Source organism: Canis lupus, chromosome 4 (genome assembly GCF_048164855.1).
Source record: "Canis lupus baileyi chromosome 4, mCanLup2.hap1, whole genome shotgun sequence".
Taxonomy (NCBI): domain Eukaryota; kingdom Metazoa; phylum Chordata; class Mammalia; order Carnivora; family Canidae; genus Canis; species Canis lupus.
In genome coordinates this window covers 72,598,483-72,659,430 of record NC_132841.1, presented here as the reverse complement: position 1 = coordinate 72,659,430, position 60,948 = coordinate 72,598,483, and the positions used below count along the sequence as shown (strand labels likewise).

The window sequence follows — 60,948 nt, the reverse complement described above, 5'->3', positions numbered from 1 at the left end:
ACATCTCGGATCCTGCAGATGGGGGCCACACCTGGAGATGGCAAAGCACAGCCATAAAGTTGACTGAGCTTCTGAGCCACTGGTGCAGAAGACCACAACAGAGAAACAAATTCCTGTCTTGTTGAAACCACTTTTATTTTGCATCTCTTTCACAACACTCAAACCTCTTTCCTATTTGCACACAGAAATATTGTGCAACTATTTTAAATGATACTTTAAGGAGCAGTTTGAGGGTCACAAAAGAATGTTTATGATACAGTAGGTGAAAAAAACTGGACACTAAATTGTATATATCCTATGATCTCAGTAATTCTTTGCAAAAATTCATGGTTAAAAGCAGTGGAAGGAACTATACCCAAATAGAATGAAGATTGAATATTTTCCTTCTACTTGTTTATGCTTTTTAAAGTTTTCTGCAGTATATATCTAAATACTGATAATGAAGAAAAGATAAAGATTCTAGCCACCTGTATTTCTGACAAACCTGCCCCAACTGCCAGAAATACCCCCTTCTTCTGCACTCATGGGCCATTTCATTCCTGTTCCTCTTGTATTGTAAGCAAGCACTGTGTTTTATGTAACTTTGTGTTACACAGAATTTCACCTCTAGCAGACAAGTATTTGATGGATAAATCACAATTAGAAAGGCTGAGATGTTTATAAATACAGCTAACTTAAAGCAGTAACTTGGCTGGGGCGCCTGGGTGGCTCAGTCAGTTAAGTGCCTGACTCTTGATTTCTGCTCAGGTCATGGTCTCAGGGTCATGAGACTGAGCCTCCTGTCCATCCCCAAGCTCAGTGGGAAGTCTGCTTGAGGACTCTCCCTCTGCTCTTCCCCCCACTCACTCCCTCTCTCACTCTCTAATAAATAAATACATACATAAACCTTAAAAAAAACAAGCAAATTATTCACCACCCATTGTATTTAATTGATCTTCCAATATCAAATTTAAAAACAACACAAAATTTATTGTAGCATTTAAATTTTACACATTTTTCTTTTGAATATTTATGACCACCCTATTAAGTATGTACTATTACCCCCATTTTACAGATTTCAAAACTGAGGCTTAAAAAGTTATTTGCCCCAGATTACAGAACTAGCAAGTGATAGGGCTGAGATTGTAACATAGATCTTTCTGACTTTACCACACTGTCCTACATAACATTTTTTTTATCCAAACATTTATTTTAACCTTTTAACCTCATAATAGCAGTACTAGTAATAGATAATATCTAGGCAGTGTATACCAAGTGCTAAATAATATCCTAAACAATATTTGTATGTATACACATACAAACTCTTTTAACCCTCACAACAATCTACAGAAGTATTTATATTGTACTAATAATATATTCCCTTTTTTATTAGCTAGTTTGTAACTGAAAAAGGAAAATATGCCCTAGTCTAATCATGAGAAAAACATCAGATAAATCCCGATTAAGAGATACTGACTAGTAGCCAGTACTGACTAGTATTTATTGAAACTGTCAAGGTCATAAAAAACAAGGAAAATCTGAGAAACCATCACAGCCAAGAGGAGCCAAAGGAAACAGGACAACTAAATGTAATATGAGATACTGGATGGAATCTTGGAACAGGAAAATTACATTAAGTAAAAAAAAAAAAAAAAAAAAAGGGAAATTCAAAAGAAGCCTGTAAACAGCACATCAATATTGGTTCATTGTGACAAATTGTGAAAAATGTATCATACTAATAATACAAGATGCTAATAATAGGGAAAATTGGATGTAGGTATATGGAAACTCTCTGTACGATATTCGTAATTTTTCTGTAAATTTAAAACTCTCCTAAATTTAAAAGTTTTTTGACATACCTTATTTGTGCATTTATTTATTTACTTATTTATAATTCCAGTATACTTAACATACAGTGTTATATTAGTTTCCAATATACCATATAGTGATTCAACATTTCCATACATGGTGTTCATCATGATAAGTGTGTTCTTAATCTCCTTCACCTGTTTCATCCAGCCCGCCCACCCCTCTCCCCGCTAGTAACCATCTGTTTGTTCTCTATAGTTTAGAATCTGGATTTGGTTTGTCTCTTTTCTCCTCTTTGGTTGCTTTGTTTCTTAAATTCCACATGAGTGAAATCATATGATGTTTGTCTTTCTCTGACTTATTTCACTTAGCATAATACCCTCTAGGTCCATCCATGTTGCTGCAAATGGCAAGATTTCTCATTTTTTTTAAAGATTTAATTTATTTATTCATGAGAGACAGAGAGAGAGAGAGAGAGAAAGAGAGAGAGAGAGAGAGGCAGAGACACAGGCAGAGAGAGAAGCAGGCTCCATGCAGAGAGCCCGATGTGGGACTCAATCCCGGGACTCCAGGATCACGCCCTGGGCCAAAGGCAGGCGCTAAACCACTGAGCCACCCAGTAATCCCCAAGATTTCACATTTTTATGGCTAATATTCCATTGCATATACATATACCATATCTTCTATTCATATCATTCATTCATCTATTGATGGACAGTTGGATTACTTTCATAATTTGCCTATTGAAAGCAATGTTGCAATAAACATAGGGGTGCACATATCCTTATGAATTAGTGTTTTCATATTCTTTGGGTAAATACCCAGTAGTATGATTGCTAGATCATATGGTAATTCTATTTTTAACTTTTTGAGGAACCTCCATACTATGCTCCACAGTGGCTGCACCAGTTTGCATTTCTACCAACAGTGCATAAGGGTTGCTTCTTCTCCACATCCTCCCTAACACTTGTTGTTTCTTGTGTTTTTGATTTTAATCTCTGACAGGTGTGAGGCAATATCTCATTGTGGTTTTGATTTGCATTTCCCTGATGATGAGTGATGTTGAACATCTTTTCAAGTGTCTGTTGACCATCAGATGTCTTCTTTGGAGAAATGTCTATTCCTGCCTCTGCCCATTTTTTAGTCGAACTATCTGCTTTTCTGAATGTTGAGTTGTACAAGTTCTTTATATGTTTTGGATACTGACCCTTTATTGGATGTCATCTGCAAATACCTTCTCCCATTCCATAGTTGTCTTTTAGTTTTGTTGATAGTTTCCTTTGCTGTGTAGAAGCTTTTTATTTCAATGGAGTCCCAATAGTTTAGTTTTGCTCTTGTTTTCCTTGCCTTGGGAGACATATCTAGAAAAATGTTACTACAGCCAATGTCACAAAAGCTACTGTCTATGCTCTCTTCTAGGATTTTTATGGTTTCAGGTCCATAATTAATTTTGAGGGGTTTTTTTTTTTTTTGTGCATGGTGTAAGAAAGTGTCCCACTTCATTCTTTTTGCATGTTGCTGTCCGGTTTTCCCAACACCATTTGTTGAAGAGACTTTTTCCCATTGCATATTTTTGCCTGCTTTGTCAAAGATTAATTGACCATATAACTGTGGGTTTATTTCTGGGCTTTCTATTCTGTTCCATTGATTTATGTTTCTATAAAAAGTTTATTTTTTTAAAAAAGGAATACATGAATTTGGAAAAAAAATCTCACACAGAACCAGAATATATAAAATGCAACAACACTAAGTCTGCCTCTTATTTTAGACTCTATTCTCTTGGTTCCCCTTCCCAGAAGCAAGCATGGCTGCCAATTTCTTGTGTCTCCTTCTCTGTAAGCACATATTGGTTCTGACATATTTTTCAATAGAGAGATCTACATTTATGAATTAAGAATCTAACTAGGTTCAAGTTAGGCAAGTGCAGTAGGGTTCTATGACTGCTATAACAAATTACTACAGACTCGGTGGCTTAAAACAACAAAATTTATTCCCTCACTTTTCTGGAGGCAAGAAATCTGAAATCAATATCACTGGGCCAAAATCGATGTGTCACCGGGGCCATGCTCCCTCCTTAGGCTCAAGAGCAGATTCTGTTCCTTGCTTCTTTCAGCATCTGGTGGCTGCCAGCATTACTTGGCTTGTGGCTACATCCCTCCGATCTCTGTCTTCATAGTTACCTTGTTTTCTCTTGTTCCTTTGTGTATGTCACATCTTGCCCTATTGCCTTCTTAAAAGATTACACTATAATTATTTGGGGCCCAATGAGTAATCCAAGATAAGCTCTCCTTCTCAAGAGCACTAACTCAAATCACACCTGTGAAGACAATCTTTCAAAAAATAAAGAAACAGTTACAGGTTCTAGATATTAGGACCAATTCTCTTTGGTGGCTTTTATTCAGCCCACTACAGTAAGTTATGGATTTTTTAACATTAAAGCTTTCATTCACAAATTAATAACAATAACAAGAATCAAATTGTTCTTTTTCAGGTTAACAAAAGTAAGAAAGGTGAATTATATGATGATCTCTAGCATCCCTACCCCTTGCCCTCTGAGGGACTTAACTATATTCCCTTTAAGCTCATCTCAAAGGATGTGGGATGGTCTCCAGTAATATGCAGCTGGTAATTTAAATTCAGGGCCTCAAGATATTGTTTTCAACTTCCCTTCCCATCTTCCCTTTTGCAAGGGCAACTTAACTCCCAGTGCTTTGGGCCCCTTCCGCCCTGTTGCATCACTTTCCAGCTATGGTTGTTCCACCCTCATTGTCAGAGCAACGTGATGAAAGATCTGCAGCGTCTGATGCAAGACTATGCTCCCTTGGTGTCCTCTCGCCCAACTAGCTGGCTCTGTCCCCCGTGTGAGAACACTGCTGCCTGACTGGGGAACATGTGCCAGTCCCCAGAGCTCTAGATTCTGACTTTGAACGCAGCCTTAGGTCTTTATATGTGAAGCAGAAGAACTCTGGAGAACTCTGTACACAGGTGGGTTCACTAGGAGAGTGAGGAAGGTAGGAAAATGAAGTACACGCCAGGAAAAGGAAAAAAAAAAAAAAAAAAAAAACCCAGCCTCAGTGGACCTGCCATGCTTTCCTGATTCATTGGCTCCAACCCAAAAGGTCAGACCTTCCAGAGACAGCCTGAAATGTCTTGCCTATGAAATACCCAGTAGAGAGATGAGGTACTTCTGTTTTCTCGTATGGTTAAGCATTGACAATAATAGTTAATAATGAGCCTACTAGGAAAGTTTAAGTTGAAACTTAATACTTTCCTACATGATAGGTTCTGATGCATCCCCACCAGTATTAAAACAAGTGCGAGCAAGGAAGCAGTTATACTTCAGTATAAAACAGAGCTCCCAGGATTTTCATTTACCACTAGTGATTACTGCTCAGGGAAAGGATTAAGAGCATATATAAAGCCTAATTCCGATTCCTCACAGTCCACCTGCTAGCTCCTTTCTGTAACCAGCATCATATTTACCAATATATTTTAAGCCAAGCATGAAAAAGCCAAGAAGACCAATAACTTTGTTATATGGAATGCTGACCAAGGACATAATGGAGGAATTAACCACCACGTCTGACCTGGCTCATGACATGAACATGCCCACCCTCCTGGAGGGCTGCTGGGAAGGACAGCTGAGGTCATGTATCTGGGGTACTTTGCACAGTGCCTGGCAAGTGGCAAAGGCTTGATAAATAGCAGCTACCTCTATTATTAGCACAACCCTGGGGCCCGCAGGGAAACTCCATCCAGTATTAGGCACAGGGAGGAGGGGGAAAAAAATAAGAAAGGCACAGTAAGAGGTGGAGGGGCGGGGAGAAAGGGAAGAGGAAAAGAGAGACCAAGAATCCGACAGACAAGTTTTACAAGTTTTCCTCAGCATAGCTTCTACCCTAGATGCACAATCCAAAATGACTTAAAAAAAAAAAAAAAAAAAAAAACCTGATTGTCAGATGCTGCCAATTGAACTAAAATTGTATATTTTAAATTTATGCCAGAAAACATTTTTCACGTTTGGAAATTCAGTTAGCTATATTTAGTTTCTTTCTTTTTTTTCCCCCACAAAAAATGAAAGACCCAGGTGATACTGTTTTCTACCTACTCAGTCCTGAGATTAAATCCTGGTGTGTGGTAGTTTCATGGACAATTTGCCTATCGGAACTACCTAAAAATGTACCTGGTTGGGTAAAGCTCCCTTCACCTGACCCAGGCAGGCAACCTTTCCTTGATCAACATAGTGAAATGGCTAATGTTTGTATCATCCCCACTGCTCTTTCAACGTATAGGAATGAGACACAATTGATGTTCATCACCAGTCTCAATGGGGAGAGGGACACGAGTGTCACTACTCTGTACTGATCTGTGTCCTGGATTAATGCTTGGAGGTTTTGAAGAGCTTTTCAGCAAGAACCCACACAATAATATTATGACATAATGTAAAGTAGAATAAGGAATCAGCAGGAACAAAATAAACAAAAATAGAAAAATTGAGACGGAGAAAAGCCTAAGACAGCTTAGAGAGAACCTAGAATTGTGCCTTAGATTTAGCTAGAGAGACGTTTCCAGGCAGCCGGAGCAGCAACCTAGGAGCCAGGGCCCAGGGGGCCAACCTCATGCCTGGAAAGGAAGGAATGGTAGGAGCTGCAGGAATCACAAGGAGGAGCATAGGGCAAGAGTCCTATGAGTCTGGACTGGGGACAGCCAGTGAGCCAGAAATATCCAATTTTATTTCCACTATTGCAAACTAACTCCACCCCATCCCCTTTTAGGACGGCCCCAGAGAAACACAGATAACTAGTTTCCAAAGACCCAGTGTGTAGATAGTCCAAGATGCTGGTTAAGGGTGCTTCCCTGCTTTGAAGATCAGATGAATAAGCAGTAAAATAAGCATCTGCTGGATACCTGTGGCAAAGCCAGCAATTTCCTCAAGAGACTGGGCCTACTCTATCATGGCAATGAAAAAATGCTAAGGTTACGGCATTCTATGTGGTGGATTGTGGCTCTGATGCTCTTGGCATGGTCTCCTCTCCGCTTAAAGCAGGTACTACCAATCATTCTGCAAGGTCAAAAAAAAAATCCTCAGAAATCCTCTCAGGAGCAAAAGCTTCCCAGTGAACCTGCCCAGATGAATTAGCTGCACAATGTGTCTCTGTAGAAACTACATGAATTAGCCCTACAGCCGCAGTTACTCGACACAGAGCAGTCTACTTTGGAGGACATCTGCCAAAAGAATACTTTTGTTTAAGAATGGCTAATGTCAAATGGCTCTTAAAAAGAGAAAAACAAGTAGCTGGCAGGCCCACCTGTTTATGGTAGGCCCCTCCTGGTGCCTAACAAGAGGCCACAGATCAGTAAACCGGAAGGTTGGCATGTTTGCATTCCACCATTATCTATAGCTAGGCATCCAGGTGATTGCGCAAAGTTCCAAATCCCTGAAATACAATTTTGCATATGGGTGAAAAGTAACAAAACTAAACAATCCCAAATTACTATCTAATCTCTAAGCAATCCATTCTGGCTAACCCTGCTTCTTACAGAATTATGAATATACAGTATACCAGGCTTCCCATCACATCTGAATTAAGGGTATAATAGTTTCTGAGTGATTTGGCCACTCCAATTGCCTCTTCTGATTCAAAATGTGTGAGGAAGGAATCCCTAGGGTGTCTCTTCTCCAGTGTCCTTGTCCCTTATTTCTTTATGATAAGCAAAATAATGTCCATCCCACCCATGCCCTGCAAAAATATCTGCATCTTAACCTGCAGAAACTTTGAATATGTTGGGTTACATAGCAAGCAGGAATTAAGGCTGGAGGTGGAATTAAGCTGCTGGTCAACTGACTTTGAGAGGGAAAGACTAACGTGGATGATTTTAATGGGCCCATTACAGGGTCTGTAATACTGGAAGAGACAGTCAAAACCAGGAAGAGGGCATCATGAGAAAGTTTCAGTCTTTGCTAGCTTTGAGGATGGAAGAGGGTCAAGAACCAAGGAATGCAGACAATATCTAGAAGCTGGAAAAGGCAAGAATAACAGATTCTCCCTTAGAGTCTTCAGGAAGGAACCCGACCCTATAGACGATTTGATTTTAGCCCCATGAGACCCATTTTGGATTTCTGACTGTGAGATGGTAAATTTACTACTTTACTACTATTTTATTTCTCCCCAACTGCAACTCCTATAAAAGCTGAAAATTCACCTCTCTTTCTTCCCAGACTTAACTGGTTCTTCAACCTTGCAAACACTGGAATCACCTGGGGAGCTTTCAAAAATAATGAATCCTGAGTCTCACACCCAGAAATTCTGATTTCAATGATCTGGGTTCAGCCCAGGAATCAGGAATTTTTAAAACTCCCCAGATGATTCTGATGTGCAGCTGAGTTTGAGAACCACTGTCATAGAGGGTGTGATATGTTTTCATTAACCCCTCTTCATACTCTTCAGACCATGCTGTTTCTTATTAGAATCAAAAGCAGATGAAAGAGCAATAAAAGGCATAAGCTGACATCTAAATTTTGACAGATTTCTCTCCAGAATAAATAGGGAGCATAACCAGCAGTAGCAGAGAAGCTACCCCTGAACTGCTTGCTCCTCATGGAAAGTATTGGCACAGGATAGTGGGCTCCCAAACCCCTATGTGTAGAGATCGGGATTTATTGGCAAAGAATTAAACCCATCGTAGCTAGTTTAAGCAGGAAAAGTACTTATTACAGGCTACTGCCAAGGCTTACCGAATCATTGGGAAAGTCAAAGAAATAGCCTCCAAGTCAAGCTTTCAGGAACAAAAAGCCACAATGCAGAAATGAGCCACCAAAGGAGTTTCTGCCTCCGCTGTGATGAGGAAGCAGCTACAACCAGGAGGCCGTCCCATCAGAAAGTTGCACCAGGCCTGCATACATACCAGCAGGTGGGAGGGCCCAATGCTCTGCCTCTTAGTACTCAAACCGAGCTACTAACTGCTGGTAGCTATGTTAAAGCTGCCACAGGAAAAAAATAAAAATTAAAAATCCCCAACTCCCCTGTGATTGTGCTTTTTAGAAAAAAACAAGCACAGCAGAACATAGTGTCCACTCCACTTCTACCTTCTAAATCTTACACAAGTATGTTCGATTGGCCCAGACTCTATGACATCCAAAATTTTAGCTACAGGAGAATCTGGGTAAAATAATTTTTTTACTAACTTCTGCAGATCATGAAAGTTCACAGAAGAAAGCCTGAATGGGTATTGAGCTCCAATCCACCATAAATGCCATTCACTGTTCCCCCAGCTCATCAACATCCATACTTCTCTCCGTATTTAACCCTCCAAATGATAATAACATAACTGTCCCTGTACTAAAAAAATGTACTCCCCTTCCCTGAAGACACCCAAACTTCCATGAGTCTCTGTCTTTGGATGATATTTATTCCTTCTCCAGTTCAGTTTCAATTCCACCAGGATGTTCATTGTATATCAATTAATTTATAAAATTAGCCACCATCAGTAGACCATACATAAAACTGCCAGAAGAAGGGAAATGGGTAATTATATAAACTGCACTTCAGGGCAATGAAGAGATCAGTGGTGGTTATGGTAGTTCCAGTTTCAGGTGCAAGCCTATCGACGTTATTTACAACTCTTGTCCTCCCTCCGCAGCCCGTTGTAGGTTACTTTCGTTCTCAGCATCACAGCTGGGCCAAGTTTTTTAGCTGGTGGAGTCACCCAGATCTTCATTCCTAGTGAATCTGAGCACTAGGGGATCCTGAATATACTCAATTTCTGTACTCTTCCATGTAAGGTATATGTTTAATATACACATTAAATATAGAATTTAATATAACGTTTCCACTGGGCACAAAAACCCCTCCATTCCTGCTTCCGTTGTATAATGACTATCCTATTTCCTCTTGATAACCAGGCTCAATCACCCAGCTGACCTGATGATGATCCCTCTTTTGCCTGTTGGTCTTATTTGCATGTGGTGCCCAAGTGGTGAGGGGCAATCTCAAATTTCAGTTTTATGGGACTAACTGATATCATGTGCCTCCTGGTGTTTTCACTGAGGACCGATATTAGTTACGTGACATTCCTGCCAAAAATGCATAACCTGAATCTAATTATGAGGAAACACCGTCAGGCTGTGGAAAGCGGGCTTACAGACATCCACAAGGCAGGTGAGTGCGTCTAACTTATTTTTTAGCAACTAATCCTCAAAACATGCCCTATCGTAAACAAATGTGAAGATAAGTGTGACCCTTCTAAGGGTTCATTCACACATCTCTTCCTCAGTCCTTGACACCAGTCCTCCTATCTATTTCCTTCCAAATCTCTAACCATCCAGCTATTCTACTGACCATTAACCATATCCAATGGGAATGCCTGGGTGGCTCAGCAATTAAGCATCTGCCTTCAGCCCAGGGCCTGATCCTAGAGTCCTGGGATGGAGTCCCACATTGGGCTCCCAGCATGGAGCCTGCTTCTCCCTCTGCCTGTCTCTGCCTCTGTGTGTGTATGTGTGTCTCTCTCATGAATAAATAAATAAAATCTTTTTTTTTTAAAGCCATAACCAATGTATCTGTGTCAGCCTGGACCTCTGCCCACCTTTATTTTCAGATCACATTGATAAATTCAAATCACTGATTTTTTTTCCCACTACTATCCTTCAAAGTTACCACTGGGTGGGGCTATAATGGTGCAGAAGTCGACTTTCACTAACACAAGCATATTTTGTGGAACACATCCTAAACGAGTCTTGATTCCCCCTCCCCCAGTTAACGTTCATTGGGCTCACCCCGAGAATCTATGGGTATTGGCTAAGGAAGAGGACAATGCAGCAGTAGGTGATACCTGGGAGTATGAGCTTTCCAGCAATGTACTTATGCCTTCAAGACCACTTAATGATGAAGTGTTAAAGAATTAAGAATTAAAAGACCCATTCTTACAGCCTGATTCATAAGATAACACCAAGCCCACAGACAGCTCAGGTCATGTGATCACTTGGTATGCCATGAAAAGTAAGCCAGGACTATTTCTCAGAGGGAGCATTTTTTATTATGTATATCAAGCGGGATCCTGATAGATCAGCCATCTATTCATTCCTGGAAACCTCATGATCAATTAATTACTCATGATCAATCAGCTTCCCAATGAACTTTTCCAGCTCTATTACCAGAAGCTGCTTTAACTTTGCATCTGCATTTAAGTGTTGCTACTTGTCCTTCCCCACTCCAAGACCTCAACAGATCCACTGCAATCAACATACCCATTTCAAGAGCAGCATCTCTCACCTTTACCCCTGACCTAGGACTTCACTGCAATACTTTTCAAGGATATATTTCTCACAACTTTGTTTTTCAATGTCTTGGTGAAAAGAGCATCCTCTGGGTCTCCTTAGTAAGTTACTGGGTCATACATGAAATAGTCCTTTCTCTTAAGAATTTAGATTCCTGCCCCTATATTATACCATGGATTTTGGACACCTGAATTTCCTTCCATGTAGACCTTCACTAAGTCCCATTTCCAGTCATTCAACCAGGCCTAGAATTACAACTATTACCAGCTGAACTCACTAGAACAATGAACCCAGAATCTTTGGGAAATGCACCCATACCAAAAAATTAAGCCAGATTTAAAATTGTTTCTTTCTCTCTGGCCTAGATTCTCCTAATCCATTCCTACACCTGTTCCCTAGGGTTTTGCTGATATAAATGAGCAAAATATTGCAAATCCTTGGGTATGTAAACATTTGTCTCATAAGATAGACATTGTACTTGTCCTTCTAGAGACATACTGGTGTTTGACTTCCAATAGAGAACAATGAATGGTTGGAAATAGGGGCAGGAAGAAAACTGACATCCCGTTGCAAGGAAACTATCTCAGTAAAGCCATTATAGTCTCTAGCAAGGCTGGACCAGCCTTATGAGACAGGGAAGGACAAGATGCTTTACTGGCAATGGAGGCTCACTGGAATATTGGGGATCTTGGAAGGTTGGACTGAACCCGCCCAAGTAGTTCCAATTCTCAGGGTCCCACTCTTTCCCAATCAATACCCAAAGTTTTACATAAAAGACCTAGTGGTTCTATGAGTTTAGATTATCTTTTAATCATCAACCCACAGAATCAAATGGTATTTGATATTAGAATGCATAAGCCTTGCAACTACATGAAATAAATGGTTCTTCTAGAAAGTCATAGAAGCTCCTTGGTCCTCTGATCATGCCTCATGCCAATAACTTTAAAATTCTGAGCATATCATTTTCTTTCTTGAAGTTCTCCAACGTAGGTAAAACAGCCACCCAACTCCACAGACCTTGTATTCCTTATTCTCACCATGATGGTCAGCAGGCACTCTACCAAAATCTTTGCCTTCACTGAGCTCTTCACTCTAAGTAATCAATATTTTAAGTCACTATTGCACCACTCCATGTCATATACTGCCAATATTCCATATTCTAATATTTCATATTCCATATTCTAATTCCATATTCCATAATCATTGCTACTTTCAAACCCAATAGTCAGGAAAAATGAATCCAAATTTCCAATTTTTTAAGAGTCTGTTGCCTATAACTCTCCTAGTACCAATTATAGGCATAGATAGATTTAGTTCCAGAGAACATAAGCCATTCTAGCAAGTTGAAGAATGAAAAAAAAAATTATTATAGGGCATTGAAAAGCTCACTGAATCTTTAGAAGAGTCCAAATTTAGGTTGACATTTCAGAAATGACTCCCAAAACTACATGAAGACCTGGATCACCAAGGGATCTTTGTTCTCCCCAGATGAGGAAACTGCCATCTCCTAAACAATATGACTGCCAAAGTCCAGAAGCCACCGCAGTGGGGTGGGCCTCAAGGAGAGGAAGGTGGTGCCATGTGAAACCAGACATGCCTTAGTCCTCACTTGCAAAATGAGCTTTCTGTGACCACCTCTTAACACCCACAAACTTCTGCTAATGCTGCTACAGAAAATTCAAATACCTCCATGACTAAACTTTTAAAAGAAAAAACAGAAGCAGCAAAAGCATGGCCTCTGCCTCGTTTTACCTTCCAAACATTGCACTAGTGCAACTTAATGGCAGGACGTAAATCACATTCAGAGCCCTGAGGGTAGGGTAGTCTGGGAAATGTGGTGTTTGGTTCACCAGCCACTACAATGCAAGAAGGCATGTTAGAAGTCAGGTAAAGTAGACAGTAGGGGCAGAGCTAGCAAACCCATCACAAACCCCAAATACTAAGTTCTAGTCTTAAACTCTGACAAGAACTTTTGTAGATGTAATTTTCTTTGAAACCAGTGAGACCATTGCATACATTTTCTTTATATGCTCCACATACCTATATAATCCCTCAACAGTTGTAGATAAACTATAAATTCCAATTGATTGAATGATTGGTTTAGAATATGTTGTAACAGAGAAAGGCACTTATTTTTTATTTTCCTGACTCATTGCTAGAAGTCACTGGATAATGCCTTCTCAATGCAGCTGCAGCACAAAATATTTGCTGTTTATCTTGATGACATACCAGGTCTTCTGAATCATCTGAGTAACAATAAATTATATTTGGAAGCATTGTAGATGAACTACATTGTACAATATACTCATTTCTGGAAACTGATATAGGGAACCAATGCACCCCTTTTTTTCCATTCACTTGAGAAAACAGAGAGTTTACTGTCTTAAGGAAAGTCACACTTTCATGGCCTCTTGCCTTGAAGTCAATAATGTGCCTTACAGAAGAATCCCAATAGAGATAGACAGTCTATCTTCTCCAAGATATCCCCTTTCTTATCGTACATTCAGTTGTCTTGAAACTCCCAAAGTCTCTGGTGTAATTGTTTTGCCTGAAACAGAGAACATCTTTGTGAGTGTTTCTCAGAGGAACAACTGACCCAGAGAACCATAGCCCCCTCGTTCAAATTCTGCTCTCAGCACCAAGACCCATTGGTTTGTAGTGTATAAATACCCAATTCACACAGTGTGTCAAGTGTTGGCCAGAACCCAAACCTTGCACAGCCCCCCTGGCCTGCTCAGAATTTGGGAGGGCAAAGGTCATCGTGCCCATTTCCCCCTGGCTTCAGTCAGGACTATACAAAATTAATCTTGGCCCACAAGAAACTGATTGTAACCTGGGAATGACATGAAATAGCCACTTTCTTCTCAAATCTCCCCTGTTACTTCCTAAACCATTGATTGAAAGGAAAAAGTAGCTCATGAAAGGTGAAAAGGTTTCATTTCAGAAGCACCAAGGAGACCTTGACAAGACCCACAGAGGCCTCTAAATGATTTTTGAATGACTACTGTGTTGTTTCACTCAAAAAGTTAAGGATTTGGGAGGGGGTCCATAGCAAGCAAGCACGTTGACATGAGCAGACCAGATATCTCTCTCTCTCTCTCTCTCCTCTCTCTTTCTGCAAACAAAAAAAGGAAAGAAAGGAAATGGAGATCATTATTATAGTAATTCAATAGCTCCCCTACCTCCTGAAATACTAGAATAATTGCCTCAACCTGTAGTGGAGACCAATTACAGCTTAGTCGCTGCTCTGGGCATGGACCTTCAGAGAGTTGTTCAGAGTAGAAGAGTCTTCCATTCCACATCCCTGCTACACACTCTGTGTTCCTCAGCAATGTAGGTACAACCCCCTCCATTTTCTTTTGTTAAACATAGAGCCACACTTTCCTATCTAATCCTAAATTCTCAAGGCTTCCCTATAAAGGTACGTGAGCCCTCCCTGGAGGAACTGGCACAGAATAGAAGAAAATGGCTCCAAAGGAAGGTTTATAGTTTGGCTTTATTTTTAAAAGGAACTGAAGACAATTAGATGTCATTTATACTCCTTTTTAAGAAGTCAGAGAGGAGTAAGAATAACCCCTCAGGATTTCTTGCTAGACTCTAGCCCTCAAGGAAAGCCCAGCTTTCCCTTTGTGGCATCTGCCTGTCATTGCTTCTGACTCCCTCCCCCAACATGCAACAGTGGAGGCTTCTGCATATGCTTGCCTTTCTGACAGGATTTGTGCATTGCATTCTCCCTTATATTTTTTTCTTAAGGATTTTATTTATTTATTTGAGAGAAAGTGCATGAGTGGGGAAGGGATAGAGGGAGAAGCAGGCTCCCAGCTGAGCAAAGAGCCCAACGTGCAGCTCAATCCTAGGACTCCGGGATTATGACTTGAACCAAAGGCAGATACTTAAACAATTGAGACACCCAGGCACCCCGCATTCTCCCTCTTATAACTGTCCTACCCCCAACACACACAAACACATACACACATACACAATCTTCTTTCATGACTCAAAAATCATGTCAAAAGTCATAGAAAGCAAAAGAAATGGCTTCAGGGGCACCTGGATGGCAGATGATAGATAGATAGATAGATAGATAGATAGATAGATAGATATATCCCCCTTAAAAAAAAAAAAAAGCAATGGCTTCAGAGCTAAATTGTGTGAGCTCCAATTGTGGCTCCACCATATACAAAGTGTTGGACAAGATCTATGCCTCAATTTCTTAGTCTATAAAATGAAGATAATAATAGCATCTACCCCGAAAAGTTGCTTTTGAAGGTTAAGACTGATTTTTTTTTAAATTTATTTATGATAGTCACAGAGAGAGAGAGAGAGAGAGAGACAGGCAGAGACATAGGCAGAGGGAGAAGCAGGCTCCATGCACCGGGAGCCTGATGTGGGATTCGATCCCGGGTCTCCAGGATCGCGCCCTGGGCCAAAGGCAGGCGCCAAACCGCTGCGCCACCCAGGGATCCCTGAAGGTTAAATTATGAATGCTATTCAAATGCTTAGAAAAACATCTGGCATAAGGTCATATTCAATACATATTTGCTCCTATTATTACAGGACATGGCAACTAGATGGTGTATTGAGTATTTATATTCCCTTCCTGTCCTGATAAACAGTGAAGTACTACACGTCGGCTATGCCCACATCTCCATTCAGAGGAGAGTGGTCATGAGGAGTTCTTTCTTCATTAAGATACTATAGCTGATAGTCACTGATCCAAAAATGAGTGCCCAGGACTGAAGCAACCACATGTACATAAGATGAACATGAGCAAGACTTATTGTCAAGGAGATGACTTGGCATGCTACCTAATCGGAGCACTCCATACTGAGTGGTGACAACCCAGCCCAATCAGAACTTCTCTCCTGGAAAGTTGGAATGTAAAAGTACACAGGGAAGAAAGCAATAGAGGCCTCTTTGAAAGACATTGAAAAGATGACCAGATCACTATCAGGGCAACCATCTTCTGAATGGCAAATAAGCAGAGGATCCAGTGATGGCATAGGTGCTGACATAATTCCCCACCTTACCTTCTTTCTAGTACATCTTTCTGTTAAAATCTATCTCCTAAGCTGTGATTTTCAAACTTGAGCCTTAATAGAAGCCTGTGAAATTTGTTAAAATGTAGATTCCTGAGTCCCTTCCCTAGAGATTCTGATGCAGTAGAACTAGGGTGGAGCCTCAGAGAGAGCCATGATTTGTGCACACAGGTTATCCACTGTACTCCACCAGGCACACACATATTGATGATGTGAATGCCTCCTGAGAGTTGTGCAGTGTACAACCTGCCCAGCTAAATGCACCAGCCACGAATGGTCCTCATGTACATGGCTCCAAGCTCACACTAAGAAACACTGAAGGTAACTTGGATACGTTTCTTTTTTGCCATCTATAAGAATTTAACAAATACTAGTTTCCTGCTGATCCACCAGGGTCCTAGTTACTGTGCATACTTACAAGATATCAATAGCTGGGCAGAACTGAAGCAGAGAGGAAAATGATAGGTAGAGAAAGGACCAGTGCATTGCTGTTTCATTATACACAGAAAACTTCGACAAGAGACTTGAAGTCTAGTCTAAATATATGTCCCTTCTGAGTGCTACTGGCTGTGAAGCAATTGGAATGAAACCAGATACAAAGAGTGCAGAATGAATTGCTGATGAAAACCTTACAACACCCCTAGGCACTGGCATTGTGCTCCCAGCTCCCTGCCCCTCCTTATACACATTGCTTTCCAACCTCCATTAGTTGGTGAGGGTCTCAATGTAGTTAGGGAGTAGGAAGATGCCACAAGCCCCTGCAAAAATGGATTGGGCTCCTAGAGAAAGGATTTTTTCTAAGTTTTATTTAAATTCCAGTTAGTTAACATACAGGGTAATATCAGTTTCAGGTGTGCAATATAGTAATTCAACACCTCCAGGCATCACCCAGCACTCATCACAAGTGCACTCCTACATCCGTATCACCTGTTTAACCCACTCCCCTCACCCACCTCCCCTCTGGTAACCATCAGTTTGTTCTCTATAGTTAAGAGTCTCTTTCTTGAGATGCCTGGTGGCTCAGTGGTTGAGAGTCTTTGGCACAGGTCATGATCCCGGGGTCCTGGGATAGAGTCCTACATCAGGCTCCCCGTGGGAGCCTGCTCCTCCCTCTGCCTATGTTTCTGCCTCTTTGTGTCCTCATGAATAGATGAATAAAATCTTTTTTTTTAAAAAAGTCTCTTTCTTGGTTTGCCTCTTTTTTTCTCCCCTTGGCTCATTTGTTTCGTTTCTTATATCCAATATATGAGTGAAATCATGTCTTTCTCTGACTTATTTCACTTAATATATTACCTCTAGCTCCAGCCATGTCATTGTATATGGCAAGATTTCATTCTTCTTTATGGCTGAGTAATATTCCTTTGTGTATATGTGTGTGTGTGTATATATATATATATATATATATATATAGAGAGAGAGAGAGAGAGAGAGAGAGGGGGCAAACAAGCAGAGGTGTGTGTGTGTGTATATATGTATATATATATATATATATATATATATATATATATATCCCACCTCTTCTTTATCCGTTCATCAGTCTATGGACACTTGGGCTCTTTCCATAACTTGGCTATTGTAAATAATGCTGCAATAAATATTGGGGTGTATTATCCCCTTGAATTAGGATTTTTGTATTCTTTGGGTAAGTACTGAGTAGTGTGATTGCTGGATTGTAGGGTAGCCCTATTTTTAACTTTTTGGGGAAACTCCATACTGTTTTCCAGAATGCCTGTGCCAGTTTGCATTCCCACCAACAGTGCATGAGGGTTCTTTTTCACCACATCCTTGCCAACATTTTTGTTTCTTGTGTTGTTGACTTCAGACTTTCTCATAGGTGTGAAGTAGTATCTCATTGTAGTTTTGATTTGCATTTCCCTGATGATGAGTGATGTTGAGCATCTTTTCATGTGTCTGTTGGCCACCGGTCTGTCTTTTTTGGAGAAATGTCTATTCATGTCCATGTCTTCTGCCCATTTCTTAATTGGATTAATTGGTTTTGGGGTGTTGAGTTTTATAAATTCTTTTTACATTTTGGATATTAATGACCCTCTACCAGATATGTCATTTGCAAATATCTTCTCCCATTCCAGAGGCTGTCTTTTAGTTTGGTTGATTATTTCCTTTGCTGTGCAGAACCTTTTTATTTTAATGTCCCAATAGTTTATTTTTTTATTTTGTTTCCGTTGCCTCAGGAGAAATACATAGAAAGAAGTTGCTATGGCTGATGTCAAAGAAGTTACTGCCTATTCACTAAAGAAAGGATTTATCATCTATCAAATGAGTTCAAGTCAACAGGTTTTTGTTGAGCACAGTTAAGTACTGATGGAACTAAAAAAAAAAAATTAGAAGACTCCATCCCAAGCTACTCATGGAGAGAAGTGTCTCTTGTGAGAAGGAGGGGCATAAGTAAAACATGTAAAGAAACTGGAGGACAACCAAGAGAATATGTCATCAAGTACAAAGTACTAAGATTGTACGTGGATTAGAGTTCAGGAAACCAGGAGACCAATGAGACTGCATAATGCCACATGGAGGCAATTGAAATATTCTAGCAGCTACTTTTGTAAAGGTATCTGAGGTATGAGATTTAAAAGGAGAAACACACTTGCTCATTTTCCTGTTGATCCCAATGTTGGACATGGTCATGTCCACTTCACATGTTCTGAACCTCACATTTTACTCTGATTTTCCTGGGGCACCTCGCTTCTGCTGCATGCTTACCTCAGCTACTCAGACACCTGGTCTAACACTTTGGTAACCACCCAACACTTGCTCAAAGCTGGCAATATGAGGGAGATAGCACATGGGGGCAATCCTTGACCAGTCAGGGATGGCAGCTTGCAGACGCCCGCCACACTAGTATCCCTTGAGTGGACAATTCCGAGAGGCATTTTTCCTGGTTCTCAGTCCCAGAAGGGGCAGGCCACAGTTTCCCACAGCTGTGACCAAACTTGATAACAAACCTTTGTGTGAACTGGCTTCCCCTCTTGTCTTTTTTCCTTTTCCCCATCCTCCACTCTAGTTCCCTGAGCTCACTTCCCAAAGGACCTGCATACAATCCTTTGTCCTAGGCCCTCTTCTGGAAGGAACTCTGGTTTTAAACAATCTCCTAGAGAGATAATGGTTTCTGGTTTCTGGTATTTTACACTCAATTTGCAGAGAACTCTGACACAGGCCTTCTCTCCCAAGCACACTCATCTCAGAAAAGTCCAAACCAACATGTACTGTGTATTTGATCCAAAGTTTTGCCAAGGCTCAGCATATGAGGACAAGGAGCAGAACAGAGTGTTTTATATTTCCCAAGTCCCTGTTATGTGCCCCTACTGTGCTATATGTGCTTGTATGTTATTGTTACACAAACCTGATGAGGTAGGTAGAATTTTTTTTTTTTAAAGATAAGGAAACTGATTGGAGAGAACAAGAAGTGACAGTATCAGGATCTGAATTCAAGTCTAAGGATCCTAAAGTCCATATTTTGCACATTTGCCTCATATTTGCTCCCACATACTACTTAACACATGGGGTTAGATGCCTCTTTCTCAAGTGTGTCAGTGGTTTTCATTTTTTGTTTTTGTTTTTTCAGTTTTGGAACTAGAAATTAGTGATCTGCAGCAAGGAGTTGGCATTTTAATCTCTCCAGGTTGTGGGACAGAGTTGGCCCTTTAAGCAAGAGTGAAAGCTCAGAATATTGAAAGCTTCTTATGTCTGTGTGCTACACCCAGGGATTTCAAGCCAGCTTCAGTTTGGCTCTGAGAAATGCAAGGCAGCTGTCTGGCTGCTAATGAACACAGAACAAGAGTCAAGCCTATCGTGGCTCTGGGCTCAATGCTGAGCACTCAGTAGGTACACATGAAAACATGCGCCAAACTACCTGTAAGGTCTGAGAGCCAAGGCTCCATTTCCCTCCAAGTGCCTGCCAAAAGTAAATAGTTGGGGGGCACATAACACATTTCTATGCTCTCTACACTGAGCCCCACTTGTACCTTTTACATGTCAGACCCCAGAATAACAGGTATCTAAATAGCTTTATGAAAGCCACACAGTAGCATTTTGAGACTGAGAACCTGCCTCCTTAGTGATCACATCCCTTTTGAAACATAATTCATGGCTCTTTGAGCTGTCACTCTTAATAGTGCTCCTACAGGTTGAACTAGATCCCCACTGCTTTATGTCATCCTCTGTGCTCTTTCTGTTTTTGTGTTTATTTACTAATTGGCTGACTCTGGTTGTTTTTTATTGATTTACAAGTCAACTCAGAAAAAGTGATTCAAGTGTAAGGTATTGAAGGCTTGGATCTATATTCTCAAACTGCTTCTCTGGTCACTGAGACCATGTCATCTCTGGGGATATCTATTCACCTTGCTCTCCCCACCTTGGTAAGGAAGGGATCAGAATCATTAAGCCTCCTGGAGTAGACAAGGCCACATTCGTTCATTCACTGATTGAGACAGAACTACATTATTTCTACACAAAGAAAAGTTTAGGGACACCTGACTGGCTCAGTTGTTATAGCATGCAACTCTTAATCTCAGGGTCATGAGTTTAAGCCCCACACTGAGTGTGGAGCCTACCTAATTTCTTTAAAAAATAAAGAAAAGTAGTGACTTTAGTAACTGTAATCAATTTTCTTGAGCATGAGGGTGCCATGGAGTTAGGACTCTGTGAAGTATTTCTCAAACTGCAGGCTTTTCAACCACCTGCAGCAGAATTCCCTAGAATGATTATAAATATAGATTCCTGGACTCCATCCCAGACTTAATGTAATAGAATTTGGTTTTGTTTTTTTTTAAGTTATTGTTAACCAGGAAATTTTCATCCCACTAAAGGTGAAGGGCCCCCCCACCCCGCCAAGATCTACAAGACTCACATGCCCTACATTGCCAAGCAAAGATTTCATCGGTGGACATCACCTCCACCTTGTCCAGTTCAGAGCCGTCAGGCCAGTTCTGACACTATCATCCTGTGTCATCCTCTTTCAGTATGTGAACTCAAATCAATATACTGGTGAGGGGGAAAAGAAACTGAGAAGAGAAGAAAAATCAAGGAATTACAGTCCAAGAAACTCACTGATGAACTCAGGAGGAAATTGCTCCAAGAATATACCATGACAGTTAAGTCCCTGCAAACACATATTTCTAACCATTTCCCACATCTGTGTATGGCCCTTAATAACCTCCAGTGGGTATCATATTTTGGTTCCAAAACTGTAGTCATTCAACTTACACTATGGAAGCAGGGAACCGGTAACCCAACTGTCTAATTTCCATGGGGAATGTAGGAGACATCTGGCATTATAGCAAAACTGTGTGTTATAATTGTACCACCTCACATTTGCAGAGTGACTTACGGTTTCTAAACATCCTTTAAGGACAATATATCCCATTTAAACTTTGCATTGTTGGAGATACCAAAATTAATATAGAGACTAATAAGGTTAACAGCAAGCCAGGATTTGGTTATCTCCTCAAATAGTTTAAACACCATGAGGTCTTGAAAACAAGATCAGAAGACACTCTTCAGCAAGAATGAAGAAACATGCAGACTCTGACTCACAAACTGAGTTTTCCCAGACAGTCCTGATCTCCAGGCATGTACTCAATGGCTAAGGAAAAAAAAAAAATCATGATTTGCCAGAATGAAAATTAGCTTCTCTGATTCACTGGGTTTGAGTGTATAAATTTTGTTAATAAAAGTACCTGCTATAGATCAGATTCCAGGAGACATATTATGTCTTAAATCACTTCCTGAATTTATTCAAATCTGCCTGTTGAAGAAAGGTTCACTCTCATACATAATGCCTTTGACCACAAATAAAGTCTCTGCCATCTGTTTTCACACTAGGAAAACACTATTTGGATTCAGTGATGAAATAAAAAAAATCCTATTCACATAAATCCAAGTTTTGTTCTCTTACCCTGGGATCTCTCCTGCTGAAATTACAAGAAAAAGGACTTTGTTAATTAAAAAGATGAAGTATGAACATGTGTTATTCAAGAATATTGATACCTCCACCAACATCTACAAATTATTAACATTCACATAGCCCATGGTTTTTGTTTGTTTGGTGGCAATGCGAGCTTTTTAAAATTAGAGCTTCAGATATATCATTTTACCAGGCCCTCACAATACTTCAGAGGGTAAAGGGAGATGCCTTTACTTTTGTAGCTCCTTTTAGCTCTTTGAACCAAATATTTCAAGGATATTTATCACTACCAGGTATCTTATTGAAATGGGTAAGCATAAGCAGCTTAGGTCACTAAAGAACTAGAGACAGGAATTTAAACTGGTAAGACAGGACGCCTGGGTGGCACAGTGGCTGGCATCTGCCTTCGGCTCAGGGCGTAATCCCGGTCTGGGGATGGAATCCCGAATAGGTCTCCTTGTGGGAAGTCTGCTTCTCCCTCTGCCTATGTCTCTGCCTCGCTTTGTGTCTCATGAATAAATAAATAAAATCTTTAAAAAAGTAAAAAAAAAAAATACACTGGTTAAACAAAGAAGGTATCCTTACCATGGTTGATAAAGATGGATACCGCATCCTTAAATTCCACCCCATTGACGACTGCTGCTCTGGATTATGGAGGACTGATCAAGAGCCAATACACAGTCTGCAATGCAGCCTGGAATTTCAGTATCAAATTCCTAGCCCTATCCTGGGGAACTGAGTTTTGAAGACATTCCCCCCCCCCGCCCTTTAGGACCAGACCTAGGAGTAAGGCAGGTTGAAGAGGCTGTTACTTGGTTCATTTCCCCCAGACTTCAACATGTTCCTGAGTCTCACATTTGACCACTTCCCCTCCAGAGAAGGAAGTATGAGAATGCCTGAAAATGTGAGCACACCTTACCTCTGAGCTACACCTCCACGCGCTCCAGGCATCTTTTTCCTGGCCTCACCCCTCAGAGGTTTTGGGGACCTCAGGCCTGGAAATACCTGGAACCCAACTTTCCATCATCCTGGGAAAGACAAGGGGTACAGGGTGGTTCTATTTATAATCTTTTCACTCTTCCCACCGAGCGCCCCGCCTTCCAGCATGCTGGCCCCCTTGAGTGTAACTAATCCACATCAGCATCCCTCCTTTCAGGGATGGAATATGGGAAGGTGGGGGGATGCTTCATCCCTACAGCTTGGAAACCTTATCAACCCAATATCTCAGGGCCACACAAGTCAGAGGCCCTTTCTGCCACCTCTTCTTCCAACCATGATCCCATCATTCTCTCCGAGCAGAACATTCCAGGCCATGCTCTACCGTTTGCGTCCCATATTAGTTCAAATAAATCCTTCATGCCATCTCTTACATCTATAGGTTTCCATAGTCAACTGCTTTGACTCTAATTCAGACTTTAATATTTGCATACCAGGATATAGTAGACAAGGCTCTTATCAGACTCCTTGGCTCATCTATCTCTTGTTCCAAAAGACTCTTCCTGAGCATCATGGTTTTTATACCATGTCTACTTGTCAACCTACTGTAGCTCCCTATTATCTACAAGTTAGGGTATAGGAAAATATTGAGGGGCATGGATGCTGACAAGAGTCTTTCTGGGCTCCAATCCTGAATCTACCAGATATTAACTGTAAGTTTGGGCAAGTTACTTAAGCACCCTGTGCCACAATATCCTCCACCTGAAATAGGGATAATATAGTACATATCTCATAGGATTAATCTGAAGATTAATTAATATAGAAAAGGGTCTGATATTTAATAAACACCAGTAAGCAGCATCTATTATTACTATTATTATGGAATATGGCTCACTCTTCTTGGCTCAGCATCCACTGGTTTATACAATCTGTACTGTGGAACTTCATTTTTAGGACAGTGGATACTATCCTGGAGCTCCCTGTAGCTTCCCAAACAAATTAGAAACCCAGTTAAAGTGATAGGCATGGTGGCCAATGAACAAATACTTAATCTGAGCCAAGAGCCTAGAAGAAGTACAGAAAGCTGGGGAGAAGTGGTTTTCTCTCCTCTGCTGCTCCCAGGGACACATGCTATGCTCTGAGAAGTCAGAAGGAAGATTTGAGCTGATTATAATCTAATGAGGCTGCCAAATCAGTTTTACTTTCCAATACAGCGTAATGACTGGTGAGTCCCATGGGCCCTGAGTGAGGGTTATTTTAACTGGTAGCATTATCTGGGTCAGACTGGTCAGCCTCTATGGGGGAACACTCTGGGAAATGTCATCTTCCAAGGCAGAGTGGAAGCAGCACTTAACCACTGAATAGATGGTGATACCCATGGTATTTGGAGGGCAATTTCTGAGTTCATGAGATCCAACAAGGGAGCATGGGATGGAAAAAAAAATGAAAGAGAAAGGAGACAGAAGAAGGGCAAAGACACGGCATAATGTGGGGGGAAGAACGATACAAGTGGAAGAACAGCTAAGGGATAGCAAGAAAGTGATTTAAAAAAAAGAAGAAATGGGCACTGAGGAGGGCACTTGATGGGATGAGCACTGGGTGTTATACGTTGGAAAAAATTTCAATTTTAAAAAGAAAATCTTAAAAACTTTTAAAAAGCAGAAAAGAAACGAAGAAGAAGAAGAGGGGGAAAAAGAAGAAAAAAAAGTGTAGAGATTAAAAGAACTGAATGCTGAGGGACGGGAGCATGTCTGCAACTAGAACTAAAACCACCAAGGGGGCTTGAGTGCCTGATGGATTCTGAAGAACTAAAAGACACGAAGACGAAGAAACAAGCCCACAAACAAAACATGGGACACCCCTTTGCAGCCCAAGCAGTGTCATCTGTAAATATTTCTTAATAGGCTTAGTGAAGTGCTAAATGAAATGGTCTGGCAAATTCGCACCCGCTGGCTGGATTCTCGAAGCCCCAGACCTCGCTCCTTCCGCGGTAGCAAGTGGCGAGGGCGAGTTACCGCTCCCCCCGCCCCTCACCCCCAGCTCTAGTTCCTTCTAGAACTTTCCCCACCGGGGAAACAAGGCTGGTTCAAGAGGCAGCCCCGGGGCTGCTGCTGAGAGGAAGTGGGGTCCCCGCGGGGTTTGCCCCAAAGTCAGCAGCGCGGGCCCTGCCCGCCCCCCCATCCACCGACTGCGGAGGAGGCAGCCTTGGGCAGCATCGCATATGCTTTGGGGTAACGATTTAGCCCATCCCAAACTACGGGTCTACACAAAACGGTCACTATCTTCACGCCCTGCGTTGCGAAGAGATGGTGAAAAGAGCTCGGTATTTCTGAGCTATCTTTGCCTCGTAGGTAAAGAATTTCGTGAGACATACATGCAAAACCACCACCTAGAGAATCAGAAGTGGAGGCCAGATCCGCAGGCCAGTTGGTCCTTGACAATACCCCACGGGAACAGTCACGGGGAACCGCCGAGGGCAACATTCTTCGGAAGCCGAGAAACCCTCGTCTCGTACAAGCTCCAAACAGGAGGTGGACGCGTTGAACCCAAGGAAGGCGGGGAGGGTATTAAGATCATCTCTAGACCCGGGGGGGGGGGGGGGGGGCGCTCCTTGGTGTTCTTTTTCTGCTCCGAAGGTTTCCCAATCGCAATGGGGTTTTCCTGGTCTTCCTCTTGTTTTGGTGTCGCCCCTGCCCCCCCGGGCTATGATGGGGGCGAGCGAGGCCCTTAGAAGGTCTCGGAGTCTTTCCCGCCTTTCTCCGCCTGCAGCCCCGGAAGCCGCCACCACCGGAAGCCGCCGCCACCTCTCACCCGCTCCCCTGCCGCGCCCTGCGCTCCGGGCCCCCCCACTCCGCGCTCCGCACGGGGCAGCCCCCCGGGGAGCACAGCACCGCCCGTCCACGCCCCCTCCCACGTACCGCACCCTGCGGCTCTCCCTTCTTGGCACTGTCCACAGGCTGTAAACGTGAGCAGGTGGCCAACCACGTGCCCGAGCACTCTCTCCGCTTGACCGTAAGCCCAGGCGGGCAGGGCCGGCTCAGGGACTGCGGCCATGGCCGCCCCAGAGGGCGCTGCGCCGAGGGGCGGGCTGGGTCAGATCACGTGGGAGTGGGGGACGGAAGGGAATGGAGGAGAAGCTGCCAATCAAAAGCTGCCGCGGCCACGTGACCTTAGCTGGCCAATCAGAACTCTTTACCCGGTTCTTGAAAAACTGGAGCTGTGGGCGGAGTTTTCCCAGACGTCGGCCTGGCGTCTGTTTCGGGTGCAGGTGCGTTTTTGAGGCAGGGCTCCCCCCGGAAGCCTCGCAGAGGAAACTAGGGAGGGGGTGGGGGAGGCAGGTTAGGGAAGAGGCCAGGCGATGGGGCAGGCATCAGGACGGAGTACGAGGTGACCCTGGAGCCCTCTTCTGGGCTGTGAGGTGAGGGTAGTTCCGACAGGAAGGCTGCTCCAGGTAGCTCCAGGTTCTCCTCCCATCTCCTCGTCTCTTCCTGGAGCCATGCACTCTAGATAAGAAGCTGCCCAGCCACCTGCCTGGGCTCTGGTCCTGGCTCACTTTTCACCCACTTTCTCCAACCCTTTCTTGCCTTGGCTTCGCTCAGCTGAACCCACTGATTTTGCATTTTGCTCTTTCCCATCTGCGCCGGTAACCGGGCTCCAGATGTTGGAACCACGCAGATTCTCTGCTTGGCGCCACGTGCCGCGTCCCAGACGTGAGTGAGGTGCCTCCGCGATTTCGATGCGCCTTCCTGGGAGGGAGACCCGAGGCTCCAAGACATTGCCCACCTCCAAGACCCTGTGCTTATTCGGGCTTTTAAAAAAGGAATTTGTCTTATTGAAGGAAAAACCCGGAATCTATTAAAAAATCTCTTGATATTTTTAAATTAACTGGAAATGTGGTGGGTTTTTCCCCAATATTTTCATCTAAAGCAGCCTAAATGAATGAGTATGATGGGGGAAACCGCCTTTTTTAGAATTCACTGCTCCATTTCTTTCATCCATATCCATCATTGATAACATAAGCTACCACATTTAATGGCACATTTAATGCCAGGCTTTATATATTCACACACAAATTTCATCCTCAGGCTTGGAGAGGATAATTTCCCCAAAGTCACACAGCTGGTATGTGGAAAGGCTTAGGTTCCAACTTGGGTCTCTTTGACTCCAAACCCATGCTCTTAACTGTTTCACTCAACTTTTGCCAGCAATCATATCTCCTGGGCTGAATGCCAAGACCTAAATCCATAGGGATTTGGGAGTGGAAGGAGGAGAAAGAAAGTAGGTCTTTGGAAATGCTTTGGAAATGGTTTCTGCATATCTGGGCAGCATTCCATGACCAAGGATCCCAAGTCCTTTACCACTTGTACTACAGTGTGTTCATTCATTCAACAAATACAGAACAGTCCTTGTGTTAGGCACTGTTCTAGGCACCAAATGTTTCGCAACGAACAAAACAGACCATTAAAACAAAACAAAAACTTTCCACTAGGGGCGCCTGGGTGGCTCAGCGGTTGAGCACCTGCCTTCCGCTCAGGGCGTGATCCTGGAGTCCCAGGATTGAGTCCCACATAGGTCTCCCTGCATGGAGCCTGCTTCTCCCTCTGCCTGTGTCTCTGCCTCTCTCTCTCCCTCTCTCTCTCTCTCATAAATAAATAAACATCTTTAAAAACAAAAACAAAACCTTCCACTATGCTTGCTCATGAAGTCTACATTCTGGGAAGCAGGAAGGAAGCTGAGAAGGGTGGTACTCAATAAACATCAAAATGAGTAAATTTTGCAATGATCACTTTGGTGGGGAGGGGAGCAAAGGAAAGGAAATTTAAAGTGCAATCTAAAAATAGGGTGGTCAGATTAGGCATCCCTGAGAAAGTGACTTTTGAGCAGCCTTGAAGGAGATGCGGAAGTGAGGAACGTAGCTATCTTGGGAAAAAATAGTCCTAGCATAGAGAAGAATCAGTGCAAAGGCCCTGGGGCACATCCAAGGAACAGTGAGAAGGTCAGAGTGGCTGGAAGCAAGGGCAATTGGAGATGATGACAGAGAAAAAAACAGTCACCAGAAAGGCCGGAAATTCAGGACAGTATTTCATGTGCTAGTCTCTTAAAATATCAGTGATGTGATGGTTTTTCCAATTCTCACTAAGCCCTCAAGATCTTTATATACTCACCATTTTCAGGATTCCAAATGAAAAGAATAATGTAGTCCTGGTGCTGTATGGCAGCTTCAGTTGCTCATTAAGCCATTCCTGCTCCACCTACCCACCCCAACACCTACACTCAACTCAGTTTTTTCAAGAAAACTTTTTCAAGAAGCTGGGGTAATTGGAAACCAGAAGAGGCAAAATTCCCCACCTCTGAGGCCACCTGCAGCTGCCACTTCTGCATACCTTCTCTCCCCACAGAGCCCGAGCTCCTCCTTTCCCTACATGCCCAGAGCCAGCCCCAACCCCAGGTCTGACTGACGCTGATCTTCCACAAGAAGACTCTTAGAGAAACTCTGCTTTGTTCTGGAGACCTTCCTCACCCTACGGCCCATTCTGGGTAACTTTGTTCCTTGTACCTGATTTTTAGCTATTGACCTGGTAGCCCACACCCCCCGGGGACTCAGATCGTGCCTGGTATTGTCAGCCCCCAGCCTGACACATGTTCAGAACATCCCTGATGCCTCCCACCAACCTGCTGGGAAATCACAGTGATCTGTCAACCTATGGGAACCAGCCTTTCTCTAGGGGCTGGGGCTCCCCCCAGGGTCTGGGGAGTCTTCCACAAGCTTCTTCCAGTTTGCCAAGCTGGTCATCCACTATGCCTTCTAACTAATTACTGCACGTATCCAGGCCATATCACCTTCCTTCTTCACTGTGAACTCCCATTCGTGATGATATCCCCGACAGGCCCACAGCAAAGTTGGGGGGAGGGGTCCAAGTTGCAGCAGAGAGCGGCTGCTTGCTAACACTGCCCACTATCCAGCTGCCACACACTCTGGGGCTCGGGCCCACCTATGGCAAGCTCGAGGGGCATTGGCCAAGGTAAATCTGAGACATGTGAGTGGAATAGGGAGTCCTGGGAGCACTAGATCAAATGGACCTCAAGTGCTGCATGTTGTCTCCATTCAGGATGGTGTATATCATTCCATATATTTTTCCTATGAAGATGAAAAATCATATAGTTTTTCTATGATATACACAAGTTCTGCAACTTGTTTTTTTGAATTGAACAGCATATTGTAGAACCATCTCTGGCCATATTTGGGGGGAACACTAACACATATATCCATGTCATTTTTGTAAACAGCTGCCTGATTCTATAGTATAAACATATTATGGAATCGAGTAGCCTTTATTTGTTTAATTGGTATCCTACTGATGGCTATTAGAAGGGTTTTCCATTTATTTATTTACTTACTTACTTATTTGCTATCACAAACAATACTGCAATGCACACTCTTATAAATGTATCCTTGAACATATGCATGAGTAGTTACATAGAATAAATTCCTAGAAGTGAAATTACGGGATAGCTACTGCCAAATTGCCTTCCAAAGAGTCTATTTACCCTCCTGCCAACAGTGTATCAGTGAGTGAGAAGATTAGGATTGTAAATATTTTTTACAAAGTACTTTTTTCCAAGAAAGGGAGGCAGGATTGCTGTTGGGAGCTAACGTCATTAAGCGGGAAAGCATCAAAGTGTATCAAATCTCAGGGACAGGATTAGCCCACGATGAGCAAATGAGTAGCAAAGTCAAGGACCAAGAGAGATAACAGGTAAGGTGCAAGTTTGGATTGAGTCTAGTTTCTTGAGGGCAATAGGGAATTCCAACTTGTGCCAGAGAGGTAGCTACTGTGTTTAAAGGAGTCTTGCCAGGCTGGACAGATGTGGCTGTGTGCAAATCTCACCATACTGACTGCAGGTCATCCATGTTATTGATCGTAACTTCTTGGTAGGGGGCAAAGCAGAACTTTCTGTTTCCTGTGCTTCCGTAGAGGTGACATTGCCATGTGTCAGCCTACATCATTTACACAAACACATCAGCCCCACTGCGACTCTCCCCTGAGGGAGCATAACACACAGCCAAGCTCACAGTTGCAGTTTGGGGTTTGAGCTGCCTACGAACACGACCCAACATATGGGTTCCTACACAGGAAGAAGGCAAAGCCATAAAATGAGAGGTCAGAGATCTGAGGTTGAGTCCCAGACCTGCCACTTACCAGCTGGGTGGCAAGTTACCTAAGTTCTCTGAGTCCCTTTCTTATAGGAAAATGAGGCTATAATCAGATCTCAAAGGAGTGTGAAGATTAAACAGCATATATAACACCTGACACAATGGCTGGCCAGTAGCACCTGCTCCTATCACCTGTTTTGGAGGAACACCATTCAGGATATCCTTTGGACCACAGAATTAGATGCCACATTTGAGAATCTAAGAGAAAAATATGGAAATTTCAATAATACTCCCTAAGATTTACTTTCAACTCCAACCCTAGAATCCTGACCATCTGGGGAAAAGTAGGATATTCAACCTTGAACCAAAGGCTTTGAAACAACAATGACTCCAAACAAGCCCAAGCAAAATCCAACTTGGATGTCTTTTATTTGTTTGTCTTAGTGGATTTTATGGAGAAAAAGATATAAATAAATGAAGAGCTTTATTCCAGGACAACATTCTCTAAAATGACTCTATGGGAAAGGCAGCAAGTAAAAATCTTTAGGCAATATTTACTTTCTTTGCCATTAATTCACATAACATGAAATAGTGGATTTCAAAATATTTTCCTAAATATTTACCCAAATCCTTAAAGGCAAACACAGCCAATGTTTGTGTAAAAATTAACCTCGTTCCTTATTATTTGGACCTTAATAAAGATATTTTATAGGAAAATAAAGATGCCAGGGTTGACTGGCTAATATTTTAGCCAGAGTCAGAGAGATGGAACCTGAATTCAGGAATTTTTTCCCTTTTAGTTCTTGCACTCTGTTAAGAAGTAAATGATTTCCTAGGTTGACCACCAGAGGGCACTGATGCAAAAGTGAGTCACAGATTCCCATACAGAGTATTCGGTCTTGTATCACCAAAATGTTGCCCTTTAAACAAAATACCCCTTTTATTTGAGCAAAACTTTGAATACAAAGAGCTCAAGCTAGACTGAGAGCAGAATGTCCAAGAACATGCAAACACTGGTTTAAACACAAACTATTCCCGAATAATATTCTTAAGTGTTGTTATTGTCTTGTTAAAAATAGAAGTAACATTAAAAATTAGGTGGAAGCAAGCACATGTTCCGAATAACCAGGCACTCATCTCTTGGGCTCATTCCTGCATTCCTCCAATTCTCACTGTGTATACCATTCCTTTGGGCTCAGTGCCCAATAAGCTCCAGTGTAGTGTCTATAAGATCTGTGTTTGAATCCCAGCTTTACCACATGATAGGTTTTGTGACTGACCTTAAGAATATCTCTAGGCCTCAGTTTTCTCACCTGGAAAGTGGGAATAGTAATACTTATTTTGCAGAGCTGTAGTACGGTGTAGGAGATTATGCTTATAATAAAGTCCCTAGTACATTTTGGGGGCCTAATTCTTTTACTGGATGATATATGGGATTCACACACATGAACAACTACTATTATTATTCCTATATTACAGACATGAAAACTAAGGTTGAATAACATGACAAAGATCACAGAGCTTGTAAGTAGCAAAGAAGTGGACGAAGCTCATATTATCTTTACTTTCCACGCTGCTTCCCCTTGGAGGGTAGAGGATGGGTGGATGGATGTTGCATATTATGCTTCTTTCGATGTCCAAGACTGACAAACATAGTTGCTACTCACATGCCTGGTGGAGATGATGAATATGCATACATAGCAACTTCTTTTAAAAATGAGATAAAAATACAGTTTGCTCTGAAAAGTCAAAAAAACTTTACCAAAGCAATGTATTGTTATCATTATTATCATCATCATTATCAGTATGATTAAATGCATGACCGGTTTGGCAGATGGTAGGGTAATGATACACAGAGACTGTAATTCAGTCTAAAAGATGCTACATTTTCAGGAAAGAGGAGGAAAGGGAGGCCAGGCTGAACCAGATAGTTCAGAGATTTTGAGCAGAGAGAGAAGCTAAGCCCATGAGGGACAGAGACTCAGGGGAGCCCTGGGACTCTCACAGGTAAACTGGTCTAGGGCCCACAGGTAGCCACACCTGGCTCAGCAAGCCCCGAAGAAGAACGGTGTGAATCTGGAGAGGCCTCATCTTTTGCTCCTGGTCTCCGCGTGCCCGTCTCTGCCTCTGCCCCCATCATGATTCCTAGTGATCAAAGACCATGTCTAGCCTGTCTTTATATTCCCAGTGCTAGGCCTAATGGCTTGCTCAGGAACTCCCTACAGCCTGAAAAATTAAAGGCCCCACACTCACCACCACCACAGGAAGAGGCTTTCGCCAGCATCCATCTGAAGCATCAGAATCAAGTGCTTTTAGCCACAGCACCCTCAGAGCTCTGGGACCAGAGTTTTCTTGCAGTGAGAAGCACAGGCCTGCAAGCAAGCCAGACAGAAGCTAATTAGAACAACTCCAACCTGCCATGACTAACGTGCTTATTTAATTTCAAATGTTTATTTGTTGACCTACAGAAATCAAATACAGCAGCATCACAGGCCAGGCTGCCACTGGGGCCCCAGGAGCCATGTCTGTGTGCACAGCAATTATGTAGGCCCCACCTGGGCAGGGGTTGGCTTGCCTGGTGAAACCTGGAACAGAATCCACTCTGGGATGGTGTCAGTTCTTTAGGGAATGTTGTCCAACTTCAGCAGCAAATGAAAGGCATGAAGTTGGTCCCAGAAGGCCTCTGACCAGCAAGGGCTCTCCAGCATGAAGGCTAATAATAAAATAGTTAATTCTTTATCAGGATTCTACTATCCATCATGCCCTTTATGTACATGATCACATCTGTTCGTCAATCTTTATGAGACATATATAACTATTCCAATCTTACAGGTGAAAAAATTGAGTCTCTGAGAGGTTAAATGGCTTATGTATGGCCATATATGAAAATAACACTGGTGAACAAATATTTATTGGGTATTCACCATGATTCTGAGCTGAGCACTTAATGTAGTACCATTTTGTCCTCAGACTAACCCTACAAGGTAAAGATTATTATTAACCCCATTTTTCAGATGAGGACACTGAGGCTCGGGGAGATTAAGTAAATTCATCTAGGGAACAAGGATTTCAACATACACAGTCATACCCTACGACTCAAGCCTGAAATCACTGTGCTATGCCTGATCCTTGGGCTAGACTTCCTCAGATCATAAGATGTGAAACTAAGATTCAAACTCAGTGTATCTGGCTTCAAAGCCCATACTACCTTCTGGCTCAAGATTACACAATTCTGCAAGTGAGGCTCTTGTCTATGAAGCAGCAATGGCCATTGAAATCCAAACATATTGGCACAGGCTACTCCTATCGAAGGGCAGTCAAAGAGAATTGAAAATGGAGGCATCTAGGGCAGCCCGGGTGGCCCAGCAGTTTAGCGCCACCTTCAGCCCAGGGCATGATCCTGGAGACCATGGAGCCTGCTTCTTCCTCTGCCTGTGTCATGAATAAATAAATAGAATCTTTAAAAAAAGAAAAAGAAAATGGAGGCATCTAGAAGGAGACTGACATCAGAAGGGAAAGATTGAAGCTGGAAGTTAAAACCCATTGCCCAGATTAGCAGCCAAGCATCCCTGTTGCAGCCAGAGGCAGGCATAGTCGACACTGGCAGTGAGACTCCAGCTGTGCATGGGAACTGGGATCGGGCTTGTAATCAAGCTAATGACCGCTAACATTTACTGAGCCCCAGCTAGGTACCAGACATGGTTCAAGGCCCTACAGTTACAAGGTAACTGAGGCTCAGACCTAGAAGACTTGCCCAAGGTGAATCATGTAGGAAGGGGCAGTCAGCACTTAGATCCAGATCTCACCCTACAGCCCCCAACCAGAGCTTTCTGCCACTAACATCGCTAGGGGTTGAGCTAACTTAATGCCTCAGTTAACTAGGTTTCATCATCTACAAAATGAGCTCATAAGTTCCTCTCTTCTTTTAATAGGGAGGGAATGTTTTAAGGTGGTTTAAAAAAAAAAATCTGCCGAAAGCTTTAAAATTTTTCAAGCTGTCACTAAATGGATATACCTGCCACAGAAAGGATGCAAAATCCTTTTTTTCACCTTTTATTTATTATTTATTTAGATTTTATTTATTTATTCATGTGTGTGTGAGAGAGAGAGAGAGAGGCAGAGACACAGGCAGAGGGAGAAGCAGTCTCCATACAGGGAGCCCGATGTGGGACTCGATCCCAGGACTCCAGGGTGGCACCATGGGCTGAAGGCAGGCGCTAAACCACTGAGCCACGCAGGGGTCCCCAGGATGCAAGATCCTTAAAAAAGATAGTGACAACATCAAAACAAGATCCATTTCTAGTGTTTACGGTAATCAGTTAAACCCACAAAGATGGAAATGGAACTGTATCACATCTCATTAAAACACTAGTCACACACACACACACACACACACACACCTTTACTAGCCTATAATTAATGGCAATTCCTTTCTACAAGGAAGTAGGCAGGTCTGTATGGACTGAGTAGTATGAAGTTAAATTCCAACATATGATTAGTGCATCTTAACTCCCCTACCTCCATAAGTTGCTGCTGCCCAGTGTATTAGAGTTTCTAAGGAAATCCCTAGGGGCACCTGGGTGGCTCAGTGGTTGAGCATCTACCTTTGGCTCAGGTCGTGATCCCAGGGTCCTAGGATCGAGTCCAACATCAGGCTCAGAGGGGAGCCTGTTTCTCCCTCTGCCTATGTCTCTGCTTCTCTGTGTGTGTGTGTCTCTCATGAATAAATAAATAAAATCTTGAAAAGAAAAGAAACAAGAAAAGAAATTCCTTAAAGAGTCAACAGGATTAGGAACAGATCTCACTGCTTTGTTGAATATCTCCAACCTAGTCATCAGCCATGAATCACACAGAACAATGTAGAAGTTGTCCTAGAAGTTCCTTGTCACAAGATGGAAAGGACTCTTTCTAAGCAGCTTCTCCCCCATCTTAAGAAAAAACACAAAAGGTTCCTGTTGATTTGATACTTTCACTTGAACTTGGGCAACCCATTTTAATTCATGTTTGCCTAGCTCCGAGTCACAATATCAAGACCAAAAAAAACACTAGCAAGTATTTCTTCAAAAATATTCATTTCCGCATGTTTTCATATACCACTAGAATCTTACCATGACTGTCACAAATTGGCACTGAAGTCCACATATTTAGCAGTTCTGTGTGATGGGTTTATTACTCTATATACTGCTAACTCCCTAGAGAGTGTCACTTAATTAAATGCAGAGAAGTCTTCATGGATAGATTTCTAATTTACCGTTTCTATGCCAAGTCTCAGAGGTCCCATTTCCTTTCAGAAAATTCTACTGCCACAAAAAGAGAGATTAATGAAATCAAATGGCTATTATGTCTCCTAAGACTGAGACCCGCCTGTATCTGAACTCTGGATTTAGGGCAGAAGTCAAAAGAACATGCTGCCAAAAGGGAAAACCTCTTTCTTCCTTCGACTTGAGCATCTCTCACAAGTTAGTAGTTGCCCAACCTGTGAGCATTCTTTGATTTGAAAATTCCGTATAGATATTGGAGGACTATTGCTACTGTAGTATTCAAAATCCTTGCCAACGCGTTTCTCCACTTCAACCACCATCTTAGCAGAAATTCTCATAAAACTGATGAAAAAAGTCAGGTTGAGACCTCGTGAAAACATTTAGGCTTGTTGTAGAAGAATGTATGTGGCCTGGTTGAGTTGTGGGGACAGTTCCAGCTCTGGTCCTCCTGTCAGGTTTCCTCCTCTTTTGAGCGAGCAAACAGGAATGTCTAATCTCTGGGGTGCGGTGTTGGACAGCTTAACACAGACCATAAGCAGGGCCCCTGGGTGGCCTAGTTGGTTAAGCATCTGTCTTCGGCTCAGGTCAAGATCTCAGGGTCCTGGGATGGAGCCCTGCTCAACAGGGAGCCTGCTTCTCTCTCTGCCTCTCTCTCACGAATAAATAAATAAAATCTTTAAAAAAAAAAAAAAAAAAAAAAAAACAGAACATGAGCCCTGGTCCCTGTCTCACCCACAACCATTCTGCCCCAGACACAGCTTACTTTACTCCGAGGAAATGAAAGATTCCGCTTTCGAAAAGACATCTTTAATAGAACAAGTTTGTCTACTGAGCATTTTATTGCCAGAGCGCTTTAGGACAACCAGCCTATCTCCAAATGTAGAATGATCATCACTGTTTACAGTGACAATTGGGGGGCGCCTGGGTGGCTCGGTCTGCTGGGCGGCTGCCTTCGGCTTAGGCCATGATCCCAGAGTCCTGGGATCAAGCCCCACATCGGGCTCCCTGAGGATGGGCAGCCTGTTTCTCCCTCTCCATTTGTGCTCTCTCTTGCACTCTCTCTCTCTTTCTCTCAAATAAATAGATAAAATCTTTAATAATAATAATAAAACATAAAATGACAATTCTGAGGCCCTATGATGAGCATCAGCCAGCAGTCACTCAGCATCTGTGTCCCATGGATTCTATTTCCACAGTAACTCTGACTCTCATCCTTTCTGTTCTCACTGCCCTTCCTCAGAGGAGGGCTTCATCCCCTCTCACTGGGTCAGCCATCCTCATCTCCTAACTGAGGTTCTCACTCATCTGTCCCACGCATCACACACTGCCCTATTATTCATCCTCAAGAACAGGTCCAGCTTTTGTCATGCTCTGCTCAAAAGCCCTCAGTAGCCCCCTGCTGCCCACTGCTCTGTGATCTGCCATTGAGTCCCCTCCAAAAGATGGTCCCCAACATCCACCTTTTCAAACTTATCCTCCAGTACCCTCCTTTATCTAGCTCCCTGTGACTTCCTACCTTCCACCTTTACTCCTGAGATTTCAAATCACCTTCCAGTGCTTGCATCTTCCTGTCAGAATCCTACTCCTCCCACCAAATACACACCAGAGATGATCTCATCTTCCTCTGAAACCCTATGGCCCTTTGCCCTTTTCTGAAGAAGACACACCCTGCCCATCAGGTGAGCTCGTAGTGAACTTGGCCTAACCACAAATACCTTATAGCGTTCCATACAAATTTGTATTCTTACAATGCTTAGCACAGTGCACTAAACACACACCAAATTTTCGGGAAATACCAGTGGGTGCTATGGATTTATAATGTCCCTAAAATCCATTTGCTGAAGCCTCAATTATCAGGGTGATGGTACTTGGAGGTGGGACCTTTGGGGGGTGATAAGGTCATGAGGGTGGAGGCCTTATGAATGGGATTACTGCTCTTATAAGAAGAGATACCACAAGAGAGGTGACTGCTCTGTGCCTATCATGTGAAGACACAGCAAGAAGGCAGACCAGGAAGAGAGTTCTCACCACACACCAAATCAGCTCGAGTCTTGATCTTGGACTTCTCAGATTCCAGAACTGTGAGAAATAAATTTCTGTTGTTTAAGCCAATTAATCTATTGTATTTTGTTATAGCAGCCCAAACTGGCTACAACAGAGGGTGCATCCATGCTAGCAGACGATATACATTCAATTCCCTTTCAAAAATATTTAGATTTTAAAAATTCTCACACTTGTTAATAAAGAATTTAAAAACAAAGCAATGTGCTAAAAGACTTAATAGTACATGATACCATGCAAAATAAATACAATGTTTTGATCAACTGAGCCACCTTGCCCATAAGTGAGCGTGATCCTGTAGATTTGACAGATCTAATGTATAATATTGTGAATACTGATATTTAATACATCTCAATGATCCAAAGCCAGCCTTATGTCTCCATCTCCAATCCTTGTCCTTTTCCTCTGTGTAGTTTCTTTATAGGTTTTTTTTTTTTTTTTAATGCAAGTTGGTACTGAATTTTTGGCACTTACAAACCTATCACTTTAAAAAGGGAGCTCAGAAAGTAATAAGCAGGCCCAGATTTGGGTTCAGTGCCCAAAATAAAATGCAATTTCTCCACTTTAATCAGATCCAACCAAATGGCCAGTCCAATATGCAACATATGTCCAGCCAACTGGTTGAGGTCCATGCATTTGGTTCCTTCTGCAGATTAATGAGATTATGGCATTGTTTAAAAGAGGCAGAAAATGCTAATTTGACATCTACCATGATATACTTTACAGTTTAGGGGGTTTCTGCATTTTAAGACATTTTTAATTACTTTGGTATGCCGTGCCAATGAGGACCATATGCCCGTTCTTGTGCCTCCACGGCTGTCTCCATAGTCACCTGCACATTCCCAGGCAGTGCAGACTGTCGAGAACTTGTTTATCACAGCCTCTATCTAGAAGAATCAAAGGGCAGCCTTCTCCCTTCACTTATGCATGCACTTTCTAGTTAAAGCTGTTTCGGAAGAAAATAAAAGTCACTTCATTTTCAGAATGAAAGAATTAACTGACCTGTGACAAAAACTTTGTTCAAAACAATAGGAGTTCATGTGGTTTTAAAAGCACAAACCACACACAGATAGAGGCACTCTCCAAAGGCACATTCCTCTGTGACTTGGGAAAATTTTTGGAATTTTACTCATACAATGAACATTATTTACATTTAAAAAAATCATTTGTGGTTCTGCAATTTGTTACTGGGCTGTGTGCTATATGCTGCCCCAGAAGTTGGCTGGGAATGATTGATGTGACATGTGTTAACATATAGGATGTTATTTCATCCTTTGCAAATGCTTCTGAACACTCTCAGAAGCTTTAGGAAAGCAGAACTGTACCTCCCGCTTTCAATCTTCAGGGGAGCCTGATGATCTCATAATCACCTCCTTGTATACTGGTGGACTTCACATGGAGAGGGTGCTCAGCACTACTTATCTCTCCAAAGGCTTTCCTAAAAGCATATTTGGATCTGAGGATTAGAATAAAAAAATTATGCAAGCTAGTTAATAAAAAACAATGGTAGCTTGACACCATGAAGAACCTACTATGTGCCAAATATTCTGATTGACTCATTCAACCCTCATAATCATACTGTGAGACAAATCACATTATTATTTCTTTCTTACAGATAAGGAAAGGGAGGCACAGAAATGTGAAGTAATTTGCCCAAGGTTGCCTAGCCAGAAAGTATTAGATTCAGGATGCAAACTCTGAGAGAGACTGCACATTTACCCAGTACACTATACTAAAAGGAAAAAAGAAAATGAACAAAGGCAAGTATCCTGCTGAAAAGATAAAGATGGAGAGAACAAGCCTACTTTTCCAAATTTTCTTGAGCAATTATTGAAAACATTTTGTTTACCATGAAAGCATTTTAACATTTTGGGGTTCCAAAATATGAAATAATGGCATGCAGATTTAGTTAAACATTGGCAAGATGGCAGCCCTCCACTGAGGAGGTATACAGGAAAACAATGCAAAACAATGCACAAGCATATGTACCTCGAATCCACTTGACAAGAACACAAATGGCGGTGAAGAGAACATGGGCATCTTGTCTTCATCCCACCCGAAAACTGTTCCTCTTACAAGGTGGGAACCTGCTTCTTTTTCTTCTCATGTTTTAGGAAGGCAGCAAAAGCCTTCCAGGTGCAGCTTCCTCACCCTCTGGAGGCAGCCAGGTTGTTTCTTGCACTGATGTGGAGTGGACAGAAACGTCAACCCCAGGGGAAGGGGTGGAAAGCAGTGGAGAGGCAGGAAGGCTGTCATAGAACTGTTCCTTGGTGCCAGCATCGCCCACCTGTCCCCAGGCTGAGACACACCCTCTTCTGGGCTACTGCAGGTCCTGGGGAAATAAAAAATGGAAAGCTACGGGGGCTGGGAGTAGGAGGGAGAGATTGGTAGAAAACCACAAGTGAGTCTCCACCTTTTCTTCTCTAGTTTGTAGACTGCTTTCTGGCAATGTGGGCCAGTGGTCATGGGATGAGCTTCTGAATTTCCAATCCCAAATTACCTCTTTCTGTCATGAGACGTTGAACACGTCACTTAACCTGCTCCGACTTTATTCAGGCCACCACCACCTTCATCCTCTGTCTGGTTGCCTTAAAATCAAGTCCAAGCTTTTTATGATAATGCTTAATATTTGGCTACTGCTTGCCTCTCCAGCCTTATTTCTAATTCCAAATCCATATTCCAGCTGGAATTAACTTTCAAGGATCATGGTAGTTCTCACCTTTGGCCTCTGCATACTCTGTTCCCTAGAAACATTTTCCTTCCCCTCCCCGCCACTCTCTGCTTTTTTTGTAACCTAGCCAACTCCTATTCATTGCTTCCTCTAAGAAGCCTCTCTGACTGTCTTCTGTGTGCTCACCTAGCACCTAGTACTTAATCTATGGAACACTTCTAACTAAACCCATTGCAATGGGTTGTTTGCTCCCCCATATCTCACTCCTTCCTACTGGGCTCCCTCCTGCTATAAACTTCAACAGCACTGTTTAAACAATATCTCTTTCCTCTTTTATGTTTCTCTCTCTTGCTAGATTGTAAACACACTAGGATGACGACTCTATTTGTCGTCAATGTTGTATCCCTAGAGCCAGTCACAGTGCTCAGCACATAGCACAAAAATAATAAATATGGTTGACTAAATGAATAAACCAACCCCTCTGAACCTCCATTTTCCCATCTGTAAAACTGGGGGAACAATATTCATCTCCAGAAGTATGTGAAAATTCAGTGAAATAGCATGTACAAAGCACTTGACACCTGGGAGTAGTCAATAAATGGCAGCTAAATACTGACCACCCAGTATATGGCCTCATGGTTCCAATCACCTTGTAGGTCTAGGGGGAAAAATGTGCATTCAGCAGGTTGCTCACACCCCATCTCTGAAATATCACTATCATTTTCCTTAAAAAGCTCTAGAGAGGGAGCCACACCTCTCCCTCTAGCAAATACCCATTTCTCAGCCTTCTTTTAGTCAGTCAGTCAATAACTATGTCTTTATTATCAACAACAAGCTAGGTATTCAGCTACACTCCTCATGCACTTATTTGATATCCAGGATTGTAAACTATTTCCAAGAGCATTCATAGTCTTTCTCACCTATTCTCTCTGTCTCTCTGTCTCTCTCTCTCTCTCTCTCACACACACACACACACACACACACACATACACACACACAGAGACTCTAGGAAGCTTTCAAAGGACAAAGTTAGTCACATCCACTGAGGTCTCAGCCAGTGCCAGCTAGGGGCTGAGGCAGAGGGACCAAATAGATGAGGAAGGAGCCAGGCCCATTGGGAGTTCCCAGTCTACTGGTCCCAACTGGCACCTAAACAACTCCACACGGTGGTAAACCCGCTGAGGAAAATGCAGGGTAATACTGAGGGAGCCCAGAGGAGGGAGCTAGAGCACAACCTAGTCAGACCTTAAAAATGGCCTTAGAAGCAGACTTTCTGACAGGATGACTCCGTTGGCTACACCTTGAGGCCACTTGCTCTCTTTCTGTCCTCTGTGAAGATGAAGAACAGTTCATCAGCACCTACGTCATAATAACGGCCTTCATCCATCATAGAGGCCACCTCTAATGAACACAGAAGTCACCAAGGACACGGTCCTGGTCTGAATATTTCACTGTCACCAGCCTACAAGACAGGGCTTGGAATCTGTCCAGTTGAATTAACAAGAGCTTTCTGGACACTTGCTATTCTATCCTTTCATAGATAAGCTCTTTGTAGGTGGTTGTGCGAATATATCACCGTTTGTTTCCCCTGAAGGCTACTTTGAGTGCTTAACTTAGGCTTCAACCCCCACGTACTTTATCTCATATTTTGAAAAACAGGGCCCAACCAAGATTCAGAATGGTTATTAAAAAAAAAGTATGAACTATATGTGCGGTAAAACTCGTTTTCCTGCCGTACTAACGAGGAAGGCCACATTTCTTTCTGTTCTGAGCGTGCTTTCCGAGGAAGGCACATGGAGAAATCCATTGCCAGAGACAGCCTTGGGAACAGGTGGCAGAGCAGGCCGCAAACAGCTGTGAGCTGGGTGCTCAGAAAGGCTTCTTTGACCAACTCCCTCTTCCACAAGCTCTGCTCTAAACACCAGAGTTCCCATCATGGGGAGTCCCCAAGACCCAGAGCACTGTTATCAGGAAGGGTTATCTAGTTCACAGGCAACAACATTTCTGATCACCACCCAATACCACCCACAACATACCCATCTCTTGAGGGGCTGGGGTGCAGCCTGTTAACATGTAAGCAGAGGGATATGTTGGCAGCATGGAGCGCCCTCAGCTCCAATGGGCCGGCGGTACGACAACACTGGTCCCTGGAGGGGAGTATTAGTTCGCTAGAGCTGCCATAACAAGATGTCATAGACATAGACTAGACGGCTTCAACAACAGATTTATTTTTCCACAATTCTGGAGGCTAGAAGTTGGAGATCAAGGTGCTTCCAGGTGTGGTTTCTTCTGAGGCCTTTTGCTTTGCTTAGAGATGGCCATCTTCTCCCCCTGTGTCTTCACATGGTCTTTCCTCTGTATGTGTCTTTGTCCTAATCTCCTCTTCCTGTAAAGACACCAGTTGATGACCTCATTTGATCTTAAGTACCTTTTTAAAGACACTATCTCCAAATATAATCACATGCTGAGGTACTGGGGGTTAGGACTCAATATATGAATTTTGGGGAGACACAATCTAACCTATAACAAGAAGGAAAAGAGGGATGAGGCTAGGAATCCACCAGTGTGGGTGTTAAAACAGGTTTGATCGGGAAGCCTGGGGGCAGGAGTGAAGGATTTCAGCCACCACCTCTCTGCTAATGATTTCCAAATCTCATTATCTAGCTATGCTCTCTCTCTCTCTTCCAGTTCCACATTTCCAATAGCCTACTGGACATGTGCCACCTGACGACCTGCCAACATCTTCAACACAGAACACTCAATGGGAATTCGTTTCTGATTTCTATTATTTCTATTACCAAACTTCCAGGAATTTTTTTATCCTTTCCCTCTATCTCATGAAGGCGTCTCTTTGTTCTTGCTTTGTCATGTCTCTTGCATCCATTCTCTTCTCTGGGGCTGATCACTATCACATCTCCTCCAGCCATTATTATCTGGACCACTGAAAACATCTCCCAACAGCTCTCCCTACCTGCGGGTTCTCCTCCTACCAGTCTCCCCACGCATACTACTCTTGGATGAACCTTTCTAGACACTACTTTCACCAGGAATCTACTTCTGCTCTAAAACTTTCCATGGCTCCCTGCCATCATGGGGAAAATCTTAACTACATAACCTACTGTGCAAGCCCTTCCAGGATGGCCCCTTCAAGCCTGATAGTCCACTCCCTCCCTAAACATTCTAGGAAAAAAAGGAAATGAATGAACATGCCTACGCAAGCCTTCCATTCCTTAAGATGACAAGTAAACCACCTTATTTACTGTCACCTTGTAATCCGTTGTGTAAATGCTCTTGTGTCCAACATCTTCCCTTCTATCTGGTCTACATTTGACTTTTCCTTTAGTCCTGACATCAGTCCTGCTTCTGTCATTCCTACCTTTCCGGCTTACTAAAAATATCTTACTTCACTCAATAGCACTGGCTATAGTACCCCAGTTAGCACCTAAGTACGATACTGTTCTATTTCGTTCACTGTCTATTCCTGTGTGTTATCTAATTCCACGATTACATGTGTGAGGATGCCTTGTTCCCCCACACTCCACAAGGGCAGACACCATGCTTATGCCTCTGTGCAATTCTCAAGACAGATTAGTAATAATAAAACGTTCATTAAGTGCTTACCACAGGCTAGGCTCTAAGTGTTTTCTAGCATTATCTCACTTAATTCAAGCAATGAAACAACAAGGTAGGTACTATTACTCTCCTCATTTCACAGATGAAGAGATTGAGGATCAGAAAGGTGGTGTAACTGGACCAAAATAATGTAACTAGTAAGTGGCAGCAGTAGGACACAGACACAAGTCTTTGTGACTCAAAGTCCCTGCTAATAGTACCTTTCACGGAGTGTTAAACATATGCTTATGAATTAATTAAGGTTATGCCTGCCACCAAAGCAATTGGGGTGCACGGCAGGCAGAATAATGGCCCCCAAAGATGTCCGTGTCTTAATCCTCAGAGCCCATGAATATGTTACCTTACATGGCAAAGGGGAATTCAGGTGGTGAATGGAATTAAATCGCTAATCAGAGAACCTTAAAATGGGGAGGTTATCCTGGATTATCTACATGGTCCCAATGTAACCACAAGGGTCCTTAAAAGTGGGAGAGGAAAGCAGAAGAGAGAGTGAGGAGTGATGCAGTGTGAGAAGAATTTGACCTGCCGTTGCTGCCTCTGAAGATGGATGAAGGGGCCATAAACCAAGGAGTACGGACACCTGCACAAGCCAGAAAAGACAAGGAAACAGATTCTCCTGTACGGCCTCCGGGAATGGGTGCGAATCCTGCCGACTGCCACCTTCCCCTAGGGAGACTTATGTCAGCTTTCTAACCTACTCAACTATTAGATGATGAATCTGGTTGTTTTAAGCCACCAGATTTGTGGTAGTTTGTTACAGCAGCAATATTTACCTCATTCATAGTGGATAGATTCCCAGCTAAGTCCAAACTGTCCTGATGAATGGGCAATGGCCTGGTGAAAGGTAAAAAGGCTGCTCTCTGGAGAACCCAAATATCTGCCTTTCTCCTCCATGACAATTCTTCATAGGCAGAAATTGTACCGCTTCCAGAAATCACCTGTTTCCTGGCCTTTCCCACCCTGTCTGTGCACTATTCTGAAAACAGCCTTACCAAGAAGGCAGGACATGAAACTCTGAGTGCAGCCACATGTTAGTGACAGCATTCTCTCAGGAAAGTTATTATTACAATCAAAACATGTATGGTACCCTTTTAAAATACCATTACCTAGTGCTTTTATCCCCAAGCACTTCCCATATATTATCTCAGACGTCTGTACCAGCCCTTAAGTGTACATAAATGACAGTTTCAAGTGCACATCATGGTTTTTGGATTTCATTTTTTGACTCATTTCCAAGAATTTTATCCTTAAGAGGCCCAAATAGCACTGCAGAAAAAAAAAAAATACATGTTTTTCAAGATGGCAGGGAAACCAACAGTTTAGTATTTTTTGTACTAAGTAGATGATATGCAGCCAGTAGGTGGCTTCAGTACAGACTCACAGACTCAGGCCTCTTTTCACTGGGCTGTCCTGACCCTATGGCTTCTGTTTTTCAAAGGTCTTTAACCCTGACTAGGCCCTGGACACATCTGGCAAGGTGGCTGGGCTGGGCTGGGCAAGGTGGCTGGACCACACAGTGACCGGCTTGGAGCTGGGATCCACATTCCTATTCCCCAATTCCCAGTCACCTGTCTCTGATGACTTTCCCACAACCACGTAGCCCCTCACCGCCTCTGTCCCTTCCCTTGTAAATCGGTAATGGGTCCATTACACCTTAGCCAGGATCAGTTTGATGATGCTGCGCCTATAGCTACCCCTGCTCTTTTCCAGGTACTTTAACATACACATTATTATTTAACATGACTTAGTACAGTAGTGAGAGTATAGACTTTGGAGCTAGACCACCTCGTTTCCAATCCCAGCCCTACCACTCCTCCGCTGTGTGGCCCTGGGTACATCGGTTAACGTCGCTAAGACTCGCTTTTCCCATTTGCGGAACGGCAATTTAAAAAGTACTTCTTGGGTGGCTCAGCGATTTAGCGCCTGCCTTTGGCCCAGGGCGCGATCCTGGAGTCCCAGGATCCAGTCCCGCTTCGGGCTCCCTGCATGGAGCCTGCTTCTCCCTCTGCCTGCGTCTCTGCCTCTCTCTCTGTGTGTCTATCATGAATACATAAATAAATAAATCTTTAAAAATAAAAAAAATAATAAAAAGTACTTCTTGGGACGCCAGGGTGGCTCAGTGGTTGAGCATCTGCCTTTGGCTCAGGGCATGACCCTGGAGACCCGGGGTGGAGTCCCACGTCGGGCTCCCTGCGAGGAGCCTGCTTCTCCCTCTGCCTGCGTCTCTGCCTCTGTCTTTGTGCCTCTCATGAATAAATAAATAAAATCTTTAAAATAAATGCATAGACAGTACTTCTTCAGGAGGTGGCTGCGAGGATGGAGTGTTTAGCAGAGTCCTGCAGCAGAGTCGGTATCACAGGGGAGCTAACGCAGTTCAGCAAAGCATCCGCCTGCCCGAGGTCGCAGGAAGGCACCGCAGGGGCAGAGGCAGGGTTTGGAGGCACCTAGTCCCCAGCGCGCTGCGCTCTCGGGCAGGCGTCCGGGCCCGGGGCGCGGAGGGGCGGGGCGGGGCGGGGCGGGGCGGGGCGGGGGCGGAGGGGCGGGGCGGCGGAGCGGCGGCCCCGGCCCGGCGAGCGCATCCCGCGCCCGCGGTAGGAGGCGCTCGGCGCGCTCGGGGGTGGCCGGGGCCGGGGCCGGGGCGGCCGGGCGGGAATCCGTCCCCAGCTGGGGAGACGGGCAGTAGTTCTCCTCCCGGTGGAACGTTCCTCTTGAAACCGTTCCACGAGGGCTGTTCTCGCCTCGGGCTCGGGGAGGAACTGGAACCAACACAGCAACAAACGCCCACGCCGCTGACTGGCACCGGAGCGTCCCGCGAGCCGCTCCCCCCGCGCGCTCGGGCGCCGCGCCCCTCCCGCCGCCGCGCCCCTCCCTCCCGCCCCGCGTGGCCGCTGTTGCTGTCCGCGGCCCCACAGTCTCGCACGCGGCGCGGGGGCCGGGCTCCGCCGGCTGCTGCGCCGCGCCCGGGGCCCCGCGGCTTCGGGGGCGGCGGGGGAAGGATGCGGGGGGCGGGGGAAGGAGGACGCCCGCCTCCTCCGACCGCCAGCAGGTAAAACCGGTCCGCCGGGTCTCCGGGAGGAGCGGCGGCAGGTGTCCCACGTGAGGCCCCGCGTCCGCTCGCTCGCCCGGGCGCTCACCTGGCGGTGCGCTCGCGCGGGGGGCGGGGAGGGGGAGGGGGCGGGGGGAGGGGAGGCCCGGCCCGCCGTGCCCACCGCGCCCAGCCGGCGGGGCCCCCTGCGGGCTGCCTTGGGGTGCTACCGGGTCGGGGAGCGGCCAGGGCGGGGGGGCGGAGGGGGAGGCGCTTTGACTTCTTTTTCTTTTTCTTTTTTTTTTTTTTTTTTAAGATTTTATTTATTGGGGATCCCTGGGTGGCTCCGCGGTTTAGCGCCGCCTTCAGCCCGGGGCGTGATCCTGGAGACCGGGGATCGAGTCCCACGTCGGGCTCCCTGCGTGGAGCCTGCTTCTCCCTCTGCCTGTGTCTCTGCCTCTGTGTGTGTGTGTCTCTCATGAATAAATAAATACAATTTTTAAAAAAGATTTCATTCATTCATTCATTCATTCATTCATTCATTCATTCGAGACAAGCAGAGACATAGGCAGAGGGAGAAGCAGGCCCCCCACAGGGAGACAGATGGGGGACTCCATCTCCACATCCGGGATCCCGACCTGAGCCAAAGGCAGCCGCTCAACCACTGAGCCACCCAGGTGCCCCCATGGCTTCTTCATCTACGGTTAGAAGGTGCTGGTCCCTGATGCGGCCATTACCTGTATAACCTTGCATCAGCCGAGTGTGATCCACCGACCTGAGGCCCGGGCATCACGTGGGAGCTTGTTACAAGCAGAATCTCCGGCCCTGCCCCAGGCCTATTGATTCACAGTCTACTCTTTAACAAGATCCCTAGGTGACTTCTAGGTACAGGAAAATTTGTGTAATGTATAGACTTTTCTCTAAGGTCTTTTCATCCGTGTCCTGTCGTGTCAACACATTACCTTCAGAATGTGCGGGGCGGGGGTTGGGGGGGTGGGGGGAAGGTATGGCTTTTGGAGAAATGCCACTCCGCCCTCAGCTGAAGGGCTGCACCTGTTTGATGCTTAGCAGCAGCTCTCCACTAATTACTGCTAAGGAGTAATGAGTAGAAGGAAGGCAGAGCCTTCTGCAGTGCAACCCAGGAGAGCTCAGAGATTAGGTGGGGAACCAAAATCCAAATAAGAGGAACTAAGTAATTATACGAGATGATCATTTAAGAAGTTACACAAAACAGAGTAACCCTCCAGAGGAGCAGCTTAAACGGTATGTGCTACATATTTAGTAAATTCAGTCTGCTAATTAGCTACCACAAATTTTTTATGTGTATATTCTCTAAATATACAGACTTATATATGTAAATAAATATATGTGCAAGTGTGTATTATATATATATATAGAGAGAGAAAGAGGCAGAGCATGTTATTCTAACATGGAGCCACACACAGAGCAGGTGGTCAGCACTTACAGTGTCAATATCTGGATCCTGTTATAACATATTCTCCTGGAAAAAGAAGAATTTTGTGCTTTAAACCAAACCAATGTGGATCTGTTCCAAAATAAAAGGTGTTACAAGGGATCCCTGGGTGGCGCCAGGCGCCTTTGGCCCAGGGCGCGATCCTGGAGATCCGGGATCGAATCCCACGTCAGGCTCCCGGTGCATGGAGCCTGCTTCTCCCTCTGCCTGTGTCTCTGCCTCTCTCTCTCACTGTGTGCCTATCATGAATAAATAAAAATTAAAAAAATAAATAAATAAATAAAAGGTGTTACCAATAACCAACGGTCCATTTAATCTGTCTTTTTTTTTTTTTTAAAGATTTTATTAATTTATTCATGAGAGGCACAGAGAGAGTCAGCGACACAGGCAGAAGGAGAAGCAGGCTCCACGCAGGGAGCTCAACCTGGGAGTGGAGCTCGACCTGGGACTTGATCCTGGGTCTCCAGGATCATGCCCTGGGCCAAAGGCGGCGCTAAACCGCTGAGCCACTGGGGCTGCCCTTAATCTTTTAATATACACATATCCACCAGAGATACATGGCCTCTAATTGGTAGGAGCCCGGAAAGGCCTAACATAGCTAACATAACAAGATTCTTCAAGAATCCTCCTAGGTCTTTTATGTCAGAATAACCCAACGTGCCTTCTACATGTCCATTCAGGGCTCCCAGACCACAGTACTGTCATAGATCATAGGCTAACTTTTTTCAGAGCCGTTTCAGTCTTACGAGTTATTGATCTGCAAGCCAAACATTTTCAAAGTGAGGTTTCACTGGATGGCCTATAATAGCTCCCATTTACTCTGTCAAGTACTCAGAGTTTCCTAACTAGGCACTTAATCACGTGAGTTGTGCCTAGTGAGCACCAGTGAGAAGCAGAGGTGGAGCATCCCTCATGTCTTGGTTAGAAGGATCTTTACAGTTCTTTAAATTCCTTTATTTTTTTTCCTCTACAATGTTTTGTTGGCATTAGCCCACCAAGACATTAGGAATTTTGAGTACTCAACAGAAAATTGGAGCTCTTTCAAGCCATTCGTGAGATCTTCTTGAGATATAGGTAAGAAAGGGAAAGGATGCTTCTGTCTAGCACAGCTAGGACAGAAATTGAAAAAAAAATCTTTAATATTTGCACCCCAACCAAATTAAAGTTCTCAGTTTTGCAAGTTATGCTTGATTCACGATGAGTGTTTAGCATAGCCTATCTGGATATACTAACACATACTGTTGAGTACAGATGAATTGTCAAATGCTAATGAATGAACGTTCATTACGAGGCAGTTGATATCTACACTGTCTCCATTCTGAAAGCTTTCTTTGCCTCCTCAATTACATTAGAACAAAAACAAAAAATTTTCCCAAAACTTCTAGGATAGCTGAGCAGCACATACCCAAGCCAAAAGAGTTATCCATCTTTGACAGCAATCCACATGGCTACTTGTCCAGTACTAGTACCACTTATTTTAAAATATTGGAAATCTTGATAGTGAAAGAATTCAAAATGTGTTTCAGATGGAAACTCTGAAAAGTTAAGATTTGAAGAGATGACCTCAGGAAATAGTTTTTGGTAAACTTTGCAAATAGCATTATTGGTTTGCACAAGTCACGAACATACTGTCATGGTGTTGGCAGAGCTAGGCACTGTACTCAGGAAAAAAAAGAGTAAAAAAAAAAAAAGCTTTCATCATCAGCAATGTCGAGAACCATAAAATCAGTAATTAGATTTAGAGGAAAGCCAGTGGGAGTTAAAACCATAGTGATGCAATCAACTAATCCAGAGCTGGTTAAAATTCTGGCATAGTATGAGCACCAGTTGCTATCTTTTGCTGACACAAACTGAAGGAATAAAAAACAAACACAAATGACTATTGATAACAATAAAGAAGTCCATTGTTCCTCCCTACTGGCTTTTATGATAATTATTTTCCAAATATGCCAGGGAGAGGATTTTTAATGCTGTATTAACAGGAAATATTCTGTAGGAAATGTGTGTGAAAAATATCTGTGAGGACATTGACTAAAGAGCACAGAGATTAATAATGAAATAATGAAATAATGTAATTTTTCATCCCAAGCAAAATTTAATTCTTGTAAGCAGAAAAAGTAAAGCTACATCTTTAAAATTAAAAACATCTAAATATTTATTCCAGGGGAAGTATAAATATAAGGAATCAAATGCACATATTTATAGACTACAGTCCTATTATTGTTATAGATGGATGTTTGTCATTCCTCTTGGCCACCCAGCAACTGAAACTCTTCCCAGTGTTTGCAGAACACCCCTCCTGAGTCCCGTCTGTACTCTGGAGGTATGCAGAGCCCCTTTCCCACCACAGAAGCTGGAAATGGGATTTCCAGGCCCAGGATTTCTTAGCCTTCCTATGGCTCTGTTCGTTAGATTCATCATTGATTAAAAGAGGAAGGGCTGCCCAAATTTATTGTAGAATCAGGTGTTGATGGTGGCAGCAGTGACATCTGATTTTCAGAGGCAGTGATGACAATCACGGTGGCAGCAGCTGGTGGCACCAATATCAGGGATCCAAACAGAGCAAGCTGTAGGATTTGGGTTGCAGAGAAGGCACTTCTGCAACATGATTTGGGCATCGTTTTGTGCCTGTAGCTTCCCCACAGATTCTGTGGGCTGCCTGATATCCTTTACATGAATTCTTCAGCTTCTGAAATCATCCAGGTTCTTTGACTGACACAATTATCATTCACAATATATTGGAAAAAAGCCAAACAATTTGGAGCAATTGTATCCAATTGTAGAAAGACATGAAAATGAAATTTCATCAAATCCATTTTGGGATGAGGATATTCTGAAAGCAGTCCCTTTTGCCACCAAGAAAATTAAGAGAATAAAACAGAATACTAAGCCTGTATATCTAGAAATTTAAGTATGGAAAATAAAAGCAACAACTTTTATTTTTAAGCAAATCCTAATTCTCAATAAGTCTATTAAATAGTCATTTTTCCCCAAAAATCTTCCTAATTTTTTTGGAATTGGTGGGAAAAAAAATGGCCAGAGAAATAGAGGAGTTGGGGATTGCAAATCCATCACTAAGCACAGTATTTCAAGGAGACCATGAGAGAGAGGCTTGAATGAGAACATCTAGGAAGCTGTGAGTGACATCATGAAATAAGCAAAGGTCAGTTTAGTTGAATGACCTTGAACATTTTACAAAGTGAAATCCATTTGATCTCTCCAAGAAAAATTATCAAAATTCTTTCTGGAAACAGTTAAAAACAAGCCAAACATGACCCCTACTATGCAACAAATTATGGCACAAAATAATAGTTAACACAAAAATAGCAACAGGAGAAACACCTTTCATTAGAATATCAAGGTTCAAGCAAATGTTCCCTAATTAATCCTTTCAATTGCATCAGGATGTCAGTATTTAGCATTTTCATAGATAGCACTCCATGTTTCAAAGTGTTTTACCAACAGTAATTAGTTGTTCTCATCAACCTTTTGAAGTAGGTCAATATCATTATCTCCATTTTAAAGAAAAGCAAGGCACTGAATGAATATGTATGGAGACCACTAACATAATCCTCATTGATAAATTCATTTTTCTATCACTCCCACCTTTAGCATAGGTAAAGCATCTTTTTAAAATTGCCTTATTTTGACTCCCATCAAAAACCCAATGAAGTAGGCAGGAGTGCCTCCATCCTGCAGGTGGAAAAACTGAGGATCACACTCATCTACACAGATTCCTCACATCAGAGAGCTGGCAGTCTAGTTATGTCTGCATGTAAGGCCTAACTCAACGTGATCCCAAAGTCCAAGAGGACTGAAGTTGCCCAGACAGACAACCTCCAACTTCTAAGACAATTTCCTTTCAAAGGAAAGGAAGTGCCTAAGCATCAGTGTCACATAGGATAATGGGTTTGCAAGATTTCTTCTTCCATGAACAATTCTGAGCTTATTAACAGCAGATCTATGGACCACCAATCCCCTCAGGCAACTACACAGACCATTTTGAACAGAAAAATGGCACTTGTTACATATGAAAAACAAAACAAAACTACCAGATTCCCTCATGGCTTTCGGAAAAGCGATCTTGTTGAGAATAATATGAACTGATTGTCTTTAAGAGGAATAATTCAAAGCTGGGCAATCAGATTTAAGAGTTTTAACCAAAACAGAATCATCTTAAACCTATTTACAAAGATTTTCATCAAAAACGGTATTTCTTCACAGAAAATATAAAAATTAACCATATGAGTATGTCTTTTTTTTATTCTCTATAATTATACTGGACTTAACGTTTTCCTTTTACGAGAAGAAATGGCAGCTGTGTATTTTATTTGCAATTTAGTTGGACTATTTGCTAAATGTTAGCAATTATAGCAAAATATGAATAATAAAAAAGAAAAAGTTGTCAGATCAGAATCTGACCTCCTTTATTCCCCCGCCGCATGAATCTTGACTATATCAAAGCAAAATAAATTGGAATTAGTAACATGCTATTTTCCATTCATCTAACTGACAATTAAGCTAAGTGAAGCAAATTTGGCCTTGAAGTATATAGAATTATTCCACATTAAACAAAAAAAGAGCTAGAGCCAGTCAGTGTATCTTCAGTCGCTACTCAGCAAATGATGTTTTGTTATTTTGGAAAAAGCTACTTTAGGAAACTTAAGTTTTAATATACACCATTTTTTAAAACTGTCCTTTCATTATGAGTACACTACGGTAATTCTAGTCAAATGTTTATTTTCTTTAGTTATATCTTACCGAGCACTTCATCTAAGGAAAGCACCAGTTGGAGAAGCCAAACCTGAACTATGACAGAAGTCTACAAATAGAAAATGACTTAAAGGTTTACACTGGAGAGATTCCAAAAGAAAGGACATGCCAAAACCCAACAAATCAACCCAAGGAATTTCCCTTTAATACCTTCCATGAGTTCTTGTTATTTAGTGTCACTTAGGAATTGAAGTGACACTAAAAGCCTTCCATGAGCACTTATTTAATGATTTCTTTTCCCAATTCAAGCACTCCAACCTGGAGCAGAGGTATCACTGGAAATTCCTCCCTTCGAGGGAGTTCTGAGAGCAATGCCCTTCCGTCCTCATCAGATTACTTTGTGTAGGCAGCTCGGTATGTTGAGCCCCATTTGGGAACACCATGAAAGGGCTTGAGAAGGGACACAAACCCCAAGAATGGTAAGCAGTAGAAAGCACCAGCAGTGTGTGGGGGGGGGGGGGGACGTGAGTGAGCCAAAGGTAGCTGGGTCCACTGGGTCAACTGCATGTGTGGCCAGTTAATCAGACCCTTACCCTTGCCTTTCTTCTCATAAAACTGCACTTTGCAGACCATCTTCACAGGGCACTCTCCCTGAGTCCCTGTGTCTCCACCTTATAAGGACACCAGCCCTATAGGCTTAAGGGCCCTCCCCACTCTGGAATGGCTCCTCCCCGTCTTAACTAATTACATCTGCAATGACCTCCTCTCCAAATAAGGTCGCATCTGAGATACTGGGGGTGAGAGCTCCAACATTTCTCTTTGGGAGGACACAATTCAACTCATAACACCTCTTTTTTTTTTAAGATTTTATTTATCTATTCATGAGAGACACAGAGAGAAAGGTAGAGACATAGGCAGAGGGAAAATCAGGCTCTCTGCGGGGATCCCAATGTGGGACTCAATCCCAGGACCCCAGGATCACACCCTGAGCCCAAGGCAGACACTCAACCACTGAGTCACCCAGGTGCCCCAACTCATAACACCTCTTATGAGAAGGCGGGTGCAGAATAAGGCAGTAGAAATTTGGCCAAGGTAGAGGTTCAGGTCGATTCTAGCCCCAGCCTTATCCCACAAGGAGTTCTGAAGGCTGAATGGCATCGTGAACTTGTGCCCTATTGAGGGAAGGGGGCTTGTAGCCTTTTGTTCTTCCCCAATCACTCAGCCATTGTCTGCAGATAACCCCTGAAAGGAAGACATTATTATCCTGGACATTTCTGATCTGGGTTTCCACTCCCTCTATGGTGGTATTGACTAGCTTTAGTGTGTGTCAGAAACAGATGATTGGGCCCCAATCCCAAGTTTCTTAATAGACCAGGAGTGGAGCTTGAGAATTTACGTTTTTAACAAATGACCAGATGATACTGATGCTGCTAGTCCAGGGACCATACTTTGAGACCAACTGATGTAGGCAGTTCTCAGAAGGAAACAGCTTTTTTTAAAAAAAATTTTTTTTATTTCTAAATTCCAGTATAATTAACATACAGTGTTACGTTAGTTTCAGTTGTACAATATCATGATTCAACAATTCTTTACATTACTCAGTGCACATCAAGGCAAGTGTACTCTTTTTTTAAAGATCTTTATAATCTCCACACCCAGCATGGGGTTCGAACTCACAACCCTGGATCAAGAGTCACATGCTCCACTAACTGAGCCAACCACATGCCCCAAGACAAGTATACTCTTAATCCCCTTCACCTGTTTCACCCATCTCCCTTCCCCGAGGTTTGTTAAGTGTCTGAGTTTTTTGTTCTGTTTTTCTCTTTCTTTTTCCCCTTGCTTTGTTTCTTAAATTCCAGGTATGAATGAAATCATATGGTATTTGTCTTTCTCTCACTGACTTATTTCACTTAGCATTATACTCTCTAGCTCCATTCATGTTGTTGAAAATAGCAAGATTTCATTCTTTTTTGGCCATCTGTAAGTCTTCTTTGGAGAAATGTCTGTGTCCTCTGCCATTTTTTAATTAGATTATTTGGGTTTTTTAGTTTTTTGTTTAAAGATTTATTTATTTGATAGAGCCCATGTGTGGAAGGTGGACAGAGGGAAGGAGAGGGTCTCAAGCAGACTCCAAGCTAAGTGAGCTAAGTGTAGAGCCTGATGTAGGACTCAGTCTCAAAAAAAAAAAAAAAAAAGGACTCAGTCTCATGATCCTGAGATCATGACCTGAGCTGAAACCAAGAACTGGATGCCCAACTGACTGTGCCACCCAGGCACCCCTCTTTTTTTGTTTTGAGTTCCAGAAGTTCTTTAGTATTTTGGATACTAACATTATCAGATATATCATTTACAAATATTTTCTCCCATTCAGTAGATTGCCTTTTTGAGTTGTTGATTTTTTTTTCCTTTGCTGTGCAGAATCTGTCTTTTGGTATAGTCCCAATAGGTTATTGAGGCTTTTGTTTCCCTTGCCTTAGGAGACATGTCTAGAAAGGTGTTACTACAGAGAAGGAAGCAGCCTTGGGTAGTCAGCAGCCGCCACTTAGAGCAGCCAGGAGATGGGATGAGTGTGCCAAGAGGAAGGGGAATCTGGGAGCAGCAACAGTGCAAGAACTGCACCATCCTTCCTGATGAGCCAAAGGTATGTGGAGAGCATGAAAATAAACCCAAAAGAGATGCAGGAGAATCAGTGTCATTAGGAGAGAGCCAGATTTTTGCTATAGCAAAGAAAAGGAGAAACGGCTTAGATAGAGAGACAATACCACCATAGACTGCCAAATTGTCTGGATAAAAAAGAGAGAAAGAAGTTCATATTTTTTAAGCAGTGAGACAAGTGGGGTGCACAGTAATGATGCAGATAATTTTAAAGCTACAGAATTATTCTTGGATCTCCCCTGCATGCCCTGTGACCGAATTGGCTGCCACCACCAATTCGCTCCTTTTTTCAATCTCTCTGAATCATGGGTGCCCATCAACTATGCAGCAACACCACTTAGTCATTCAGGAGACCTGAAGAATCCCATCAAGTGTACTCCAGTCTGGTTATTTAACTGGTGGAGACAAAGCTTTATGGCAGCTTTAAGCTGCAGATGAAGCTTACATATGGCTCTTCTAGTAAGAGAGTTATTGAAGATTGTATAAAATTGCAGCAATTTCACTGAACCCAAGAAAATGTTCTGTGGTTAGGAAGGGAGGAGTGATTTCAAATGCATTATATGAAAGACAAATTAAAATAGGCAATTTTTTTAAATGGACTAAAACTAAGTAAAGGGACCACAGAATGGATTAGCTTTGATAGCCACGGAAGTTGCTGGAAAAAAAATTTGGGAATAAAATGTGTATTAATTTAGCAGCATCCATTCAGGTTATGAAAATAGATGTTTGGCAAATATCACAATGTCTTCCAGTTAATAGCAAAGAAGGGAAAAGTTTCCTAAGAACATCTTTTAATTTCAAGCTGGAATAGAGAATGAAGAATGGAATGGAGAATAGATGAGAAAGTCCACATAAAACAAGACAGGAGCTTCTTTTTGGAGGAGCATGTTTTTAAAGGGTCCACAAGTTCTGGAAATTGAGACCCTCATCTTTATTAGGCAGCTCCCCAAGGAAGCCTTATGGGACAAAAAAATTGGGATTTTCAAATGTCTTTAATTTTGTATGGGAAGGTTATTTGAATAAATAAGAAAAATCCATTTTAATTAAGTCACTCACCTCTTTGAACCTCAGCTTATGACTTGAAATGAGTTAATACAAGCAATTAGAAAATAATCTGGCATGTGGTGAGTCTTTATACTGGTTAGCTTTTATTATTTATCTTAAACAAATTCAACCTTGGTAGAAAAGAAAGAGCAATTTGAATCACGTAAGTGATTTTGTCCATTGTTCCATTCAAAGAGCCTTGATTGAGAGTGAGATGGGAGATATGAATCTGCCTCACTTTTGTGAGGAATCTATGTTTAAAGATAAATATTTTCCCCCAGAACATAGCCTCTAAATGCAAGCCAATTACTTCATCTGGCATCTCAAATAAAGAAGCAGCACTCTGTTCCAGTGCTTGCTGGGGACGAAACTTGCTATCTTGTTCTCCAAAGTGGTATGTTTTTAAGTGATTTGTGGTGGTCAATAATTTATCAGTCTCTGATTTTTGCCTTAAATTTTTTTACCTAAGATGCCAGTCCACTACATATCTGTATTCATTTCCTTTTGCTGCTGGAACAAATTGCCACAAACTTGGTAGCTTAAAACAACAGAAATGTATTTTATCACAGTTCTGGAACCCAGAAGTCCAAAATCAGTTTCCCTGGGCCAAAACCAAGGTGTCAGCAGGCCCACACTCCGTGGCTCTAAGGGAGAATCCAGTACTTGCCTCTTCCAGTTTCTGGCAGCTGCTCACATTCCTTGGCTTGTTATTGCATCAGAACAATCTTGGCCTCTGTGGCCACATTGCCTCCTCCTGTTCTATTGTATCAAATCTCCCCCTGCCTCTCTTTTATAAAATACTTACAGTTGCATTTAGGCCCTCCCCTTTGATAATAAGCATATTCCTCCCATCTCAAGAACTTTAAGTTAAACACATCTGCAAGTCTCTTTTGCCGTATAAAATAATACAAGGATTTCAGGAATTAGAATACGAACATATTTGGGACCATTATTTAACCTACCAAAATACCGATTCCCATTAAAACTTTCCATATGTGTGTGTCTCTGTGTGTGTCTGTGTGTGGGAGAGAGACATCATGAATGAAACCAAAACTGTGGTTTGATTTGATTTGAGTACCACAGGGCCAACCCAGCTACGTTCATAGGTACGAACTGATTTCCAGAGAAATTGGTTGCTGCTCAACAGGCTTTATAATCTGCTTTGAACACACCAGGTGGATCTTCAATTACAATATTTCCCAAGCTTTAGCTTAACAAAGCAAGTTCTAGCTCCCCATCCTCTCCATGTGTTGTTTTCAGTAAATACACATTTGGTCTTGTGTGAATAAAGAAGATTTCTCAAGCCCTGTTTCAGATCCATATATCCTATCCCATTTTCTGATTCTACCATCCTCACCCCATCCTTGCCAGTTTTTCAAATGCTTTAAGGAACAATAAGTTTTGCTGACACGTGAAATTCAATTTTCCAAATTCCCTAATGAGATTAAATCTAGCCAGTAGAAGCCAGAAACTGCCTTTCATCAGAAGGCAAGGATCACATGCATGTCTTTATACATATTGTCAATTTTTTTTTAAAAAGAAAATGGAAAGGTAGAAAACTGATTCTGATGCATATAATAATTAACCCTTTTTTTTTACTCCTCTCTCAAAAGGAACTGATGTTAAAGAGTTGGTACTAAACAAATAAAACAATAATAGTAGTACATTTGGAGAGTTATATCCAGAATTTATTCATGGAAAAGATCAGAAGATGCTAACATTTCCCTATTAATACAAGGCAGGTATACCAGTTGGACAAAGTTCAAGAGCCTACAGGTTATATCCCCATTTTCTGTCACTGTGATGAACAATAACAATAATGTAAAGATTGCAGATCTTATAAAACTTCTGACTTGTATTCATTTAAGTTCAGAATTTGTTATATTGGAAGCAGCTAGGTCAAGGTCAAGATTGCATGAGGAAACTGAGTTGGAAGAAAGAAAATGGTTGAATTTGAGTGACTCACGGTATTCCTAGGAAACTCACCACAATAACCCTAATAGTCAACATAAACAGAAAGCTTCAAAAACTATGGATAGATTAATCATAGATTTATCTAAACTGCTTATAAACCTGGGAATATAACTATATTCCCTCTGCTGACAGCCCTAACCTCCCTACCTTGAGACACATTAATATTAAGCACCTCTCACTCAGGAAAGCCCACTCCTTTTTTTTGTCTCCACTGGTGAGAACCTACCCATAGTTCTGACTCTTATTCAAAATCTTCCTAGGTCATCCAGCTTATTTTGATGAACACACACACACACACACACACAGACATCATTGCATTTGATAGGATTCTACCAATTGTTTTTATATGTAGCATACACTCCTTTGCATTATTTAATTACAAGGTTCACTAGCAAGGTGATGAAGACAAGGAAGTGCTTTTTGCCACCATCTTAGGTTTGAGATCCCATTAATAGGCCAGTTGCTTGAGAGCAGTTTCTTTTTTCAGAAACTGCTGTAAGGAGAGGATGGATAGAGTAAGTGTGCGATCCTTTGCTGAAACTTGAATCTATTGGAACCTTGACAGGAAGTACGAGAGCTGGAACACTGCCATGTCAAAGCATCTAGCAGTTTGGTGTCATACAAGAAGTAAGGAGTTGCACACACTTTTCTTTGTTCTGGAAAAAAAACTACCTTGATGGTATATTTACAAATGCAAAGACCAAAGTCTGAAATAAAGAAAATAAAGATGTTTTTCATTGGCTCCAAGTGGTTAGGGGTTCAAGCTACAGTGGATGATAATATCTGTGTGGTCAGCAGTAACAGCTCAGTAGAATGATGTTCCATTGAGAGAATGTTTTCTTTCCGAATGTGCATTTGAAATGGATCCATTGCTGGAAAACTGTGGCTCACTGTCATGGGAGGATGTGAGTGTATGTTAGGAAGATGCCATCAAGGGCTCAGATACTAAGTGTTAGAAACTAAAGCAGCTCTTTGCATGAGAAGTTGTGAGACGCTGGATCTGGATGGAGCTGCTTTGAAGCCTAGGTCTCTTTAGTGCCATTAGCACTGCTCTGGCCCATCAGGAAAGATGGCTTTGGGGAGACAGTGTCTCTGGAAAATACTGATGGATAACTACACAACAGAAGCACCCTCCCTTCTTCTCTGCCAACAGAACCTTGCTCTAATTTGGGGTATCAGTGAGTGGAGCCCAAGGAGATGAATCCTAACTGACTAAACCAGTTATAGTTATCCTGTCCCCTTTACCACACGATCACTTTCTCAGATACCTTTGAAGGTAGGGCAGTTCCTGAGACCTAGTTCTAACCAATGAGATGTAACAGGAAATCTCTGGGTGTGTGTGGTTGGAGGTGGGGGAATGACATCTGTTGCTTCAGGAAAGGGTTTTCTTGTTTGAATAAAAGAGAAGAAATCTCCAGCTTTAAACCATGATGTCTAGAATTGTGAGGGCCCCCACCCCGTAGCCTTCCTAACTGACTTCTACAAGGACAAAAAGCCAATATGCCAACAATGACACAGTGGAAAGGTGCAAAAAGGCTGAGCCATAGATAATTGTTGAGCCAATTTCAAACCTAGAATTGCTTTCCTCCAGACGTTCTGTTATGTGAAAAAATTAAATGTCTGTATTGCTAAAGATATGGTGGATAAAGGTACAGGAGAGCATTCTGTTCCTTGCAGCCAAATGTATCTTAAATAATAGAGCTCTTCAGTTTTGTCACTGAAAATATCCACACCAGAGGCCATGCTGGGATGACTTGGCTAGCGACCAAAGTGAAAGGACTTGAGTGAATTTTTCCTGAACAAATATGAGACAGTTTTCTAGAGATTCTCAGAAGCATGGCCAAGTTCCTAATACAGAGAGTTGGGGCTCAAAGTCATTACAGTCTGGACCTAATAGAAATATGATTTTAATTGGACAGACATCCTGGTGAGTCATGGAGGACAGACACGCACAGCCTTACCTCCTGCCATGATTAGCTAGTTTTACGCAAGTTGTCCATGGAAGTGCTACTCACCAAGCTGCAATGAGATATGGAGCTGGCACCAGATAGATAGATTTATCTATCTATCTATCTATCTATCTATCTATCTATCTATTTACATTCTATCTATCTATCTATCTATCTATCTATCATTCTATCTATCTATCTATCTATCTATTTACATTATGTTGGCTTACATTCCAACATACTGGAATGTATGCCAACATACTGCTGGCCAACATACTGCTTGGCCAACATACTGCTTCCTTCATTAAGAAGTCCTGCAAAAAACATGTAAGCAAGTAAGCTGAACTAAACAGTGGTGTAGTTCTTCTA

At 42.7% G+C, this 60,948-nt stretch overlaps 3 long non-coding RNA genes across 3 annotated transcripts; 1 reads left to right on the top strand and 2 right to left on the bottom strand.

Annotated features, from left to right (window-relative positions):
• Positions 1–3,760: 3,760 nt before the first annotated feature.
• Positions 3,761–41,437, bottom strand: LOC140632644 (uncharacterized). Its single transcript, XR_012030251.1, has 12 exons — positions 41,358–41,437; positions 39,942–40,029; positions 39,431–39,773; positions 38,767–38,897; positions 32,695–32,832; positions 32,373–32,491; positions 22,947–23,055; positions 21,801–21,868; positions 21,658–21,706; positions 20,972–21,125; positions 8,525–13,613; positions 3,761–4,118 (listed from the first exon to the last, which is right to left on the bottom strand). It is a non-coding gene; the product is annotated as an uncharacterized lncRNA (long non-coding RNA).
• On the bottom strand, positions 36,172–38,760 carry LOC140632645 (uncharacterized). The gene is made up of 2 exons (XR_012030252.1): positions 38,206–38,760; positions 36,172–37,459 (listed from the first exon to the last, which is right to left on the bottom strand). It is a non-coding gene; the product is annotated as an uncharacterized lncRNA (long non-coding RNA).
• A 5,295-nt stretch (positions 41,438–46,732) lies between the features above and the next one.
• On the top strand, positions 46,733–47,277 carry LOC140631629 (uncharacterized). Its single transcript, XR_012029156.1, has 2 exons — positions 46,733–46,791; positions 47,087–47,277. It is a non-coding gene; the product is annotated as an uncharacterized lncRNA (long non-coding RNA).
• The last annotated feature ends 13,671 nt before the right edge of the window (positions 47,278–60,948 follow it).